Genomic DNA, 72,089 nt, shown 5'->3' with positions numbered 1-72,089 from the left:
GCATTCACGTAAAACCGCTCTCAACACCTACAACAGAGTAGCCTAGACTGTGGGCAATTGATTGTAATGACCACCATGATTCTCTCAGTCCAATTATCCTCTCTCAAAGTCTGTCATCAGGGTTAAATCTCTTCAAGTGTATTGCAGAGGCATTTCTAGCAGTCAACGATCTTTCACCAAGTCTAGGGATACACGATAGTGATTATAGTGCAAGACAGTGTATCTCTGGGAGGCAGGGACTCCAAGCACCATACATAACTGTAATGTGAGGATTCGCTCTCCTGCCATGATGTTTAGGCTGGTAAATTCAGCACACACATGAACCAAGTTCCACAGATGAAACTTGATTGAGTGAATCTAGCCCAAGAGGTAAACTACCCCATGGTAGCCTCCTACAGCATTTTTATAGTACACAGGGTGAATTGCTCTATAGCAACCAGGCCCAGTGTCTAATGAGATACATCTGTATTCATTTATATAACTGCATGCTAAATTTTGCAGCAATTCAACATTTCTATCTATCTGTTATTATGTTTTTTGATCTTCACTAACTGTTAATATATTTTTTCTGATACAATATTAAAGCAAAAGAAAAAATGAGCGAACAATCTTTGCAATATGCAACTAATATTAGGCCTTGTTCACACTTCTATATTTGATCAGTATTTTGCATCCATTTTTGAGGGCGTCTACAATATCTGTAAAGCATATTCATCTGTCAGCACTATTACACTATATCTTTCTTATGTTTCTCAGTTAGTAGATTTGGAGAAACACTCTGAGGTGAATAAACAAATAAATGGAAGGAAAACATTTTACTTACTATAATTTTAGGCTCAAAAAATGGATGCAAGATGTTGATGAAATATGCAAGTGTGGATGAGGTCTAAGTCTGCAGTGAAAAGCATCAGCTTCTGTTTTTGAGGATAAAACAAAAGATTCAGGGAGTGGAAAGCTTACTTACAGTAGATCCCATTTTTACATTTACTTGTGAAACAGTGTCTACTAAACGCAGAATGTGGTGTTTGTGCGAAGCCAATTACGGCGAGCAGCATGGTGCTGTCCATCAGTCCTGCCAACCACAAAAGCAACGCTATCAAAGCGAATAATGAAGAAGCTGAAAAGGACGCACAAGAATAGTGAAAAACCATCCAAAATACCGTCCCCCAGCCAATGGCAAGGAACGGCTTGGAGCTGACTTAAGAAACATATGCATGAATATCTTCCATTGCCATTAAATATAATATACAAATCAGCTGCATCTTCTTGCAATGCTAATAAAAGTGACAGATTGTAAAATATAGACATGCTTTACAAATGAGGGGTTAGTCACGGCTTATCATCTCCTCTAGACACACATGTTTGCCGCTGTGTGTTATAACATGATTGGCTGCTACATAAATCAATGAGATAGAGATCACTTCTATGAAGAAAATATAAATCATTAGCCCCTGCTTCTAAATCCAATTCATTTTAGATAGTGATTATTGATGATTTCATTCTGGGTCTACTTGTACATGTCCATTTCATGGCTTAATATAATATACCAAGTCAAGTGTATCAATTGCGCCTGTTAGTTATTTTCTTTTATGCTTAGAAAATGTATTTGTAATGGCATTCAGAGCAAAAATTAGACATCTATAAGACTGTAACATTTGCTGTAATATATTCCTATAATATTCAGGCTCTGATCCGGCATATGTAATATCTAGTAAGATAAAGGCAAACACGCAGACTGCTAAGCTTAGGCTAGAGCTTCTCTATGAGTCTGGGCATTAAAGGGATTTTTGGTGAAAGCGAAATAGATTTTATTTGATTAAACATGAGGAATAGTGAATCTTATATTGGGCTAATAAATTGATCACTGTATGGATGTGTACAAATGTATAGAAAATGTCTGCTTTGTCACCGATTGTGCCAAAAACCTTGGCAAAATTGTGATTTCAGGACGCACATACACTATGTGCCAGGATGTAGAAGGGCATGTACATATACTGTATGTACAGGTCCTAACACTAGAGCTGTGGGACTCAATAGAGGAGAAGAAAGTCAGAGTCAGAGTATAGTGTACATTTTGGTGTCTGGTCTGAGGTTGGTATCACCCCTCATTCACATCTGTGTTGGTATTCCATCTGGGGTAGTCCACATTGGAACCCTCCCGAACGAAATACCAAACGCAATTACAAGCACTCTGCAGTGAAAACACACGGATCCCATAGACTATAATGGGGTCTGTGTGCTTGCTGCGCGCTGCCTGCATGAATCATGTGGACAGGAAAGTAGATTGTGAAAGTACATGTTCTGTGCGGTGATCTGGCGGCAAGCACACGGATCCCATTATAGTCTATGGGGATCCGTGTGATTTTACTGCACAGCGCCTACAATTGCGGACTCCCCCGGACAGAATACAAACGCAGATGTGAACCAACCCTTAGCTTTAGGTTTGTATTCTGGCTTCTGGTGTAAGGTCTATATAAGGCTAGAGGATATGGAGTCAGAATTAATTCTGGAAGTAATGTCTGAGGTCAGTATTAGTTTAGGCGGAATCCCTATAGATTTAATTGAAGCAGAAAGTCCATAGGAAACCTCATCGGCTTTTATTTGAAACATGATGTGCTGCTGGAAAACCAGCAACGTGTTGCCACTGTGGTTTTTTCCTGCAATGCTTTTTGGCTGTGGGACGCTACGTGGGGCCTTAGCCTAAAGCTTTTTTCCATCGTATTTCTTTGCTTTTGCAACACAAATTCAAATTAGCATTATGATAGTAAAGGAATAATAAAAACGTGGTGTCACCATACAAGATAACAAATACAGTGATATATCTGCACTAGGAACATATTTATTATCTTTATTATTCTTACTTATAGCGCCATCATATTCCGCAGCGCTTTACAGACATTAACAATATGCAGATAGTGATGTCATAGTAGGTGGTCATGTGCTGCCAAAACAAGCCCCTGGGTGCCACTGGACCGTACAGTGGTGGGAGACTTTCATAGCACCAGGGACAGGTGAGTATGATTGACCAAAATCACTCAGAGAAGAGTCATAGATACAGTTTATTTTCTTTGGTGAAATATAATGCTGTCTTTGTTCCCTTGACCGCGTACTATTGATTTTTGAGGAATTAAATAAAAGTTACTTACACTTAAATTTTATGAAGGTCTCCAAGGCTGTAATACATATCACAACCACTGGGTGGCCGTATGCAGACAGACACCAGAAACATTTCCTGGCAGAATCAAGCAAAATCATGCTTTCTTGCAAAGCTGGTGACTTGTGCCATTTGTATTTTGGGATATGTTGGGCCAAGAACAAAGAAATGGATGGACACACCTGTTTGACACCAGCGCTGTTTGATGCTATGGACGTTCTTCATTCATCTAATACTGACCCAACAATGGCAAGGCAGGGTAAAGTGGCGTGCCATTTTGATCCTGTATCCATTATGTAGTCCATTGGTTGCCACCGAGTGATCACTTTTCCCAGCATTCCCTATCAATAGCAACGTAACAGTTTATCACTTATTTCTGAGAATGTAATTCCTAGGTAACAACCAACATGACAGTACTTTTGTTTGTAAAAATTATTATGGAATAAAAATCTTCCACATCTCTGTTAACATTAGCTACTGCTGTTGTCGTATCCAGGTAAATCCTTGTCATTGCAATTGTATTACATTACCTGTTGTAATAATTGCAATGTCACAGATCCAGACTATTTTCCTGTTTTAGAAATAAAGATCATATTAAAATGAGTTTTTCTATATTTCAATTTTCTTTTCAATGACTAACTGCATAAATACAAATACTATTACATCTTGTTTTCTATTGAAATCGCTGGCAATTCCTTTTTTTTTTTTTTGCATCTACTGTTCTTGAATATTTTATAGACTGCCCTTTTATTTTATCTGTATTTCCAAGGTTTTGATCCGGATACCCTTAGCTGGTGTTGCATCGTGTCTGTTGCATCTGTTCTTGTTTCATTTGGTATAGTTCTCCAGATGGCGCCTTCATTTGGTACATTTACCACCTCTGCTTTTACAAGTGCCAAGAAATAGTTCAAAACCTATCTCACTATTACACACGTACATATGCTTATAACATAGGCACATATGGCAATGTTGAAATTTCTGAATGCAAAGGAGGTTTCACCTAGATTTTACTGCTATAGAAGACTGACTTGAGTCATTGACGTAAAGGATGACTGTATTTAAAGGAAATAAATGTATTTTTGCATTTTGCTTCTAAGAATTTCAGCTGTACAAGGGCTCAGTAACATATGTGTAATGAACCAGCAAGGCTAAGTGACTATGTAGTACATCATCGCTCCTCAAGCAGCTTTGATACCAATTTTTAATAGATAAGATAGGTGTCAGCAGCAGTTATCTTGTATTCTGATCTACAGCCCACTGCAAAATTTAGGGAAAAATTTGGAGCATATGATCAGCGTGCTTGGCCTAGCAGTTGAAAAGACGGACAATCTTCCAAAACTGACCACATGACAAACGTAAAACTGTTCTTCTTTTTCTCCATTGTGTCTGTGCTTTGCTGCATCCTGTAATCTTTCACCATATACTGCAACTGAAACTGACGCACCAGCATGTGCTGCCCAATGTGTGCTTAACCTAACAAATCAGGGTGCGGGTACAAGCAATGGCTTGCCCTGGTGAAATTGGGGATGGGAGATAGTCCAGTGTGTAGGATCTGATGGAGGCCACTTCAACATTGTGTTGTCAAGTGACAACTTACAGAATTTCAGTAAAAATTTGTGGCACACTGTCAGCCAAAAAAGCTAGAATATCTTCTGACATGGAAAGGATTCTATGATCCTGAAAACAACACCTCAGAGACAGAAAAGAACCAGAATTATGCTGCCAGTTTGGGAGTGGGTGTGCTCATGCCACATCAACAACAAGGGGCAATTTACAGAATTCCAAGGACTATTTGTGGCTCCCCACCAGTGTGCCTGCCATTTTAAAAAGTAATAAATAATTGAGTGCAGTGCAGTAGTGCAGTGAAAATTTATGTAATTTTAAGAAAAAATTGGGGCACACTATCAGTGCACCTACTGACTGTACCGTCAGTACCTTGGCCAGGTGGAAGAGTTGCAGACCAGCTAGATAACTGGATGAAGATTGCTATTTACTGGACTCATATTCCTTTATGGATGGTGACTGATGTTGGTGTAGAGGAGAAGCAGATGGAGATGACTGAATAATATTGATGATGACCGTGAGCTAGGTGTGACTGTAGCCTGCATACAATGATGATTTTAGCAAGAGGTCCTAGACCAGTCTTGCTCACTCACTTATGGTCATACTACTTGTGATTTTCTTGTGAGCATGGAGAGACTGAGTTCATACACGTGTCTGCACAACCATAGCTTATTATCTGCTTGCAGATCTTACACCTTGCTATTGATTTGTCATTTAGTATTGTACAAACAAATTCTCATATAGAAGATGAGCACTTGTGGCTGCTGCTACTGCTGCCGGAACCAAAAGCAGTAGAAATGTGTCTGCCAGTGCCAGCATTGTAGATGTTGGGCCTGCATATTGGGTGAATTTCTTACTATTTTAGCTGACACCATGCTCTTCCTGTGATGTCACCCTGTCACCCTATCCTGGTCTTATGTGTAATAGAATCATTACTGGATTCATAACATCATCATCTTCCCAATATTTGTGACTCATCATGACAATTACAGTTCCTAACAGATTTCACCCTTTGCCCTTACCAGCACTGCCACATCTATCAGTAAATGCCATATGACTACTAGATAATGGAATATGTGTAAAGACATGTGGTTGACAGTACAGAAAGACAGCATGGTAAGTTACATGTTGAGGAGTAATATATACTGTATATAAATGTTGATTTAGAGTAATATATATATATATATATATATATATATATATATATATATATATATAGTACTCTGAATCAACATTTGTGGTTTACTGCTTTAAAAAAAAGATGTCTTTATTCTTCGAAATACAAAAGTTCGAAAACACTGCGTCTACTAGCAGGGCTGTCAGGACTAGTAGGCTTGCTGTTGCCTTCCACATTCTTGTACGAGTATTTTCTTCTTCCCCTCCTTTTTTCCACGTCATTTTACTGCACACTATTTAATTATAATAGTCATTGGCAACAATTCTGTGTATGTTTTTTAAAAAAAAAAGAAAAAAAAAACTATATAAAGAAAGTAAAACACTAAAATGATCACCTGGTCACTGAGTATTATTAGATGAGAACTGCATGAATCAGATTATAATGTCAGCAGTTTGTTTGTATGTTTGGTAACCAAAACTCAGAACTTTTCAGATTAGCAGGCTGCGTCACACTGTTGATTAGCTGAGGAAAAAACTTAAACAATAGGTTTTTTTTATAGATTAGATAAACTGTTCAGAAGCAAATAATCTATATATATATATATATATATATATATATATATATATATATATATATATATATATATATATATATATACTAGAGGGAGGACCCGGCTTCGCACGGGTATATTACAATTTATGTTTGTGTACTGACCCCATAAGAATTATCCAATTTTGCACTGGTGTATTTTGTATGTGGTTTGTGTGTATGTCCATAAGCGTCATGTGATTATGTGTATCTCATTTCGGATGTCAGTGAAAAATCTGTGATCAGTTGTTATGGATACCTGGAGTAAAGCTGTATCTAATCCTTCCCCGTGTAGTACTGTGTTTAGATGCACGTGTCTAATCCTTGTTGGTGTGGTACTTTGTGCAGATGCACATATCTAATTCTCCCCATGTGATATTGTGTGAAGAGGCGCGTATCTAATCCTCCAGTAAGTGAAACTGTGTGCAGACGCGCGTATCTAATGACTCTGGCGTGTGGTACTGTGTGCAGATGCGCATATCTAATCCTCCCCCATGTGGAACTGTGTGCTGAGACGTGTATCTAATTCTCTGGCATGTGGTACTGTATGCAGAGGCCTGTATCTAATCCTCCCCTGTGTGGTACTGTGTTCAGATGCACATATCTAATCCTCCCCTGTGTGGTATTGTGTGAAGAGGCGCGTATCTAATCCCCCGGCATGTGGTACTGTGTGTAGACGCGCGTATCTAATCCTCCCCCGTGTGATACTGTGTGCTGAGACGCGTATCTAATTCTCTGGCTTGTGGTACTGTGTGCAGAGGCATGTATCTAATCCTCCAAAGTGTGATACTGTGTGCACACACGTATCTAATCCTCCCCCGTGTGGTACTGTGTGAAGAGGCGCGTATCTAATCCTACTGCATGTGGTACTGTGTGCAGACGCGTGTATCTAATTCTGTGGCGTGTACAACTGTGTGCAGACACGCATATCTAATCCTCTGGAGTGTGGAACTGTGTGTAGACGTGTGTATCTAATCCCACGGCATGTGGTACTCTGTGCAGACGTGTGTATCTAATCCTATGGCGTGTACAACTGTGTGCAGACACACGTATCTAATCCTCTGGTGTGTGGAACTGTGTGTAGACGCGCGTATCTAATCCTACGGCATGTGGTACTGTGTGCAGACTCGTGTATCTAATCCTATGGCGTGTACAACTGTGTGAAGACACGTGTATCTAATCCTCCCCTGTGTGGTATTGTGTGAAGAGGTGCGTATCTAATCCTACAGTGTGTGGAACTGTGTGTAGATGCATGTATCTAATCCTCCAAAGTGTGGTACTGTGTGCACACACACGTATCTAATCTTCCCCTGTGTGGTATTGTGTGAAGAGGCGCGTATCTAATCCTTTGGCGTGTTGAACTGTGTGTAGACGCGCGTATCTAATCCTACTGCATGTGGTACTGTGTGAAGACGCGTGTATCTAATCCTACAGTGTGTGGAACTGTGTGTAGATGCATGTATCCAATCCCCCAGCATGTGGTACTGTGTGCAGACGCGCATATATAATCCTATCGCATGTGGTACTGTGTGCTGAGACGCGTATCTAATTCTCTGGCTTGTGGTACTGTGTGCAGAGGCATGTATCTAATCCTCCAAAGTGTGGTACTGTGTGCACACACACGTATCTAATCTTCCCCTGTGTGGTATTGTGTGAAGAGGCGCGTATCTAATCCTTCGGCGTGTGGAACTGTGTAGATGCACGTATCTAATCCTCGCTTGTGTGGTATTGTGTGAAGAGGTGCGTATCTAATCCTACGGCGTGTGGAACTGTGTGCAGACGCGTGTATCTAATCCTATGGCATGTGGTACTGTGTGTAGACGCGTGTATCTAATCCTATGGCATGTACAACTGTGTGACGACACATGTATCTAATCCTCCCCTGTGTGGTATTGTGTGAAGAGGTGCGTATCTAATCCTACGGCATGTGGTACTGTGTGAAGACGCGTGTATCTAATCCTCCCCCGTGTGGTACTGTGTGCAGACACGCGTATCTAATCCTCCCCCGTGTGATACTGTGTGCTGAGACGCGTATCTAATTCTCTGGCTTGTGGTACTGTGTGCAGAGGCATGTATCTAATCCTCCAAAGTGTGATACTGTGTGCACACACGTATCTAATCCTCCCCTGTGTGGTATTGTGTGAAGAGGCGCGTATCTAATCCTACGGCGTGTGGAACTGTGTGTAGACGCGCGTGTCCAATCCCCCGGCATGTGGTACTGTGTGTAGACGCGCGTATCTAATCCTCCCCCGTGTGGTACTGTGTGCAGACGCGCGTATCTAATCCTCCCCCGTGTGATACTGTGTGCTGAGATGCGTATCTAATTCTCTGGCTTGTGGTACTGTGTGCAGAGGCATGTATCTAATCCTCCAAAGTGTGATACTGTGTGCACACACGTATCTAATACTCCCCCGTGTGGTACTGTGTGAAGAGGCGCGTATCTAATCCTACTGCATGTGGTACTGTGTGCAGACGCGTGTATCTAATTCTATGGCGTGTACAACTGTGTGCAGACGCGCGTATCTAATCCTCTGGAGTGTGGAACTGTGTGTAGACGTGTGTATCTAATCCTACGGCATGTGGTACTCTGTGCAGACGTGTGTATCTAATCCTATGGCGTGTACAACTGTGTGCAGACACGCGTATCTAATCCTCTGGAGTGTGGAACTGTGTGTAGACGCGCGTATCTAATTCTACGGCATGTGGTACTGTGTGCAGACGTGCGTATCTAATCCTCCCCATGTGGTACTGTGTGTAGACGCGCGTATCTAATCCTACGGCATGTGGTACTGTGTGCAGACTCGTGTATCTAATCCTATGGCGTGTACAACTGTGTGAAGACACGTGTATCTAATCCTCCCCTGTGTGGTATTGTGTGAAGAGGTGCGTATCTAATCCTACAGTGTGTGGAACTGTGTGTAGATGCATGTATCTAATCCTCCAAAGTGTGGTACTGTGTGAACACACACGTATCTAATCTTCCCCTGTGTGGTATTGTGTGAAGAGGCGCGTATCTAATCCTTCGGCGTGTGGAACTGTGTGTAGACGCGCGTATCTAATCCTACTGCATGTGGTACTGTGTGAAGACGCGTGTATCTAATCCTACAGTGTGTGGAACTGTGTGTAGATGCATGTATCCAATCCCCCAGCATGTGGTACTCTGTGCAGATGCGCATATATAATCCTATCGCATGTGGTACTGTGTGCTGAGACGTGTATCTAATTCTCTGGCTTGTGGTACTGTGTGCAGAGGCATGTATCTAATCCTCCAAAGTGTGATACTGTGTGCACACACGTATCTAATCCTCCCCTGTGTGGTATTGTGTGAAGAGGCGCGTATCTAATCCTACGGCGTGTGGAACTGTGTGTAGACGCGCGTGTCCAATCCCCCGGCATGTGGTACTGTGTGTAGACGCGCGTATCTAATCCTCCCCCGTGTGGTACTGTGTGCAGACGCGCGTATCTAATCCTCCCCCGTGTGATACTGTGTGCTGAGACGCGTGTCTAATTCTCTGGCTTGTGGTACTGTGTGCAGAAGCATGTATCTAATCCTCCAAAGTGTGATACTGTGTGCACACACGTATCTAATACTCCCCCGTGTGGTACTGTGTGAAGAGGCGCGTATCTAATCCTACTGCATGTGGTACTGTGTGCAGACGCGTGTATCTAATTCTATGGCGTGTACAACTGTGTGTAGACGCCTGTATCTAATCCTTCGGTATGTGGAACCGTGTGCAGACGTACGTATCAAATCCTTCAGTGTGTGGAACCGTGTGCAGAAGCGCGTATTTAATTCTCTGGTTTGTGGGACTGTGTGCAGACCCGTGTATCTAATCCTCTGGTGTGTGATACTGTGTGCTGATCTGTGTATCTAATCCTCTGATGCGTGTATCTCAGTTTGGATATCAGTGTTGTATTGTGCATGGGGAGTGACCGTGTGTATTGCAGTTGGAATATGAGTGAAAGTCTTGCAGGTTTGTATTGGCTAAGGGGGGGGGGGGGGGGGCACTGTGTTTGAAATGCTGTATCTCAGCAACGGTACGTCCGAGCGAGTTGGAGTCTCGTCTTAAACCTTCCCGGGTATCTGAAGTATTTCTGTACCAAATTTGGTGAAGATCGGTCCAGTCGTTTGGTTCGCATTAGAGCACAGACAGACAGACAGACAGAAATTCATTTTTATAATATAGGGATATATATATATATATATATATATATATATATATATATATATATATATATATATAGACTTTTTCCTGTGGTGGCTCCCATTTTTCTTCATCTCAAATAAATTAACATTTATTTGGTTTTGTTAAAAGTCGAACAATTTGGAACATTCAGGTCAAACCTGGTTTGTGACAATTCGCTCTAGTAGGGTGAGTTCAAACGGAGGAAAGTGGAGCACAATCTGGCACGTATACACGTGTCGGCAGATTGCGCGCCACAAAAGCTCCCATTGATTTAAATGGGAGTGAGGATCATAGGCGCGGCGTTATTTTGCAGCCATGATTTTAGCGTCGCGTATACGATCCCAGCTCCCATTGAAATCAATGGGAGCGTATATGGCCCGCAAAATCTCACGCGGCATATACGTGCCACATCACGCGGCACTTTACTCCGTGTGAACTCACCCGTAGGCATTTAAATATAGAAAAGGTGGAACATGGTTGGTTTCTTGTAGTGCCAGCGCCACATCTGTCCATAACTTATGTATTGTATTTAGAGATGAGCGAACACTAAAATGTTCGAGGTTCGAAATTCGATTCGAACAGCCGCTCAATGTTCGTGTGTTCGAACGGGTTTCGAACCCCATTATAGTCTATGGGGAACAGATACTCGTTAAGGGGGAAACCCAAATCCGTGTCTGGAGGGTCACCAAGTCCACTATGACACCCCAGGAAATGATGCCAACACCTCTGGAATGACACTGGGACAGCAGGGGAAGCATGCCTGGGGGCATCTAACACACCAAAGACCCTCTATTACCCCAACATCACTGCCTAACAACTACACACTTTCCACATTCAAAAAAACCTCTATCAAAGTGGGAAAATACCTGGAAACCTTCTTTACTCCCCAAATGGATGGACACAAACCCCAATTTAAGCTCAACAAACAGTAACAACCACCCCTTTAAATCACGTTCCCCATGACAACCACAAATGGAATAGGCAATGGGAATTCCAAAAGCCCTCACCCTTAACTGTCATTTTGAGTGTGTGTGTGTGTGTGTGTGTGTGTGTGTGTGTGTGTGTGTGTGTGTGTGTGTGTGTGTGTGTGATGTGGTAAGACCTTCCAAAATTCACTTTTCTAGCCCTTAACATGAGCCCTTCCAAACAAAGTTACATGACCTTAAGCTGAGCTACCAGCAGAGATTGAGGCCCTTGGCATGAGTAGAGCCTTGCACCAGCAGTGTTTTTGGCACTTAGGGTGAGTTGAGCCTTGTACCAGCGTGTGTCCCTTAACATCAGGCGGGCCCTAAGTTCTGCGCTTTGCACAAAAGTTCCACATTAACTAGGCTGAATGGTACAAAGATTAGTAGGCCCGAGAACCAGGAACAGGTCTTGCAATGGCTGTCGGATAACGCTTAAAGCACATTGTCCACCAGCCAGTCAGCCTCTACCTCCTCTTACCCAACAGTCTTGTCCTCCTTCCACCCAAAATTCCCAATCTTCTCAGAACAATAACCCCAACTGTCCCTGCTCCCCAGAGCTGTTCTCCCTTCCTTTGACTGTACCGCAACCTGCCCCTCCATTTCGCGATTCCACGGACCTAACAGACGAGTATCTGTGTCCAGATGCTCAAACACTAGAGTCTCCTCCATTCCATCTCCGGTCGATTTGGTGGCGGATGACCAGCAACCCACCCTCATCGACGACGATGAGACGCAGTTGCTGTCAGGGCAGCCAGTTGACATGCGCATTGTGCAGGAGGAGGAGGCGAGACAGGAGTTGGAAGAGGAGGTGGTGGACGACGAGGACACCGACCCCACCTGGACAAGGCAGATGTCAAGCTGGGAAAGTAGTGTGGATGTTGAGGCAGGTGCAGCACCAAAAAGGGTAGCTAGAGGCAGAGACATGTCCAGAGGCAGAGGTCAGCTGCTTTGCCGAAGCCAGGCCAGACCCGGAATGTCCGAAGATGTTCCCTTTTGTACCCAGCCCAGAAAAACTCCCCCATCGAGGGCACGTTTCTTGAAGGTGTAGAGTTTTTTCAAGGAATGCGCCGAGGACAGATATAGTGTCGTCTACACAATTTGCCTCTCGAAATCGAGTAGGGGCCCTGAGAAGAGCAACCTGTCCACCACTTCAATGCACCGTCATTTGGAATCCAAGCAATGGAATCAGTGGCAGGCAGCAACGGCAGGACAAACGTCGCCCGCCGTTCATGCCACTGCCTCTGCTCACAGTGCTGGCGATGCACTCCAGAGGACGAGCCAGGACATCACTTCATCTGCCTCCGCCACTTTGTTGACTTCTCCCTCATCCTCCCCTGTTTCTGTCTTATCTCCTTCTCCTGCACCATCAAAGGCACCATCAGGCGCTTCTTTACAACAACCCACCATCTCTCAGACATTGGAGCGCCGGCAGAAATACACCGCTAACCACCCACCCACGCAAGCCTAGAACGCCAACATCGCTAAACTGCTGGCCCAGGAGAGGTTGGCGTTCCGGCTTGTTGAAACTCCCGCCTTCCCGGACCTGATGGCAACTGTGGCACCTCACTATGCCGTCCCTAGCCGTCTCAACTTCTCCCGGTGTGGCGTCCCCGCCTTGCACCAGCACGTGTCACTCAACATCAGGTGGGCCCTTAGTTCCGCGCTTTGCTGCAAGGTCCACTTGACCACCGACACTTGGACAAGCGCCTGTGGTCAGGGATGCTGCAGTGCTTATCTTTAATGACAGGCAGGGTGAATGTGGTGGAGTCTGTTCCCCGGGTGCAAACTGGGGTGGCCTATCTCCTCTCCCAGGCCAAAATTCATGGCAGGAGTAGACTGAAACCCTACGACGCTGCAACCTCCACCACAGCTACTAGCGGCAAACGCTAAAACACTGGTGTGGGGAGACGTCAGCAGGCGGTGCTGAAGCTCATCAGCTTGGGGGACAGACAGCACAGTGCCTCCGAGGTCAGGGATGCCATCCTGGCTGAGATGGCATTTTTTTTTCCCTGCTACACCTGGGGCCTGGCATTTTTACGCCTGTGATAATGGCTGGAACCTGGTAGCGGCTCTGGAGCTTGCCAGCCTCCAACACGTTCCATGTTTGGCCCATGTCTAACCTAGTGGTGCAAAGTTTTTTAAAAACATACCCAAATGTACCGAAGCTACTGTTGAAAATGCGGCGCTTGTGCGCCCACTTTTGCAAGTGCACAGGAGTCGCTGCTAGCCTAAAAACACTCTAGCAAGGCCTACATCTGTCCAAACACAGGCTGTTGTCCGTCATTCACACACGCTGAAACCCTACAATACCATATCTTGAGCAGGGTGTGTGAGCTGCACAGACCTTTGATGGAGTTCCATCTACAAAACCCAAGGGTTCCTCAAAGTCAGCAACCAAAGTTTCTGCACCATGAGTTTCCAGGGGTGGCAGAGTTATGGCTAGGGGAAGAGGCATGGATAGGGATGATGTCTAGGGGCAAAAGCAGTGTGGATGTGGAGGCAAGCTAAGCAGGAAAAACTGGGGGTACAAGCTAAGGCATGGACTGGGGTGATGTCTAGGGGCAAAAGCAGTGTGGATGTGGAGGCAAGCTAAGCAGGAAAAACTGGGGATACAAGCTAAGGCATGGACTGGGGTGATGTCTAGGGGCAAAAGCAGTGTGGATGTGGAGGCAAGCTAAGCAGGAAAAACTGGGGGTACAAGCTAAGGCATGGACTGGGGTGATGTCTAGGGGCAAAAGCAGTGTGGATTTGGAGGCAAGCAAAGCAGGGAAAATGGTGGCTAGAGGCAAAGGGATGTCCATAGGCAGCAAGGGCAAAGATGCAAAACTCTCCCGTTTCAAGAATTTTCCTGACTTGTTTCCCCACAAAACATTCCTGGGAGGAGGGCTGAAACACCACCCTCCTCCTCCTCCGCTGTTAGATTTACCCCAGCTACGAGCTGAAAACGCTGCAACACTGGTGTGGGGAGACGTCAGCAGGCTGGGCTGAAGCTCATCAGCTTGGGAGACGGACAGCACACTGCCTCTGAGGTCAGGGATGCCATCCTGGATGAGATGGCAATTTGTTTATCCCCGCTGCCCCTGGGGCCAGGTTTTTTAGCTTGTTGGAGGGCTCTGGAGCTTGCCAGCCTCCAACACGTTCCATGCCTGGCCCACATGTTCAATGTAGTGGTGCAATGATCTTTAAAAACATACCCCAAATTAGCTGAGCTAAGGGTGAAAGTGCGGCACTTGGACACCCACTTTCCCAAGTCTACAGTACCTGGAGCTAGCCGCAATACACTCCAGCAAGGCCTACATCTGCCTGAAGCACCTACTGTTGTGCGAAGTCACCACACGCTCTAACCCTAGATACCGTATGTTCAGCAGGGTGTGTGAGCAGCAGAGACCTTTGATGGAGTACCAGCTACAAAACCCAAGGGTTCCTCAGAGTCAGCTCCCTCACTTTCTGCACCATGAGTTTCCATGGGTGGCAGACTTATGGCTAGAGGCACAGGCATGGATAGGGGTGATGTGTAGGGGCAAAAGCAGTGTGGATGTGGAGGCAAGCTAAGCAGCAAAAACTGGGGGTACAAGCAGCCGGTGACATCATCACTGACAAGCACAGCTGTCTGTCAGCTGACAGGCTGACTTTCACCAAAATGAACAGACAATGGATAGACTCATCATATACATGTCAGTTACATGACAAATTTAGTGCAATTTGCAAGTCCAAGATGGTTTGGAGATCTGCGGAGAGGAATCTCACCACCTCTTGCGGGTGCCATCATTTGGAAGGCAAGCCCTGGGCTCAGTGGGTGAGAGCAAGCGCAGGATAATCGTCGTTTGGCCTGGCGGCCACTGCCTCTTCCACTGTTGACAGGGCTGGCGCTGCAGTCCAGACCAGGAGCCAGGACACCTCCACATCTGCCTCTGACACTTTGGGGAGTTCACCCTTATCCTCACCTTTTCCTGCCATTTCTCCTTTTGCCCGCGCCATCATGCGCCTCTTCCCATCAACTCCCCATCTCCCAAGCCTTTCATTTCATGCTAAAGTACAGCGCAACCCACCCACATGCCCAAGGCTTCAACGGCCTCATCTCAAGAAATCTGGCCCAGGAGATGTTGGAATCCCGGCTGGGGGACACTCTGCCCTTTTTGGGCAGAGTGTCTACTGCGCCACCGCACTGTGCCGTCCACACCAGCACTTTCCCCCAAACATGAGGCGGTCCCTAAATTCAGCGCTTAGCCCTAAAGTTCCATGTGACCAGTTACGAATGGACAAGTGCATGCGGACAGGGACGCTACCTTTCAATTTGGGCACAGTGGTTGAATGTAGTTGAGGCGTGGACCGGGTCGCAAAATGTGGTGGCCTGACTTGTCTCCCCACACAACATTCCTGGGAGGAGGGCTGAAACACCACCCTCCTCCGCTGTTAAATTGACCCCAGCTACGAGCTGGAAACGCTGCAACACTGGTGTGGGGAGACGTCAGCGGGCCGTGCTGAAGCTCATCAGCTTGGGGGCCAGACAGCACACTGCCTACAAAGTGAGTCATGCCATCCTCGATGAGACGGCAATGTGGTTTTTGCCACTGCACCTGGGCCCAGGCATGTTGTCATGTGTGATAATGGCCGTAACCTGGGATTGGCTCTGTAGCTTGGCAGCCTGCAACATATTCCATGCCTGGGCCACGTTTTTAACTCATTGCTGCTAATCTTTTGAAAAAGGTACCCCAATGTTCCTGAGCTACTGGTGAAAGTGTGGCGCTTGTGCGGATAGTTTTTAAAGTGTATAGTTGCCGCTGCTAGCCTCTATGCACTCCTACAACGCCTGTACCTGCTGGAACAACGGCTGTTGTGCGACGTCTCCACACTGCTGGCACTAAACATATCATGTGTTGAGCAGAGTGTGTGAGCAGCACAGACCTTTGATGTAGTTCCAACTCCAAAACCCTCGGGTTCGTCAAAGTCAACTCCCTCAGTTGCTCAACCATGAGTGGCCATGGGTGGCAGACTTATGTGAAATCCCATCCCATCCATTGCACTGGACACGAAACATTAGCATGCGCTCAGCACAACTTCGGATATGGCAGATGCGTTAAGCAGGGTGCAGGGTACAACACAGACCAGGCCCGAGCACCAGGAACAGGTGTTAGAAATACTGCAGCATCTGCCATTTCCTTCCAATTTTGGGGTTTTGGACCCGCCACCGACTTGTCTGGACCTAAGTGGGGATCATGAGACACAGTTGCCATCAAGGCAAGCTGTGGTCATGTGCGGTTTGCAGTAAGGGGGCAGTGCGCAATTGGAAGAGGAGTTGGTGGATGACGAGGCCACCGACCCCACATGGACAGGGGTGATGTCTAGGGGCTAAAGCAGTGTAGATGTAGAGGGAAGCTAAATCAACAAAAAACCTGGGTAGAAGCAAAGGCATAAACTGGGGTGATGTTTAGGGGTGAAAGCAGAGTAGATGTGGAGGGAAGCTAAGCAGCAAAAACAGTGGGTAGAAGCAAAGGCATGCAAAACTCTACCCTGTTGGAAGACTTATTCCTAGGTCTGGAACACGTTAATGGCCCCCCTGGACAAATTACTGCCACTCAGGGGCCTAGTGTCACCAGGAGGGACAAGTATAGGCGCATGTTGTGGGAATACCTGGCCGACACCAGCTCTGTCCTCTCCGATCCCTCTGTGCTCTACAGCCTAAACTTATTTTCTCATCTTTTTTTCTGAACTGCACATCTCTTGCCTGCTTCCTTTGGGATCTTAGAAATGGTGGTCCACTTCCACAGATGGTAACTTCAATAGACAGTGTAACGGGAGTAGCTGAGGGATCGCTGTCTTAACCACTTTTTGGCACAAAATTAACTTCCAAAGCCAAATATGGTGCAAGTATATGATGCAAGGACACCTACACACCTATCTCTGACACATTGGGGAGTTCACCCTCATGCGCCCTTTTGGCCTGCACCATCATGCGCCTCTTCCCAGCCACTCCACATTTCCCAAGCTTTTCATTGCAGGCAGAAGTACAATACAACCCACCCCCATGCCCAAGCCTGTAACAGCCTCATCGATAAACTGCTGGCCCTGGAGATGTTGGTGTTTGTTTATGCTTCTGGAGACCCAGGCCTTCCGTCAGCAGATGGCAGCTGGGGCACCTCCCTATGCTGGGCCTAGCCGTTACTACTTCTCTTGGTGTGCTGTCTCTGCCTTGCGCCTGCATGTGTCCCATAACATCAGTCGGGCCCAGAGCTCTGCGCTTTGCTGCAAGGTCCACTTGACCACCGACACATGGACAAGCGCCTGTGGTCAGGGATGCTGCAGTGCTTATCTTTAATGACAGGCAGGGTGAATGTGGTGGAGTCTGTTCCCCGGGTGCAAACTGGGGTGGCCTATCTCCTCTCCCAGGCCAAAATTCATGGCAGGAGTAGACTGAAACCCTACGATGCTGCAACCTCCACCCCAGCTACTAGCGGAAAACACTGTAACACTGGCATGGGGAGATGTCAGTAGGCCGTGCTGAAACTGATCAGCTTGGGGGACAGACAGCACAGTGCCTCCGAGGTCAGGGATGCCATCCTGGCTGAGATGGCATTTTTTTTTCCCTGCTACACCTGGGGCCTGGCATTTTTGCGCCTGTGATAATGGCTGGAACCTGGTAGCAGATCTGGAGCTTGCCAGACTCAAACACGGTCCACGCATGGCCCACGTTTTCCAACTTGTTGGTGCCATGTTTCTTTGAAACCTACACCATTGTGCCTGATATACAGGTCAAAGTGGGGCCATTTTCGTAAGTGAGAACTAGCCTCTGCTAGGCAGAAAACATTCAGAGCACACTCCTCTCATCTTCGCACCGTTGGCTGGCGGAGGAAGACGAGGGGGTTGGAGTGGCATCTGATGTCCCTATCCCACACGAGGCTAGAGGGTGCACTTCAGTGCATCCCATTGCTTCACCACAAATGGTGTGAAGGGGAGTGGAAAATGGAGGAAATGGAGAGTGACCCTTACAGTTGGGGCCAGCAAAGGCATGCCAAGTAACACACTGGCACACATGGCTGACTTCATCTTGGGTTGCTTTTCAACACATATTTCACATCATGAAGAACAAATAATACTGGATTTTTTCAAGCCTCGAACCCCGGTCTAGGTCTAATGTCTGTTCCTTTCTTATATTAGGGGAGAGGGAAAAAAAATTACTTCAGTGATACGTTTAGCGTACATAGACTGACTATTAATGTGTATCCCACTTAGTGTTGTTAGGGTTACACACCGTCACAACCTGGCTAAAGCTTCTATAGCTGTTAATAAAGTCAACATAACTTTACGGTATCCAAAAAGACAGCTGGTACCGACAGAGAGCAAGACAAATGTCACCCAAAGCTGTGAGCTCTGAACACCCACAGTGACTTTGGCGTCATCATCATTATAAGGGAGTGGGTGGTAATAAATAACTTGGCAGTGCCTAAAACCCAAAAAGCTTATACAACTATATTTACATTAAGATACACAAATGAAACTTTTCAGTAGCATGTCATGAGACAAGCTGATAAGCTCTTCCTTTGTGCAGTGCTATTTGAAAGTTAAACGCTGCCTTTATTTTAATTCTGGAGAAGGTGCAGACATTAGATTTAGAACATGTTGTCTTCATTGTCCAAATCCTCTATATAGGTAACGCGTTTTTCGGGCCGAGCTGTCTGGGAACGAGCTGGTGCAGCACTGACAACCTGGGTGAATATGGCAAGAGCCTGAGATGTAGGGTGAATGAATCCCCAAATTATTTGTGGAATTCCCAGTGAGACAATGGCACTGTATACCAGTATTAAAAATTGTGGGTGCACATAACCCCCATATATTCTTTGAATTCCCAGTCAGACAATGGCACTGTATACCAGTATTAAAAATTGTGGGTGCACATAACCCCCATATATTCTTTGAATTCCCAGTCAGACAATGGCACTGTATACCAGTATTAAAAATTGTGGGTGCACATAACCCCCATATATTCTTTGAATTCCCAGTCAGACAATGGCACTGTATAGCAGTATTAAAAATTGTGGGTGCACGTAACCCCCATATATTCTTTGAATTCCCAGTCAGACAATGGCACTATATACCAGTATTAAAAATTGTGGGTGCACATAACCCCCATATATTCTTTGAATTCCCAGTCAGACAATGGCACTGTATACCAGTAGTAAAAATTGTGGGTGCACGTCACCCCAATATATTCTTTGAATTCCCAGTTAGACAATGGCACTGTATACCAGTAGTAAAAATTGTGGGTGCACATAACCCCCATATATTCTTTGAATTCCCAGTCAGACAATGGCACTGTATACCAGTATTAAAAATTGTGGGTGCACATAACCCCCATATATTCTTTGAATTCCCAGTGAGACAATGGAACTGTATAGCAGTAGCAAAAATTGTGGGTGCACGTCACCCCAATATATTCTTTGAATTCCCAGTTAGACAATGGCACTGTATACCAGTAGTAAAAATTGTGGGTGCACATAACCCCCATATATTCTTTGAATTCCCAGTCAGACAATGGCACTATATACCAGTATTAAAAATTGTGGGTGCACATAACCCCCATATATTCGTTGAATTCCCAGTCAGACAATGGCACTGTATACCAGTATTAAAAATTGTGGGTGCACATAACCCCCATATATTCTTTGAATTCCCAGTCAGACAATGGCACTATATACCAGTATTAAAAATTGTGGGTGCACATAACCCCCATATATTCTTTGAATTCCCAGTCAGACAATGGCACTGTATACCAGTATTAAAAATTGTGGGTGCACGTAACCCCCATATATTCTTTGAATTCCCAGTCAGACAATGGCACTATATACCAGTATTAAAAATTGTGGGTGCACATAACCCCCATATATTCTTTGAATTCCCAGTCAGACAATGGCACTGTATAGCAGTATTAAAAATTGTGGGTGCACATAACCCCCATATATTCTTTGAATTCCCAGTCAGACAATGGCACTGTATAGCAGTATTAAAAATTGTGGGTGCACGTAACCCCCATATATTCTTTGAATTCCCAGTCAGACAATGGCACTATATACCAGTATTAAAAATTGTGGGTGCACATAACCCCCATATATTCTTTGAATTCCCAGTCAGACAATGGCACTGTATAGCAGTATTAAAAATTGTGGGTGCACGTAACCCCCATATATTCTTTGAATTCCCAGTCAGACAATGGCACTATATACCAGTATTAAAAATTGTGGGTGCACATAACCCCCATATATTCTTTGAATTCCCAGTCAGACAATGGCACTGTATAGCAGTATTAAAAATTGTGGGTGCACGTAACCCCCATATATTCTTTGAATTCCCAGTCAGACAATGGCACTATATACCAGTATTAAAAATTGTGGGTGCACATAACCCCCATATATTCTTTGAATTCCCAGTCAGACAATGGCACTGTATAGCAGTATTAAAAATTGTGGGTGCACGTAACCCCCATATATTCTTTGAATTCCCAGTCAGACAATGGCACTATATACCAGTATTAAAAATTGTGGGTGCACATAACCCCCATATATTCTTTGAATTCCCAGTCAGACAATGGCACTGTATAGCAGTATTAAAAATTGTGGGTGCACGTAACCCCCATATATTCTTTGAATTCCCAGTCAGACAATGGCACTATATACCAGTATTAAAAATTGTGGGTGCACATAACCCCCATATATTCTTTGAATTCCCAGTCAGACAATGGCACTGTATAGCAGTATTAAAAATTGTGGGTGCACGTAACCCCCATATATTCTTTGAATTCCCAGTCAGACAATGGCACTATATACCAGTATTAAAAATTGTGGGTGCACATAACCCCCATATATTCTTTGAATTCCCAGTCAGACAATGGCACTGTATAGCAGTATTAAAAATTGTGGGTGCACGTAACCCCCATATATTCTTTGAATTCCCAGTCAGACAATGGCACTATATACCAGTATTAAAAATTGTGGGTGCACATAACCCCCATATATTCTTTGAATTCCCAGTCAGACAATGGCACTGTATACCAGTATTAAAAATTGTGGGTGCACATAACCCCCATATATTCTTTGAATTCCCAGTCAGACAATGGCACTGTATACCAGTATTAAAAATTGTGGGTGCACATAACCCCCATATATTCTTTGAATTCCCAGTGAGACAATGGAACTGTATAGCAGTAGCAAAAATTGTGGGTGCACGTCACCCCAATATATTCTTTGAATTCCCAGTTAGACAATGGCACTGTATACCAGTAGTAAAAATTGTGGGTGCACATAACCCCCATATATTCTTTGAATTCCCAGTCAGACAATGGCACTGTATACCAGTATTAAAAATTGTGGGTGCACATAACTCCCATATATTCTTTGAATTCCCAGTCAGACAATGGCACTGTATACCAGTATTAAAAATTGTGGGTGCACATAACCCCCATATATTCTTTGAATTCCCAGTGAGACAATGGAACTGTATAGCAGTAGCAAAAATTGTGGGTGCACGTCACCCCAATATATTCTTTGAATTCCCAGTTAGACAATGGCACTGTATACCAGTAGTAAAAATTGTGGGTGCACATAACCCCCATATATTCTTTGAATTCCCAGTCAGACAATGGAACTGTATAGCAGTAGCAAAAATTGTGGGTGCACGTCACCCCAATATATTCTTTGAATTCCCAGTTAGACAATGGCACTGTATACCAGTAGTAAAAATTGTGGGTGCACATAACCCCCATATATTCTTTGAATTCCCAGTCAGACAATGGCACTGTATACCAGTATTAAAAATTGTGGGTGCACATAACCCCCATATATTCTTTGAATTCCCAGTCAGACAATGGCACTGTATACCAGTATTAAAAATTGTGGGTGCACATAACCCCCATATATTCTTTGAATTCCCAGTCAGACAATGGCACTGTATACCAGTATTAAAAATTGTGGGTGCACATAACCCCCATATATTCTTTGAATTCCCAGTCAGACAATGGAACTGTATAGCAGTAGCAAAAATTGTGGGTGCACGTCACCCCAATATATTCTTTGAATTCCCAGTTAGACAATGGCACTGTATACCAGTAGTAAAAATTGTGGGTGCACATAACCCCCATATATTCTTTGAATTCCCAGTCAGACAATGGCACTGTATACCAGTATTAAAAATTGTGGGTGCACATAACCCCCATATATTCTTTGAATTCCCAGTCAGACAATGGCACTGTATACCAGTATTAAAAATTGTGGGTGCACATAACCCCCATATATTCTTTGAATTCCCAGTGAGACAATGGAACTGTATAGCAGTAGCAAAAATTGTGGGTGCACGTCACCCCAATATATTCTTTGAATTCCCAGTTAGACAATGGCACTGTATACCAGTAGTAAAAATTGTGGGTGCACATAACCCCCATATATTCTTTGAATTCCCAGTCAGACAATGGAACTGTATAGCAGTAGCAAAAATTGTGGGTGCACGTCACCCCAATATATTCTTTGAATTCCCAGTTAGACAATGGCACTGTATACCAGTAGTAAAAATTGTGGGTGCACATAACCCCCATATATTCTTTGAATTCCCAGTCAGACAATGGCACTGTATACCAGTATTAAAAATTGTGGGTGCACATAACCCCCATATATTCTTTGAATTCCCAGTCAGACAATGGCACTGTATACCAGTATTAAAAATTGTGGGTGCACGTAACCCCCATATATTCTTTGAATTCCCAGTCAGACAATGGCACTGTATACCAGTATTAAAAATTGTGGGTGCACATAACCCCCATATATTCTTTGAATTCCCAGTCAGACAATGGCACTGTATACCAGTATTAAAAATTGTGGGTGCACGTAACCCCCATATATTCTTTGAATTCCCAGTCAGACAATGGCACTATATACCAGTATTAAAAATTGTGGGTGCACATAACCCCCATATATTCTTTGAATTCCCAGTCAGACAATGGCACTGTATACCAGTATTAAAAATTGTGGGTGCACATAACCCCCATATATTCTTTGAATTCCCAGTGAGACAATGGAACTGTATAGCAGTAGCAAAAATTGTGGGTGCACGTCACCCCAATATATTCTTTGAATTCCCAGTTAGACAATGGCACTGTATACCAGTAGTAAAAATTGTGGGTGCACATAACCCCCATATATTCTTTGAATTCCCAGTCAGACAATGGCACTGTATACCAGTATTAAAAATTGTGGGTGCACATAACCCCCATATATTCTTTGAATTCCCAGTCAGACAATGGCACTGTATACCAGTATTAAAAATTGTGGGTGCACATAACCCCCATATATTCTTTGAATTCCCAGTGAGACAATGGAACTGTATAGCAGTAGCAAAAATTGTGGGTGCACGTCACCCCAATATATTCTTTGAATTCCCAGTTAGACAATGGCACTGTATACCAGTAGTAAAAATTGTGGGTGCACATAACCCCCATATATTCTTTGAATTCCCAGTCAGACAATGGCACTGTATACCAGTATTAAAAATTGTGGGTGCACATAACCCCCATATATTCTTTGAATTCCCAGTCAGACAATGGCACTGTATACCAGTATTAAAAATTGTGGGTGCACATAACCCCCATATATTCTTTGAATTCCCAGTCAGACAATGGCACTGTATACCAGTATTAAAAATTGTGGGTGCACATAACCCCCATATATTCTTTGAATTCCCAGTCAGACAATGGCACTGTATAGCAGTATTAAAAATTGTGGGTGCACGTAACCCCCATATATTCTTTGAATTCCCAGTCAGACAATGGCACTATATACCAGTATTAAAAATTGTGGGTGCACATAACCCCCATATATTCTTTGAATTCCCAGTCAGACAATGGCACTGTATACCAGTATTAAAAATTGTGGGTGCACATAACCCCCATATATTCTTTGAATTCCCAGTCAGACAATGGCACTGTATACCAGTATTAAAAATTGTGGGTGCACATAACCCCCATATATTCTTTGAATTCCCAGTCAGACAATGGCACTGTATAGCAGTATTAAAAATTGTGGGTGCACGTAACCCCCATATATTCTTTGAATTCCCAGTCAGACAATGGCACTGTATACCAGTATTAAAAATTGTGGGTGCACATAACCCCCATATATTCTTTGAATTCCCAGTCAGACAATGGCACTATATACCAGTATTAAAAATTGTGGGTGCACATAACCCCCATATATTCTTTGAATTCCCAGTCAGACAATGGAACTGTATAGCAGTAGCAAAAATTGTGGGTGCACGTCACCCCAATATATTCTTTGAATTCCCAGTCAGACAATGGCACTGTATACCAGTAGTAAAAATTGTGGGTGCACATAACCCCCATATATTCTTTGAATTCCCAGTCAGACAATGGCACTGTATAGCAGTATTAAAAATTGTGGGTGCACGTAACCCCCATATATTCTTTGAATTCCCAGTCAGACAATGGCACTGTATACCAGTATTAAAAATTGTGGGTGCACGTAACCCCCATATATTCTTTGAATTCCCAGTCAGACAATGGCACTATATACCAGTATTAAAAATTGTGGGTGCACATAACCCCCATATATTCTTTGAATTCCCAGTCAGACAATGGCACTGTATAGCAGTATTAAAAATTGTGGGTGCACATAACCCCCATATATTCTTTGAATTCCCAGTGAGACAATGGCACTGTATACCAGTAGCAAAAATTGTGGGTGTATATAGCCCCAATTCTATTGCTAGGGGACTTGCAGGGTATTTCTGAGGTGAAGGTGGGGGGGCACACCGTTGGAACGGGGATTTGGGGTGTATATATGGGGTATACGGGAATACACTGTCAGTGTGTTCCATTCAGGATCCTGGGAAAGCTGGGTTGCGGCGATTGAGCCCGTCAGTGCCACGTTACACTGACAAGCTTCTCCCTGGAATTGAAGTTATATGTAAGCCCAATATATTCTTTGAATTCCCAGTGAGACAATGGCACTATATGGCAGTAGCAAAAATAGTGGGTGTATATAGCCCCAATTCTATTGCTAGGGGACTTGCAGGGTATTTCTGGGGTGAAGGTGGGGGGGCACACCGTTGGAACGGGTATCGGGGGTATATATCGGGTATACGGGAATACACTGACAGTGTATTCCATTCAGGATCCTGGGAAAGCTGGGTTGCGGCGATTGAGCCCGTCAGTGCCACGTTACACTGACAAGCTTCTCCCTGGAATTTAGCTCTTATAAGAGCTGTTGGTTGTCTTCTCCTTCCTATCCTAGCCTGTCCCTGCCTACCCAGAATCTAACCCCTAGCTAACTGGACGGAAACCTCCGTCCTCGGTGAATTGCAAGCTCAGAATGACGCGAAGCTGGGCGGCGCTGTTCTTTTAAATTAGAGGTCACATGTTTTCGGCAGCCAATGGGTTTTGCCTACTTTTTTCAACGTCACCGGTGTCGTAGTTCCTGTCCCACCTACCCTGCGCTGTTATTGGAGCAAAAAAGGCGCCAGGGAAGGTGGGAGGGGAATCGAGTAATGGCGCACTTTACCACGCGGTGTTCGATTCGATTCGAACATGCCGAACAGCCTAATATCCGATCGAACATGAGTTCGATAGAACACTGTTCGCTCATCTCTAATTGTATTGCAACTAGGAGAACTTTAGCTTCAGAATCTCAAAGATCTAGAATATCAGAATCCCAGAGATAATCAAACACAGGGGTTGTATCAAGTTTTGAAGTTATCTACTATCTAACCAGATGGAGCAGAAAGTCCAGCATGCATCCTGATGCTCCAATTATTCTCCATAGGGATGTTTGGCCATGTTCAGCCTCTCCAACAGGATGTAGGGATTGGCCCCCTGTTCTCAGGATTGGTGAGGTTGTAAGCAGTCAGACTCCCACCAATCACAACGTTATACTTTAACCCTACAGTATTAAAAATGTTGCCCATAAATTAATATGATCCTCTGTGTAGGGTAGTGAATACTTTACCGATGCTTTATTGTGGAGTTATGTGCTCCCCTCCAGAGCATTGACCTGCTTTTTGTTTCTCTGATGCTCACAGTGTTTACATTATGAAAAGAGGTCAAGCTCACAATACAGGTCTATGGGAGTCAGACCAAAGTGGTAATTATGAATTTGACCTTTTTCATACAGGAAATACTGTGTGCATCAAAGCAGAACAAAAGGATGTCAGGGCTCCAGGGGGAACACGTAACTTTAAAGTTAAAGAGAAAGTGGGCAAATATTATTTACTGGAGTGCTTCTTTAAAGTGCCTGTACTTCTTCAATAGCTCGACTGACAGCTATTCCTCTGACCTTCTTAAAATACGTCAATTCTTCGTTCAGCTCTGTGTCAATAGGAATCGGAGAGTAAGCTGTATCCAGACACATCTGGTTGCAACTTATCTTCCCTGAGAACACAAGAATAGTGCATTGAAATTCAACATGTAAAATTTTTTCTTTCCCTTTACTCTCAGGGGAGAGTCGAGAGGTCCCCATGCACATAAGATAGTTGTTTGATCCTGTTACAATTGGTAGGTTCGGATGAATTTTCTCTGTGTAAGGGGCCAATGTTGATTTAAGCCCACAGGTAATATAAAAATTAAGAGATCAATTCTGTTTAAAGCATTGTGTCAAAATGGCTGAAATAGATTAGAACAACGTAGTTGAATCATTTTTCCATTGTTACATCCAATTTAGTGTTTCATTCCTTTTATTCTACACCTTTAAACAATTCTTGCTGGATGCCTTTCTCATTCTGCAGTCCTATAAAATCATATTATATGTCCTCTATTCCCCTTTCAATGAGCAAACCTGAAGCCTCTCATGGAATAGGTGACATTGGAAGCTACATGTTCTACTTATGACATATACAAAACCTTTACTACTTTTCTTGACCTCTTCTCCTCCTGTATCAATTCCCATCTTCTAGCACAGGGGTAGGGAATGTACGGCTCTCCAGCTGTTGCAAAGGTACAACTCCCAGCATGCATACTTGTTCTGCTGTTCTTGGAACTCCCATGGAAGTGAATGGAACATCTTGGCAGCTGCAGTTTCACAGCAGCTGGAGAGCCGAAGGTTCCCTACCCCTGTTCTAGCAGAACCCCAGCCTCCCTTGCTACCACATGTCAAGCTGCATACAGTGTAGGGTGTACGCTGGTGGCTGGTGGAGGGATACCTTGGAATGTCAGGGTGGTTTCCTTAGACTCTCAGCAGCAAAATACATCAATCACAGTAGTCAGCCTATTTCAATTAACCCTTAGTTAAGATTGGACCTCCTGGTGAAAGTGAAAAGAGATTGAGGGAATAAGAATTGCTATCTGCCACAAGGATTACCACTGTACGTGTGGATCAAAGACAATTCCAGATTTTACCCTGGTGATTAGCTGTAATTAAATAAAGTAAGTCTCTTTAAACTTCATTAGCAGCGAGATGTTTGCTCCAGAAGAATGGGCACAAATCATCCATTCTTAATGACGTGATAATCCACTGGATGACCAAAATCTTTCTGTAAATGTATCCTTGTAGGATTCATTTTGTCCAGTGGGGTAAATAACTATTGGAGATGTGGGAGCAGTGAACAGAACATCGCTTCCTCGTGCTCCCGTTATCCTTAGCCATGTCTGATAACATCGATTTGGCATGCTATTATCTAAAATGGTAGGATACCTCTGTTCAGCAAAGTCTGACATAAATCTTTGAAAGTGGAGACGTTACATATGCATGAGCTGAAATAGATATGACAGTGTTGCAGCATTAATATTCTTGTCACTGGAGGGCTTCAAACTTTTAAGTGGATAATATAAATGATCTGAGCCTGAAGTTTGTTAGCGTTACACAAGACAATTAGTCACAAGAAAACAAATACAAAATAAAGTGGCCTTAAGATCAAAAGCAATGTTTGATCTAGAAAATGCTTCAAACTACAGCTTTTGGGTTAATACATGTGAGATTTACATTATTAGTTGCATAAAACAAACAATAACTGGCACAGCTTTTTTTTTTGTTGTTGTTTTTTTATTATTATGAGCTAACTATGCCACTTAATGAGAAGGGAGATATTCATTTATTATCCGTAGATAGACACACATGCAGCTCCAGCCGCTTCCTAGTGTGGATGTGTAGATGTAGTGCATGCAGAAATGTCCCCCTATGAATATACACCTCCTCTCTGGAGCCCTGCTGAGCATGCTGGAGAGTTGTGCTACCCCTACAGCTTTCCTTACACATGCAGACTGCAGCCTCACTCCCTCCTCCCCCTCCGTCTCCTATTCTACTGTGTGTGTTTTCAGTTACCACATTACTGAAGATTCTCTTTTTTCAGGATTGACAAGGTTAGTGAAGAATTTTACAAAGCCTGTAGACAGAGGATAATGAACTATAAGCTGCTGGAAGGTGACGAAGATGCTGGTGCTTCCTAATAACATATATTATACAGTTTCCTATACTGAATGGCCACTTTATTAGAAATAACTGCCCTTTCATAATTGGAGCTTCCCTGCACATAAGTTAAACATGTGACTGTGGTGTGCAACATGAAATCAAGTGAGCAAGTTTTCTATGGATCATTTTCAGTGAGAATCCACATCCAGGTAGAGGCTCCAGATTCTGAAAACACAACTTTTTTATTGCATTTTTTTGAGCCAAAGCCAGGGAGTGGCTCCGCAGCATGAAACTGCTGAAAATTTGTGAAGATAAAAGTCTTGCACGGAAGACAAAATGGTGGAAACTTGACAAACACCTGGAAGATCCCATTATAGTCTTTGGGGTCTGGGGGTGGCCATGGGCAACCACTTTTTTAGCGATCCAGCTCTCCATCATTCATGTCCCGGCAAACCTGAAGAACAGTAAGCCCAGCACAGGTGTGAACCTAGCCTTAGGTACTGCACTATGAAAAGCTGAGCACAAGCTCTAGTTAGATCAGTGGCTACAACTGGATGAGAAAGGCTCAGAATGATTGTCCTTGAACTGGCAAACTTTCAACATTTTCATCACTAAAGCCCACAATTAGGCTGGATGGACAAACAGAAGACTGTACCAATAATAGACATACTGCAAGATGATTCCAACACAAAATCCACTAATTACAGAACAAGCCCGGAACAGGTGAACAATCGTACAGTCAGGGGTCAGAACTGGGAGAGGACATCAGAGGCAAAATCAGACAGAAACAATATCCAAAAGCAGATCAATGATCAAAATCCGAGCAGAAAAATCACAGTCATATTCAGCAGACAATAGAGTATCCAAAAACAAGCCAAGAGTCAGTATAAAGCAATTGTGAACACAAACAGGAAGCACAGCCAAACTAGGAGTAGGACAACAATTAGTCAACACCTATTTTAGGAGGGAGGGGTCTTATATAGGCCTCCTCAGCTAAATGAATCAACCCAGGAAACTTCTGAAACAGCAGAAAACTCCCAGGTTGGCATAGTAACCTTTAGGCTAAGGCTCCAAGTAGCGGGACAGAGCAAAAAAAAAACACTGTGGGAAAAACTGCAGTGGCAAAAAAATTGCGTTTTTTTTTCTTCCTGCAGTGCTTTTCACAGAAAGTCCACAGAGGATTCTGCAATGTGTGGATGCAATTCACTGGTTTTTCATAGACTATTAAAGACTGCATTTTTTTCCATGGTGTTTGCACCACATGAGGCCTCGGCCTAAAGGTAAAGCAGCCAGACTGAAAATACTGTATCTGTACCATCACATGTACCCATCTGTATGTGAACCAAATGCACCTGGCATCTGGAATATGAAAGAAAGACAACTAGAAAAATGCAATTTTTAATTTGCTAAGTCTTATGAGTAGGGTTGAGCGATTGTGTTCGGAAAAGATCGGATTCCGATTGGCGATCGAGAAAATTTACGATCGCCATCGGAATTCCGAACACGATCTTTTTATGTGGGATCGAGATCGGTGATCTTTTCCCACAATGGTTTGCTTAGCCTTCACACTGAGTATACGCTGTATACTCAGTGTGAAGGCTCCGCTGCAGTTCCATAGGAATGAATGGAAGCAGCCGACACACAGCCTTAACCCCCTGTGCGCCGGCTGCCTCCATTCATTCGAATGGGAGGCTAAACTAAACATCTCTAACAGCTACTTACCTCTAGAGATGGCTGCTCCGGTGCCCTCCTTCTTCTTGCCTCGCTGCCCGCCTCCCAGGTTAGTGTTTAAAGCACTAGGTAGGTGGGGCTTGTGGCTTAGGAGAGTGTGGGCGGGTACAGGGCGGGGAGACGTGACGTCTCCCCTCCCAGTACCTGCCCACACTCTCCTAACCCGCCCACACTCTCCTAACCTGGCAGGGAGGGGGCAGCAAAGGGAGAAGAGCAGTGTGCAGCGGCAACGAGGTGAAGAAGAAGGAAGGCACCGGGCACCGGACCAGCCATCTCTGGAGGTAAGAGGACACCAGGGGTGACTAAGTAGCCAGAGGATTAAAAAACAATCCTCTGGCTACTTTAGTGATTCACTACACAGCGTGGATTCTAACAATTGTTAGATTCCATGCTGTATAGTGAATAGGATTGCTTTTAAAATCCGATCTCCGATTAATAAAAAAAATCCCATTGATTTGCATTGGGATCGGAATTGGGATCGAGATCGGGTTCGAATGAAAAATGATCGAAAATAGGATTTTAAAATCGATCCTGAAAAGTCAAGATCGGCTCAACCCTACTCATGAGTTTTTGGACGTGTCACTGATGTACAGTAGCCCAATATTTATGGCAGTATTACTTTTCTTTAATCATAGAGAATTAAGCCTAAAGCAAAACATACCAACCATTTAATAGATTTCTTTATTGAATCAACATACAGTAGATGTGCATAAAAAGGGTTAAAAAAAATCCTGCACAGAACTATACATCAACTATATATAAAATGTTAAAGCTACCCTTATTTATATACCCACAATATTTTGATGCTCATCAAGTTGTTGTCAAAGCTGTTGAGAGTCCATCATCATTGTAATTTAACCAACCTAAACACCGCTAGTAGGACATTTGGTATGTACAATTACATAGTCCACCTTTGGTGTGAAGCAGGTGAAGGTTACGACATTTTGTGATCCTGATTTGAGCTAGGGGATGGTCACACTACCATTATAAATTTCCATTTCTCTCATCCATCATACGATGTTAGCAATAAACAGCAACGTTAACAGCAATAGAGTGACAAACGCAGACATAGCTTTCTTCCATTCATGTTTCTTTACATTTGTAATGGAAGAAATAGACCTGCAGATATGAAAGCTTCCATCGTGTTCTTCGTATTACAGTGAAAGCAGATGGTCAGTGCTGCATCTGTATCAGTCACTCTATTGCCATTAATGTCCCATCCACTCTTAATAAACTTTTATAGAAATGTGTCATCTGAGTCATATGACCTGTAGTCCATCTTGAGGCAGATAGAGCAGTGGTTTTCACAGTGAATGGCAGTGCAGCAAAGGGAGGCAATGCAGGGAGACACTGAGAAGAGCAGAAATTCTCTCATAAGATATATTACAAAGTTTCTTATAATCACCTGTACTGTTCATTTACACAAAGTTTGTTGAAACAACAGAGCCTATTTAAGGAAAATGCCATCAAATCTGATGGTACCATCACAACTACAGACCAGGTCTTGATCAGAGGACAATACCACACTATTTTGATGTCTTTTTGTGCATAAATATGTGACTCTTCAGATACTGTGTTATACCATGCTTGATGCCTGATGTAGTGACTTAAAGGCCCTATTAGGGCGGTTTAGGGGGAGTTCACACGGAGTAACATGCCGTGTGACCTGGCACGTATACGGCGTGTGAGATTTTGAGCGCCGTATACGCTTCCATTGATTTCAATGGGAGCCTGGATCGTATACGCCGTGTTATTTTGCGGCCATAAATCACGGCTGCAAAATAACGCGGTGTATACGATCCAGGCTCCCATTGAAATCAATGGGAGTGTATACGGCGCTCAAAATCTCACGCGCCGTATACGTGCCAGGTCACACGGCACGTTACTCCGTGTGAACGCACCCTAAGAATGCAATTTGGCAACAAACACTCAGACAAGTATTCATAGCCTGTCTCATAGTGCCTCTGGTCACCTCACAAACAAGCATTTGCTCATTCATTGGGTGATCAGTTATTTTCAGCAGGAAAAAAAAAATCTTATTTGGCAGCACATTGGCCTGTGTGATATGGGCTGTGCTGCTAGTAAATATTGAAATATATAAAGGTAGAACAATTGCTTTATTGTTCTTCCTGCGAGTGCTTGGCATCGGCCTGTGTAACCAGGTCAGTGCAGAAAATACGCCGATCGGTGCGTTTCGTACTAGATTTGCGCTATATCTTTTCATGTAACACAAGGTTTGGTAGTCTCGAAGGTTTGCTATTTGTCATCACATTTTCACTTAGCCAATAAAAGGTCTCAACTCCTGAGGACTCTTTTATCTCCCTGCTAGTATGGTACAAAGATAACTGTTTTTCTTAAATAGATATATGAACTGGCACAGCTGTATAGCTTGGTATATAGAGGCAGATTTATTATGCCTTATACGGTAGATAATAAGAAATGTGAGGGCAGGTATCAGGGCCATTGACCCCACAAGATTTATCATCATTCATGGCAGAAATCTGCTGTAACTCATGGAGGAAAACAGTCTGTCAGAGGGTACACCTCATTTACTAGGAGTCATGTATGGGGAACACCCTCCAGCATGTGCATAAATCTGCCCCAATGGGGCACCTCTGCTATGCTGAAACTTTCAGCAAGAAGAGCTATATAGAATAAATTTCATTTTTTTATTTTATTTAACTTCTGCAACTCCTTTTCTACTTCCCATCCTTTCTTTCTGAAAAAAAAGGTGGATTTTGATGTGGAATCCGCCTAGTAGTGGAAACAAGAAGCGAGATGCCCTATCTTGCCACAGATTCCACAGTTGATTCAGCTGCAGCATCCACGGCTCGAGACACGCTCCTGTTTAGGCCCATTCATTCAGGCCTGATCAGGAGCGGGATGCCACACCCCATCCCATTGGCATCCCTTAGCGGCTAGCTGTGTGGGAAGTTCACATGGCAGAAAAGGTTTCCTTGACCTTTTCCTCCATGTGAACATACCCTTAGGGTACCATCATTTCTGTCCAGGCCTGTTTCATTTTTATTTTTATTTTTTTTTAAATTCTGTTATAGCATGGTCGAAAAGCAATGTCTGAGTTTCATTTGTTCATTGTCATAGAATTTTTTATTTCTTATTATTTTTATCAGATTCAAGTTATTTCTGTGACTGTTGTCGGTTTTTCTTTCATTAAATGAGGGTTTACCAACAATTTGGTCCACGTATGTATAGCATATATGTATAGTGCTAATATATAAATATTGTGATAAATATATATAGTATATATATTGCTATTTAGATGCCTCTGTCTCATACTTTAGTGCATTGCTAATAGCGCTCTGTTATTTCCTATGTGTACATATTAGATAGAACCATAAGCAGTCTAAAATCAAATGTTTACTTGAAACACCAGTCAGCAGGTCGCCCACTTTTGGGCGATATAGTGAGCGCTCAGTGTAATTACTTATTCTAAGGCTCAGCAAGTCATAAGGGACTGTTTTAACCTTGTTTGCCTGAATACTGGCCAGTCAACCAAGCAATAGATTACTAAGGAGAGAAGCTGCATAAGGGACACATAGTGTTTGACACAGTCAGATAGCAATAGACAAGAGTGAAAGAAAAGTCTTTTCAGTGCTGGGAAGTAAAATATACTCCCCTCCTCCACCACAGTCCTTCACATTAGAAAATACCTCATGAATCTACAGTATGCCTGAATGCCCGAGGCTGTCAGAATAAAGGACAATGAATGACAGCTGACTGTCAGCACAATTCTGCAAAGCCAACTTATCAATTCCAGGTTTTGTATATCAGACAAGCAAAGACAACAAGATAAATATATTTTCTTGCGTTAAAGACATAGATCAATTTCTTAAAAGAAGAAGCACTAGACATAACACTGTAAATGGCAAATATATAATTCTCGTTCTGACATGGCTCAGGTAGTTTTCGTTGCTTACACCGGCTATAACCTTTTGCAAAATAGGCTTAAAATGGCATGTTCACATCACATTCATGAATCAGATCTTTCCCAATCTCCCATGTTTTCAATCCAGTCTTGGCTCTGACTTTAAAATAAATGCATGTAAAATCTGTATAAAAATTGTAAAATGTGAACTAGACCTATTTTGTGGGAATTTTTGCTTTATCCTTTCTCTCATTTATATGGGAATGTTAATTGTAATTACTATAATTTATTCTACGCCTTCTAATTTCTAAAGCAGGAAAAAGGAGAAGGATATGACCAAATAAAATGGCAGGATACTGCAACTTAAATGTTTGGCTTGCAACCTTGCCTGCATGACAAAATATCCTGTATTGTAATCTGTAATGTTACTGTAACTCTGAGTAATATCATGTATCTGTTAATCTAGACTGGGCTGATCACCTGGAGGCGCTGACCAGAAAGGGCCACAGCAGACTCTACCTGCTCAGGAGGCTGAGGGCCTTCGGAGTCCAGGGGACACTTCTTAGGGCCTTCTTCAATTCTGTGGTTGCCTCAGCCATCTTTTTCAGTGTGGCCTGCTGGGGGAGCAGTATATCAACCAGGGACAGAAATAGACTTGACAGGCTGATCAGGAGGGCCAGCTCTGTCCTGAGGAGCCCCCTGGACGCAGTACAGGTGGTGGGTGACAAAAGGATACTGTCCGTGGTGAGCTCCATGCGGGAGAACAAATCTCACCCCATGTATGGGACCTTGATGGGACTTGGCAGCACTGTAAGTGACCGTCTGCTTCACCCCAAGTGTGAGAACGAGCGCTATCGCAGGTCCTTCCTTCCAACCGCGATCAGGCTGTATTATCTACATCAAACCAAGCGAAGATCACTCCACACAGAGAACTAATGATTATTAAGACGATGACCAGGAAGTCTTCCTTCTTTCTTCTTCTGTTCCTTAGCTGCTATGGACTCCTAGTATATCTTCTCTTCTCAGCTTATGTGTGTCTACTTCCGTAATATATTACTATGTATTATCCTGTATTTGTATTACTATGCTGCTGTAACATACTGAAATTTCCCCACTGTGGGACTATTAAAGGATTATCTTATCTTATCTTCTTATCTTATCTTATTGTTATGTATGATATATTGGAACCCTTTTCATGGGGATTCATTCGATATGTGTTACGAACCTGATGCAACAATAAACTCTGTAAGCCCTGGGCAACTAGAATCCCCAAGCGTTGAAGCAAAACCAGTCCTGAGTGCGCTACGCTTTCCTAACCATTGCGGAACCAGGTCCTGGAGTTCTTCGTCAAAGCTCCTGATGGTGGAGTTGGACTTGGTAAAAGTCCAGGGCCCAGATCCGCAATCGCACAGAGAACGTTGCACACCCAGCGAACCGCAAGTAGGATGACCCAGAAAGACCCAGACACTAACCTTAGAGTGAAGTCCAGGAATGCAGGATGGTATGGAGAGGCCAAGTCGTGGTCAAGCAAGTCGTGGTCATGTCATGGATCACTGCATGATCTAGGTGGCAGGGTGTACTGCTATGCAGAGAAAACATAAAAAAGGGTATGGTTCTAAATCTGCATTCCCATAGAGTAGTAAATCCGAAAAAGACTTGAAACGGTGAAATTTCCTGCTTCCTTAAAAGCAGATACTCACCTTATCTGGTTGTGCTATGGAGATAGGCATAGCTCTACACAGTGATTGCTAGGAGTACTTGGAGGTCCCGGCAATACATAGTCTTCCGAATGGATCCCAGTTAGAAATGAGAAGACCTAGGTGCCACATCAAGGGGATGAGGAATCTAAAGATGGCAGAGACTACAAATCAACTTGTGCCGTCCAGTTGATGATCAGAAGAAGGGGATTGCTTTACTCTGAAACTTGTAATCAAATAAAGACGCAACAAGCCAATTTATGATCTCTGCCTCCGTCTTTGAATTTTTCATTCTCCTGGTGCAGCTTCTAGCTCCTCTGAGATTCATGTTCAATACAGAATACAGGATGACTTAAAAAACACAGATTATCTTTAAAATGTCCTATAAGCAACACAATTTGAAAATATTCTTCAATTTAAAGAATTCCGTAAAATCTAAACCAGAGATTTATTATTGTCTGGTGAAAATGAACTATTTTAATATTACTATTATATATTAATATCAACATTTCTAGAGTACTGACCTTGACAGCACATCCTATGTTGTTCATTGCTTTTACAAGTCCCAGCTGGCAGGAATTCTAATTAAATACTTTTTTTTATTATTTTTCTTGTGTGGGAATACATTCTAAGAATGTGTAGGGGAATACACCCTTGTTAAATTGTAGAAAAATAATGAAATAAATAATAATATATGTGTCTAAAATACATGATAATAGACAATAGGTTTTGAGTCATTTATAGATAGAATTTTAAGCATGTCCATTGTTAAAAGTTGTATTACAGAAGCCAGAAAGCTGGAGCTCATTATATTCTCGTATATAAAATCCTTTCAAGATGTTTAGAAGCTAATTTTCATTGCCTTTTTGTCATTGTAACTCTTGTTAGATTTACCAAGCGCTATTAATAAACGAAAGGTTTAATATTTATAATCCTATTATTTCATAATCCTATTAGTGTAACATTTGGACGATTTAAATATATTTCCACCTTAATCTCTGTTTGATCTTACATACTTCCCCTCAACATTGACACTTGGCTGACCCACCAAATATTTTGTCCTTTTAACACTTAAACTAGAAAGCTTTATTTTTGTCGTTATACTTTTTCCCAAAAAAATTTGGTTTAATGTTATTAATTAGAGATGAGCGAACACTAAAATGTTCGAGGTTCGAAATTCGATTCGAACAGCCGCTCAATGTTCGTGTGTTCGAACGGGTTTCGAACCCCATTATAGTCTATGGGGAACAGATACTCGTTAAGGGGGAAACCCAAATCCGTGTCTGGAGGGTCACCAAGTCCACTATGACACCCCAGGAAATGATGCCAACACCTCTGGAATGACACTGGGACAGCAGGGGAAGCATGTCTGGGGGCATCTAACACACCAAAGACCCTCTATTACCCCAACATCACAGCCTAACAACTACACACTTTACACACTCAATACCACCTCTCTGACAGTAGGAAAACACCTTGAAACATGTGTATTTGGCACTTGCAGTGAGGAGAGCTTGTCACCAGCAGTGAATTTGGCCCTTGTAGTAAGTTGAGGTTGGCACCAACATTTGTTTTGAAAATCAGGGTGGATTGAGCCTCTAACCAGCAGAGTTTGGGCAAATTCATGGTGGAGGGAGCCTCTAAACACCCCAGTTTGGGCAAATTCATGGTGGAGGGAGCCTCTAAAAACCCCAGTTTGGACCAATTCATGGTGGAGGGAGCCTCTAACCAGCCCAGTTTGGGCAAATTCATGGTGGAGGGAGCCTCTAAAAAACCCAGTTTGGACCAATTCATGGTGGAGGGAGCCTCTAACCAGCCCAGTTTGGGCAAATTCATGGTGGAGGGAGCCTCTAACCAGCCCAGTTTGGACCAATTAATGGTGGAGGGAGCCTCTAACCAGCCCAGTTTGGACCAATTAATGGTGGAGGGAGCCTCTAACCAGCCCAGTTTGGACCAATTCATGGTGGAGGGAGCCTCTAAACAGCCCAGTTTGGGCAAATTCATGGTGGAGGGAGCCTCTAAAAAACCCAGTTTGGACCAATTCATGGTGGAGGGAGCCTCTAACCAGCCCAGTTTGGACCAATTAATGGTGGAGGGAGCCTCTAACCAGCCCAGTTTGGACCAATTCATGGTGGAGGGAGCCTCTAAACAGCCAAGTTTTGGGAAATTCATGGTGGAGGGAGCCTCTAACCAGCCCAGTTTGGACCAATTCATGGTGGAGGGAGCCTCTAAACAGCCAAGTTTTGGGAAATTCATGGTGGAGGGAGCCTCTAACCAGCCCAGTTTGGACCAATTCATGGTGGAGGGAGCCTCTAAAAAACCCAGTTTGGACCAATTCATGGTGGAGGGAGCCTCTAAACAGCCCAGTTTGGGCAAATTCATGGTGGAGGGAGCCTCTAACCAGCCCAGTTTGGACCAATTAATGGTGGAGGGAGCCTCTAAACAGCCCAGTTTGGGCAAATTCATGGTGGAGGGAGCCTCTAACCAGCCCAGTTTGGACCAATTCATGGTGGAGGGAGCCTCTAACCAGCCCAGTTTGGACCAATTAATGGTGGAGGGAGCCTCTAACCAGCCCAGTTTGGACCAATTCATGGTGGAGGGAGCCTCTAAACAGCCCAGTTTGGGCAAATTCATGGTGGAGGGAGCCTCTAAAAAACCCAGTTTGGACCAATTCATGGTGGAGGGAGCCTCTAACCAGCCCAGTTTGGACCAATTAATGGTGGAGGGAGCCTCTAACCAGCCCAGTTTGGACCAATTCATGGTGGAGGGAGCCTCTAACCAGCCCAGTTTGGACCACTTCATGGTGGAGGGAGCCTCTAAACAGCCCAGTTTGGGCAAATTCATGGTGGAGGGAGCCTCTAAAAAACCCAGTTTGGACCAATTCATGGTGGAGGGAGCCTCTAAACAGCCCAGTTTGGGCAAATTCATGGTGGAGGAAGCCTCTAACCAGCCCAGTTTGGACCAATTAATGGTGGAGGGAGCCTCTAAACAGCCCAGTTTGGGCAAATTCATGGTGGAGGGAGCCTCTAACCAGCCCAGTTTGGACCAATTCATGGTGGAGGGAGCCTCTAACCAGCCCAGTTTGGGCAAATTCATGGTGGAGGGAGCCTCTAAAAAACCCAGCTTGGACCAATTCATGGTGGAGGGAGCCTCTAACCAGCCCAGTTTGGGCAAATTCATGGTGGAGGGAGCCTCTAAAAAACCCAGCTTGGACCAATTCATGGTGGAGGGAGCCTCTAACCAGCCCAGTTTGGGCAAATTCATGGTGGAGGGAGCCTCTAAAAAACCCAGTTTGGACCAATTCATGCTGGAGAGAGCCTCTAAACAGCCCAGTTTGGGCAAATTCATGGTGGAGGGAGCCTCTAACCAGCCCAGTTTGGACCAATTAATGGTGGAGGGAGCCTCTAAACAGCCCAGTTTGGACCAATTAATGGTGGAGGGAGCCTCTAACCAGCCCAGTTTGGACCAATTAATGGTGGAGGGAGCCTCTAACCAGCCCAGTTTGGACCAATTAATGGTGGAGGGAGCCTCTAACCACCCCAGTTTGGACCAATTAATGGTGGAGGGAGCCTCTAACCAGCCCAGTTTGGACCAATTCATGGTGGAGGGAGCCTCTAAAAAACCCAGTTTGGACCAATTCATGGTGGAGGGAGCCTCTAAACAGCCCAGTTTGGGCAAAATCATGGTGGAGGGAGCCTCTAAACAGCCCAGTTTGGGCAAATTCATGGTGGAGGGAGCCTCTAACCAGCCCAGTTTGGACCAATTAATGGTGGAGGGAGCCTCTAACCAGCCCAGTTTGGACCAATTCATGGTGGAGGGAGCCTCTAAACAGCCAAGTTTGGACCAATTCATGGTGGAGGGAGCCTCTAAAAAACCCAGTTTGGACCAATTCATGGTGGAGGGAGCCTCTAACCAGCCCAGTTTGGACCAATTAATGGTGGAGGGAGCCTCTAACCAGCCCAGTTTGGACCAATTCATGGTGGAGGGAGCCTCTAACCAGCCCAGTTTGGACCAATTCATGGTGGAGGGAGCCTCTAAACAGCCCAGTTTGGGCAAATTCATGGTGGAGGGAGCCTCTAACCAGCCCAGTTTGGACCAATTCATGGTGGAGGGAGCCTCTAAAAAACCCAGTTTGGACCAATTCATGGTGGAGGGAGCCTCTAAACAGCCCAGTTTGGGCAAATTCATGGTGGAGGGAGCCTCTAACCAGCAGAGTTGGTGGAAATCAGGGTGGAGGGAGCCTCTAACCAGCAGAGTTGGGGGAAATCAGGGTGGAGGGAGCCTAGTATTAGCAGAATTGTGCAACGCTTATGGTGGATGAGTATGAGGATGCGGAGGAATTGGAGAGGTTGAGTACAGACATGGAGTTTCATGTTGGGGTGCTTTACACAGGTGGGCACAAAAATGACGGCTCTACCCAGTGGTGGTTCATTTTTATCAAAGTGAGCCGGTCGGCACTCTCAGCTGACAGACGGGTGCGCTTGTCAGTGATGATGCCACCGGCTGCACTGAACACCCTCTCAGATAGGACGCTGGCGGCAGGACAGGACAGCACCTCCAAGGCATATAGGGCAAGTTCAAGCCACAGGTCCAACTTCGACACCCAATACGTGTAGGGCGCAGAGGGGTCGGAGAGGACAGGGCTGTGGTCGGAAAGGTATTCCCGCAACATGCGCCTATACTTCTCACGCCTGGTGACACTAGGACCCTCCGTGGCGGCACTTTGGCGAGGGGGTGCCATCAAGGTGTCCCAGACCTTAGACAGTGTGCCCCTCGTTTGTGTGGACCGGTGAGAACTTGGTTGCCTACTGGAGGAACTGCCCTCCCTGCCGCCAACGTCACATGCTGGAAACATCTCCATCATATTCTGCACCAATTGCCTGTGGCAAGCATTGATGCGATTGGCCCTCCCCTCTACCGGAATAAAAGACGAGATGTTGTTTTTATACCGGGGGTCAAGGATAGCAAAGATCCAGTACTGGTTGTCCTCCATGATTTTGACAATACGCTTGTCGGTTGTAAAGCACCCCAACATGAACTCAGCCATGTCTGCCACAGTGTTAGTTGGCATGACTCCTCTGGCCCCACCGGAAAGTTCAATCTCCATTTCCTCCTCATCCTCCATGTCTACCCATCCGCGCTGCAACAATGGGACGATTCGAAGTTGCCCGGAAGCCTCCTGTATCACCATCACATCATCGGACAACTCTTCTTCCTCCTCCTCCTCCTCCTCCTCCTCCTCCTCCATTAAACGCAGTGAAGCGGACAGATGTGTGGACCTACTCTCCAGCTGTGACGGATCGGATGCTATCCCTAACTCCTCTGTGTGATCTGAGTTATCCCTGATGTCAATCAGGGATTCTCTCAGAACACACAAGAGCGGGATTGTAAGGCTCACCATCGCATCCTCAGAGCTCACCCTCCTTGTGGACTCCTCAAAGACCCGTAGGATGTCACAAAGGTCTCTCATCCATGGCCACTCATGGATGTGAAACTGAGGCAGCGTACTTTGTGGCACCCTAGGGTTTTGTAGCTGGTATTCCATCAAAGGTCTCTGCTGCTCAACCACTCTATTCAACATCTGAAACGTTGAGTTCCAGCGTGTGGGGACGTCGCACAAAAGCTGGTGTTGTGGCACATGCAGGCGTTGCTGGAGAGATTTTAAGCTAGCAGCGGCTACTGTCGACTTGCGAAAGTGGGCGCACATGCGCTGCACTTTCACCAGTAGCTCTGGAACATTGGGGTAGCTCTTTAGGAAACGTTGCACCACTAGGTTGAAGACGTGGGCCAGGCATGGAACATGTTGGAGTCCGGCAAGCTCCAGAGCTGCTACCAGGTTCCGGCCGTTATCACAAACGACCATGCCTGGGCCCAGGTGCAGCGGCTCAAACCATATTGCCGTCTCATCGAGGAGGGCATCCCTCACCTCGGAGGCAGTGTGCTGTCTGTCCCCCAAGCTGATCAGCTTCAGCACAGCCTGCTGACGTCTACCAACGCCAGTGCTGCAACGTTTCCAACTCGTAGCTGGGGTCAATCTAACAGCGGAGGAGGAGGCGGTGGCGGAGGAGGAGGCGGTGGCGGAGGAGGAGGCGGTAGAGGAGGAGGAGGAGGGGGGTGTTCTTCTCGTGTCCCTGCCAGGAATGTTAGGCGGGGAGACGAGGTACACCGGGCCAGTTTGGGAAGCAGTCCCAGCCTCAACTACATTCACCCAGTGTGCCGTCAGTGAAATGTAGCGTCCCTGTCCGCATGCACTTGTCCACGCGTCGGTGGTCAAGTGGACCTTTGTGCAAAGCGCGGAACTAAGGGCCCGCCTGATGTTGAGTGACACGTGCTGGTGCAAGGCGGGGACGGCACACCGGGAGAAGTAGTGACGGCTAGGGACGGCATAGCGAGGTGCCGCAGTTGCCATCAGGTCCAGGAAGGCGGGAGTTTCAACAAGCCGGAACGCCAACATCTCCTGGGCCAGCAGTTTAGCGATGTTGGCGTTCAAGGCTTGCGCGTGTGGGTGGTTAGCAGTGTATTTCTGCCGCCGCTCCAATGTCTGAGAGATGGTGGGTTGTTGTAAAGAAACGCCTGATGGTGCCTTTGATGGTGCAGGAGAAGGAGATAAGACAGGACCAGGGGAGGATGAGGTAGAAGTCAACAAAGTGGCGGAGGCAGATGAAGTGGTGTCCTGGCTCGTCCTCTGGAGTGCATCGCCAGCACAGTCAGCAGTGGCAGTGGCAGAGGCAGTGGCAGAGGCAGTGGCAGTGGCGTGAACGGCAGGCGGCCTTTGTCCTGCCGTTGCTGCCTGCCACTGATTCCAGTGCTTGGATTCCAAATGACGGCGCATTGAAGTGGTGGACAGGTTGCTCTTCTCAGAGCCCCTAATCAATTTCGAGAGGCAAATTGTGCAGACAACACTATATCTGTCCTCGGCGCATTCCTTGAAAAAACTCCACACCTTCGAGAAACGTGCCCTCGAGGTGGGAGTTTTTCGGGGCTGGGTACGAATTGGAACATCTTGGGAGATTCCGGGTGTGGCCTGGCTTCGCCTAAGCTGCTGACCTCTGCCTCTGCCTCTAGCTACCCTTTTTGGTGCTGCACCTGCCTCAACATCCACACTACTTTCCCCGCTTGACATCCCCCCTGTCCAGGTCGGGTCAGTGTCCTCATCATCCACCACTTCCTCTTCCAACTCCTGTCTCATCTCCTCCTCCCGCACAATGCGCCGGTCAACTGGATGCCCTGACGGCAACTGCGTCACATCATCGTCGATGAGGGTGGGTTGCTGGTCATCCACCACCAAATCGAACGGAGATGGAGGAGACTCTAGTGTTTGAGCATCTGGACACAGATGCTCCTCTGTTAGGTTCGTGGAATCGTGACGTGGAGAGGCAGGTTGAGGGACAATGAAAGGAGCGGAGAACAGCTCTGGGGAGCAGGGACAGTTTGGGTTATTGTTCTGTAAAGCTTCGGAATTTTGGGAGGAAGGAAGACAAGACTGTTGGGTAATAGGAGGAGAGGAGGCAGAGTCTGACTGGCTGCTGGACAATGTGCTGTAAGCGTTCTCTGACAGCCATTGCAAGACCTGTTCCTGGTTCTCGGGCCTACTAAGGTTTGTACCCTGCAGTTTAGTTAATGTGGCAAGCAACCCTGGCACTGTGGAGTGGCGCAATGCTTGCTGCCCCACAGGAGTAGGCACGGGACGCCCTGTGGCTTCACTGCTACCTTGCTCCCCAGAACCATTCCCCCGACCTCGCCCACGGCCTCGTCCACGTCCCTTTCCGGGAGCCTTGCGCATTTTGAATTCCTAGTTAGAAATTGGCACTGTATACCAGTAGTAAAAATTGTGGGTGCACGTAACCCCAATATATTCTTTGAATTCCCAGTCAGACACTGGCACTATATGGCAGTAGCAAGAAATGAGGGTATTTATAACCCCAATATATTCTTTGAATTCCCAGTCAGACAATGGCACTGTATACCAGTAGTAAAAATTGTGGGTGCACGTAACCCCAATATATTCTTTGAATTACCAGTCAGAAACTGGCACTATATGGCAGTAGCAAGAAATGAGGGTATTTGTATTCCCAATATATTCTTTGAATTCCCAGTCAGACAATGGCACTGTATACCAGTAGTAAAAATTGTGGGTGCACGTAACCCCAATATATTCTTTGAATTCCCAGTCAGAAACTGGCACTATATGGCAGTAGCAAGAAATGAGGGTATTTGTATTCCCAATATACTCTTTGAATTCCCAGTCAGACAATGGCACTGTATACCAGTAGTAAAAATTGTGGGTGCACGTAACCCCAATATATTCTTTGAATTACCAGTCAGAAACTGGCACTATATGGCAGTAGCAAGAAATGAGGGTATTTATAACCCCAATATATTCTTTGAATTCCCAGTCAGACAATGGCACTGTATACCAGTAGTAAAAATTGTGGGTGCACGTAAACCCAATATATTCTTTGAATTCCCAGTCAGACAATGGCACTGTATACCAGTAGTAAAAAATGTGGGTGCACGTAACCCCAATATATTCTTTGAATTACCAGTCAGAAACTGGCACTATATGGCAGTAGCAAGAAATGAGGGTATTTATAACCCCAATATATTCTTTGAATTCCCAGTCAGACAATGGCACTGTATACCAGTAGTAAAAATTGTGGGTGCACGTAACCCCAATATATTCTTTGAATTACCAGTCAGAAACTGGCACTATATGGCAGTAGCAAGAAATGAGGGTATTTATAACCCCAATATATTCTTTGAATTCCCAGTCAGACAATGGCACTGTATACCAGTAGTAAAAATTGTGGGTGCACGTAACCCCAATATATTCTTTGAATTACCAGTCAGACACTGGCACTATATGGCAGTAGCAAGAAATGAGGGTATTTGTATTCCCAATATACTCTTTGAATTCCCAGTCAGACAATGGCACTGTATACCAGTAGTAAAAATTGTGGGTGCACGTAACCCCAATATATTCTTTGAATTCCCAGTCAGACAATGGCACTGTATACCAGTAGTAAAAATTGTGGGTGCACGTAACCCCAATATATTCTTTGAATTCCCAGTCAGAAACTGGCACTATATGGCAGTAGCAAGAAATGAGGGTATTTGTATTCCCAATATACTCTTTGAATTCCCAGTCAGACAATGGCACTGTATACCAGTAGTAAAAATTGTGGGTGCACGTAACCCCAATATATTCTTTGAATTCCCAGTCAGAAACTGGCACTATATGGCAGTAGCAAGAAATGAGGGTATTTGTATTCCCAATATACTCTTTGAATTCCCAGTCAGACAATGGCACTGTATACCAGTAGTAAAAATTGTGGGTGCACGTAACCCCAATATATTCTTTGAATTACCAGTCAGAAACTGGCACTATATGGCAGTAGCAAGAAATGAGGGTATTTGTATTCCCAATATACTCTTTGAATTCCCAGTCAGACAATGGCACTGTATACCAGTAGTAAAAATTGTGGGTGCACGTAACCCCAATATATTCTTTGAATTACCAGTCAGACACTGGCACTATATGGCAGTAGCAAGAAATGAGGGTATTTGTATTCCCAATATACTCTTTGAATTCCCAGTCAGACAATGGCACTGTATACCAGTAGTAAAAATTGTGGGTGCACGTAACCCCAATATATTCTTTGAATTCCCAGTCAGACAATGGCACTATATGGCAGTAGCAAGAAATGAGGGTATTTATAACCCCAATATATTCTTTGAATTCCCAGTCAGACAATGGCACTGTATACCAGTAGTAAAAATTGTGGGTGCACGTAACCCCAATATATTCTTTGAATTCCCAGTCAGACAATGGCACTGTATACCAGTAGTAAAAATTGTGGGTGCACGTAACCCCAATATATTCTTTGAATTCCCAGTCAGAAACTGGCACTATATGGCAGTAGCAAGAAATGAGGGTATTTGTATTCCCAATATACTCTTTGAATTCCCAGTCAGACAATGGCACTGTATACCAGTAGTAAAAATTGTGGGTGCACGTAACCCCAATATATTCTTTGAATTCCCAGTCAGAAACTGGCACTATATGGCAGTAGCAAGAAATGAGGGTATTTGTATTCCCAATATACTCTTTGAATTCCCAGTCAGACAATGGCACTGTATACCAGTAGTAAAAATTGTGGGTGCACGTAACCCCAATATATTCTTTGAATTACCAGTCAGAAACTGGCACTATATGGCAGTAGCAAGAAATGAGGGTATTTATAACCCCAATATATTCTTTGAATTCCCAGTCAGACAATGGCACTGTATACCAGTAGTAAAAATTGTGGGTGCACGTAACCCCAATATATTCTTTGAATTACCAGTCAGACACTGGCACTATATGGCAGTAGCAAGAAATGAGGGTATTTGTATTCCCAATATACTCTTTGAATTCCCAGTCAGACAATGGCACTGTATACCAGTAGTAAAAATTGTGGGTGCACGTAACCCCAATATATTCTTTGAATTCCCAGTCAGACAATGGCACTGTATACCAGTAGTAAAAATTGTGGGTGCACGTAACCCCAATATATTCTTTGAATTCCCAGTCAGAAACTGGCACTATATGGCAGTAGCAAGAAATGAGGGTATTTGTATTCCCAATATACTCTTTGAATTCCCAGTCAGACAATGGCACTGTATACCAGTAGTAAAAATTGTGGGTGCACGTAACCCCAATATATTCTTTGAATTCCCAGTCAGAAACTGGCACTATATGGCAGTAGCAAGAAATGAGGGTATTTGTATTCCCAATATACTCTTTGAATTCCCAGTCAGACAATGGCACTGTATACCAGTAGTAAAAATTGTGGGTGCACGTAACCCCAATATATTCTTTGAATTACCAGTCAGAAACTGGCACTATATGGCAGTAGCAAGAAATGAGGGTATTTATAACCCCAATATATTCTTTGAATTCCCAGTCAGACAATGGCACTGTATACCAGTAGTAAAAATTGTGGGTGCACGTAACCCCAATATATTCTTTGAATTACCAGTCAGAAACTGGCACTATATGGCAGTAGCAAGAAATGAGGGTATTTGTATTCCCAATATACTCTTTGAATTCCCAGTCAGACAATGGCACTGTATACCAGTAGTAAAAATTGTGGGTGCACGTAACCCCAATATATTCTTTGAATTCCCAGTCAGACAATGGCACTATATGGCAGTAGCAAGAAATGAGGGTATTTATAACCCCAATATATTCTTTGAATTCCCAGTCAGACAATGGCACTGTATACCAGTAGTAAAAATTGTGGGTGCACGTAACCCCAATATATTCTTTGAATTACCAGTCAGAAACTGGCACTATATGGCAGTAGCAAGAAATGAGGGTATTTATAACCCCAATATATTCTTTGAATTCCCAGTCAGACAATGGCACTGTATACCAGTAGTAAAAATTGTGGGTGCACGTAACCCCAATATATTCTTTGAATTCCCAGTCAGACAATGGCACTGTATACCAGTAGTAAAAATTGTGGGTGCACGTAACCCCAATATATTCTTTGAATTCCCAGTCAGACACTGGCACTATATGGCAGTAGCAAGAAATGAGGGTATTTGTATTCCCAATATATTCTTTGAATTCCCAGTCAGACAATGGCACTGTATACCAGTAGTAAAAATTGTGGGTGTATATAGCCCCAATTCTATTGCTAGGGGACTTGCAGGGTATTTCTGGGGTGAAGGTGGGGGGGCACACCGTTGGAACGGGTATCGGGGTATATATCGGGTATACGGGAATACACTGACAGTGTATTCCATTCAGGATCCTGGGAAAGCTGGGTTGCGGCGATTGAGCCCGTCAGTGCCACGTTACACTGACAAGCTTCTCCCTGGAATTTAGCTCTTACAAGAGCTGTTGTGGTTGTCTTCTCCTTCCTATCCTAGCCTGTCCCTGCCTACCCAGAATCTAAGCCCTAGCTAGCTGGACGGAAACCTCCGTCCTCGGTGAATTGCAAGCTCAGAATGACGCGAAGCTGGGCGTCGCTGTTCTTTTAAATTAGAGGTCACATGTTTTCGGCAGCCAATGGGTTTTGCCTACTTTTTTCAACGTCACCGGTGTCGTAGTTCCTGTCCCACCTACCCTGCGCTGTTATTGGAGCAAAAAAGGCGCCAGGGAAGGTGGGAGGGGAATCGAGTAATGGCGCACTTTACCACGCGGTGTTCGATTCGATTCGAACATGCCGAACAGCCTAATATCCGATCGAACATGAGTTCGATAGAACACTGTTCGCTCATCTCTATTATTAATGCAATGCATAACTGGATATTAGGAAAATAATGTATCTTCAGTATGAGAGATGTCTAGTACTTAGTAATGTGCTTTTTATTTCTTATCCAGATGTTTCGTTTGTTACCTTTTCTCTTGGCTCAACATGTAATATGTGGCACAAAATAATCAGCTATAAACGAAAACACTATGTGATAGTCTTACGATGCACTCTGTGAAGGTTATAATCATGTAATGTATGAAAAACATTGTTATCCTTAAAAGCTGAATGCTAGATATACTGTAGTTGCTTATGCTTGAAATTAGTATAATGTTATATGATAAGATGACGCCTGCATCCAGGTTGACTGCAAGAAAAACAAATGCTTGGCTTGCTGCCAGAAGACAGCTGCCCAAGGTTACCATGCAGAACCGGGAGTAGCTCACTATATATTGCACTGCTTAATTTTTTTCTGTTTGATTGAGATGTATCATACCAATCAGGAATGAATATGCAAACTTATGTTGTTGTTATATCACTTCTTTTCTCTGCTACTATTTAACCCCCGTGTTTTTAATAAAAAATGCATTATCACACATACCTTAGCTGAGAGAAGAATGAATACCAATGTATAGAGTGGTGTGACTTCTGTATTGCCTGGCACTCGCCTAATTAATTAGGATGATGACAGTTACCCAGGATTATAGATCAATTAGTCATAAACACGGCTTTGACCTTATCACCTCTACAGGAACCATTGGTTGTGGATTGCATCCTATTGAGGATTTTTTCTAACATGGATCAGTAATGTTCTAAATTTGCATCATAAGAAATTGGATAAAATTTGTAGAACAGTAAGGTGTGAACGTATCAGTGCAACTCCAACAATATACTTATATAAAATATAGCACAATATTGGGGTGCTGACAGGTCATGTGCCTCAGGTGCTGCAGTAAGGGCCCTTTCACAAGCAAGATAATGATCGTAAACAGAGTTCTTAGGAAAATTTGTTCTTGATCATCAAATACTTGTTCATCCATATACAGTTTGCAATAGAACATTGTCCTGTTTACAAGGGCTATAAGCTTCCGGCAAACAATTGGTCAGGTATTGGAATTGACTGTTTCAAGGATTCGTCATCACTAGAGATGAGCGAGTACTATTTGAAATGGCACACACCCATAGGAATGAATGGATGCTTCCATTCATTCCTATGGGTGCATGCTATTCGAAACGGCCATTTCGAATAGTACTCGCTCATCTCTAATCATCACCAATAGTTGACCAAATAATCGGCTAGCTTCAAATTAGTCAAAAATCAATTGACAACATGTGTGTCAAGGTATGTGTGACCCTTGTATGTCCCTTTCTATATACAGTGAACAGTCGGTACTTTGGGTGAACAATAATTTATGTATTCTGTCTTCCTAGAAGTCATGTGATTTGTTCTGAGAAATGTCTCCGATAAAATCCTGATAAGCTGTATGTCAAAGCTTGGCAACTATTACCCCTATTCTAACTCTAAGGTCTGTGCCCAACGGTCTGGAATCGCCACAATTTGCCAGTGGCGGAAACGCCACGGGAAAAATCATAGTGTTTTACAGTAACTGCAATGGGATTCATGCAAATCCCATGCTCACTTTGCGTTTAAAACCACAGTGCGGATACGCTGCGATTTCCAAAACTGGCTCGGTTTTGAAAATCGCATATGTCAATTATATCTACGGAAACGCCAGTGCCTTTCCCATAGATATAATTTAACAGAAAGTCTGTGGAGGAAACTCTGCAAACTTTCTGTTCAAAGCACTGCGGGAAGAGCAACGATGCGTTGCCGCCGCGGTTTTTCCCGCAGCGCTTTATAGCTGCGAATCATCCAGTAGGGCCTTAGCCTAAATGTTTAAGAATATTTTGTATAAATAGAGCTGTTCTTTGGGATTCTCTATGTCTAGTAGCACTGCAGTACAATAGGCAATACAGAATCAGGCAGAGACTCCCTTGTGGTCTCCCTAAAAAAGGTTTAATAATTTCAGTCTAATTCATAGGTCTGGGTCTTTGTTTTGGCATATGCTTTCTGAATTGTATGTATAGACTAGTCATTTGTGCATTGCTGCATATGCTGGGTTTGTGTAAGTGACAGTGAACCAGTGATGTGTGAGCTATACTGCACCCCGAGACAACTACAATCTGTACCTTGTGTGCCCAAGACCATATACAGACGGTTCAGCCATGGCTTAGTTTGGCTATTTGTTGCCAAAATCTAAAACTCAGTGAAGTTATGACAATGATAAACATCTGTAACATGTTTTTCTTACCAGGGTACTCAAGAGCAGTGTGGAGTACGGGAGCTACAATGGGGAAACAAGTATTTGGTCAGCAACCAATTGTGCAAGTTCTCCCATTTAAGATGAGAGAGGCCAGTAATTGACATTATAGGTAGACCTCAACTATGAAAGACAAAATGAGAAAACAAATGCAGAAAATCCCATAGTTTGATATGGAAAGAATTAGTAAAGAAGTTATTATACCAAGTAGGGAGCAGAAAATGGGGATATACAGCGTGTGGGCATAGTAAGGGGGTAAGGAGGCGTAAACAATAAGTGGGCCAGGAGAAAGTCGTTATACTGTGTGGTAGCCAAACAATGGGGCACTATACCATGTATGGGCCCTGGAACCATCTTACCCAGCAGCATGAATTAAGGCTGGAAGACAGTGCGCAAACAAAGGATAAGGAAACATATGCTCACATGTTGAAGTTCTGAGCTAAAATCTGCAGTTACGTGCATGTAAATCCGTACTGACAATATGCACCAAATGGTGCGGATTTAGGTGGAGATATTCATACATATACATGTGCATTTTGGTGAAGAGTTTGAAGTTCCCCCTTTTTTAAATAAATAAATTGGCATGCTATAGATTTTAAAATCTTTAAAAAAAATCTACGTCTTGCGAAATAAAATTTTGAAAAAATAATGTTAATGCAGTACAGTGCAGATTTTCCATATTGAAATTCACTTAGAAAATATTGATTGTGTGTATGAACTCTTAAATGTAATTACCTCCAGTTGATACCAATGGATAGATTTGTCATTGCTGTCAGTGGGGATGATGCCACAGCCGCTGTCTGCCTTTCAAACCATCACAATCCATACTGTACTGCCTTCATTGCCATAATAAATCTATTTTTTTTTAATTTTTCTCTTATTGCTCCTACAGATATCACATGCTATCTACAAACACCTGGAAGCATCTGCACCCAAAAAGAGTTAACATTTGGACAATATGTATTTTTAAACACATTGAACCAAAACTCGAATTAGTTCCAGCAATACAATAGAATTGTTATCTGTAATAAAATCCACAACGATGCATATGAGATGACTTTGCTTATTCTGTTGCAGTATACATAGCAAAACTGAACACAAGGTTACCAAAATGGGAAATGTGTGCTTCATTAAAGAGGACCTTTCACCATTTGGGGCACATACGGTTTAATACACCGCTAGAGAGCCGACAGTGCGGTGAATTCAGCGCACCATCAGTTTTCCCGTTCTGTTCCCCCAGTGATGAGCAATCGGTGTCGGTACTGTAGCTCTTCAGTGTCAGAAGGACAATTCTGACAGTCAGTCAGGATCGCCCTTCCTCACAGCAGTGCCTATAGTGCAGTACTGTGAGAGAGGGCATTCCTTACCACCCAGTGGTGACGGTGAGTGGTGAGGAACGCCCCCCCCCCCCCCCCGAGTACTCATCCATGTCTTTGGTACACGTGACACATTGATGGTGCGACAGAGGGACCTCCTATCTCTGTTCAACTTTGTATATGCTACCATTTCTAAAGTTTAAGGGACCTTAAAGGGGTTTCCCATTAACATAACCATATTTCAATTTGTAGACAATCGAAATATAAACATTTTTTGCAAATTTTGAGCTTAGAGATTTGCTCATCTTGGTTGTCTTGATTGGGTAACAGTGGATAGGACCATGAATGCAGGAACTTTCTATGGTATGGTTTGTCAGTTATCCAGCCACGATTAGCCTATTGTGGCTGGAATATCTTCTCATGCGTTGAATATCCCTGCCTGATAACCACGATGAATTGATACAGAAAGTATATTGGAAAATTGAATAACTTTTCATTATACAAACAATAACATTTGCATCTCAATTTTTGTCTGAAACGGGACAATCCCTTTAAGTCATTTACGGTATGTCTTTAGAATGTACTTCTGCTGTAATATGATAACACAGGACACGGTGGCACATTCATATTATACAGCTCCCTATGCAGCCTTCCCTTTGTCCCTTCCTGGCTCTTGAAGACTGCAGTGAATTGCCATGGATTATTACCGAGAACTTTACCTATTTGCACCTTAAAGTCTGAATGTTCTCAACATAAATAGTTTCACAACTTGTACACAATATATGTTGTCAGATCTTATGGTTTCACATTTTATCAAAGAAAACTCCTACAAAAGATGTCCCATGATCAATTTGTCTGTTTCTGCATCACTGGCACAATGATTAGCTTCCCGCAGCACTGTTTCACCAAATTCATTGTTTTTTTTTAATATTACAAATGATATTTTAAGAATATTAAGTCATTACTGTCTATTTACACTCACATCTAATTTTCTGCTTCATGGGCATTCACATGGCAACAGGGATACGAGATAGATGTGGAAGAATTAAGTCATTTTTAATTTTATTTTTCTTATCTCATGCAGTATCTGTTTAGGAGATATTTAATAAAGCTGTGAATGAACCAACCAATTACACAACGGTTCGAGCAATTTTACTTATCTTATTTGCCATTTAATCATTACTATTCTGCTCTCTGTGGAAAGCTGTTAATGTATTATTAATAAATCTTCTATAGCAGAATGCTTCAAATACGTTGGGATAGATATAATGGATCTTACTAGAAGCCTTGTGGCCACAAAAAGGTGAGTTGGACTTTGAAAGATTTGATTGTATGGTAATAGAAATGACTTGCATGACCGCCACTACATTGACTGCTATGGGGCTGTCAGGACTGTAATCTCTAGCAGGGCTGTAATCTCTAGCAGGGCTGTAATCTCTAGCAGGGCTGTAATCTCTAGCAGGGCTGTAATCTCTAGCAGTGCCTACAGCCCCACAGAAGCATTGGTGCTCCATTTACAAGGAGGCTTTAGGAGGCTGTTGGTCCCGCATCCTCTTGAATGCTGGGGAAATTAGACTTTGGGCCCCATAGATCTGACACTTTACCCCTGTCCTGTGGATAGGGGAAAGTATTTGTAATAGCACAAACCTTTAGCCCTACCATTTCCAGGTTGCACCCAATAGGAATTATAAATGGAAGTAGATCAAACAAGAATTATATTTATATCTATCTATCTATCTATCTATCTATCTATCTATCTATCTATCTATCATCTATCTATCTGCCTGTCTATCTATCTATCTATCTATCTAAATTTCTTTCTTTCTTTCTTTCTTTCTTTCTTTCTTTCTTTCTTTCTTTCTTTCTTTCTTTCTTTCTATCTATCTATCTATCTATCTATCTTCTATCTATCTGTCTATTAATATTTCTATCTATCTATCTATCTATCTATCTATCCATCTATCCCTCTATATCTATCTATCTATCTATCTATCTATCTATCTATCTATCTATCTATCCATCTATCATCTATCTATCTATCTATCTATCTATCTATCTATCTATCTATCTACTGTATCTATCTATTTATCATCTATCTATCTCTCTATCTATCTGATAACTATATCTATCTATCTATCTATCTATCTATCTATCTATCTATCTATCTATCTATCTATCTATCTTGCTATCTCTCTATATCTGTCTATCTATCTATCTATCTATCTATCATATATTTATCTATCTATCTATCTATCTATCTATCTATCTATCTATCATCTATCTATATCTATCTATCTATCTATCTATCTATCTGTCTATCTTTCTATCTCTCTATATCTATCTATCTATCTATCTATTTATCAATCATCTATCTATCTATCTATATCTATTTATCTATTATCTATCTATCTATCTATCTATCTATCTATCTATCTATCTATCTCTCTATATCTATCTCTCTATAGCTATCTATCTTTCTATCTCTCTATATCTATCTATCTATCTATCTATCTATCATCTATCTATCTATCTATCTATCTATCTATCTATCTATCTATCTATCTATCTATTTATCTATCTATCTATCTATCTGATAACTCTCTATCTATCTGTCTCTATCTATTATCTATCTATCTATCTATCTATCTATCTATCTATCTATCTATCTATCTATCTGATAACTCTCTATCTATCTATCTCTATCTATCTATCTATCTATCTATCTATCTATCTATCTATCTATATGTCTATCTTTCTATCTCTATCTATCTATCTATCTATCTCTCTATCGATCTTCTATCCATCTAATTATCTAGCTAGCTATCTAAACAAAAAAATTAAATAAGAAGCAGCACTGTACAGCAACAAGTGTGAGTGCAAAAAAATTGGTGGCACTCCAATTGTAAAAAACAACAAAAAAAAGCTCTATTACTGAGTAGAAACATTATTTGGGTGACACCATCTTTTTTTTGCTATTTAGAATTAGAGTGCTGGCTATATTTAGTTTTTTTTTATCTGAATTTATCATTGTCTATCTGTTTTTATTTACATTAAAATTGTGTTGAAAGACAAAAATAAGTTTTAATGGAATTGTTTGGTTTTGAAAACTTATTTTGAGTTCTCTACTAACAGAACAGTATTAACCATAGCACCCAACCGCTTAACATTAAATATTTCAAGATAGAACATATGAAGATTGATTTTTGGATAGATATTTATTAGATATGAGCCAACACTGTTCGATCGAATATCAGACCGTTCAAGGTATTCAATTCCAATTGAATACCACGAGGCAAATGCACTAAAAATTTGTATCCCCTCCCACCTTCCCTGGTGCTTTTTTTGCACCAATAACTGCGCAGGGAGGTGGGACAGGAACTATGACAACGAAGGCATCGAAAAAAATCGGAAAAAGTAATTGGCTGGTGTCACGGAGCAAAAGTATACGTCTTTCCTCCGGAAGATCTCTTGAATCAACAGGGACATAAGAGGATGGGAGACAGCAGCAATTTATTGTAATCCACAAAGTTAGTAGCCGGCAGCGGTCACATCAACCGTAAAAACAATAAGTCCACGGAAGTCACAACTCAATGATAGCTTTGGTTCCTTGGTCCTGTAACTAAATCCTGACTCTCTGCAGAGCTGTGCACAGGCCGGCTAACCCATACTAACTGCTAACTACATACTATATACTAAAACTGTTACATCCTGTATCTGATGGTGGGAAGGGCTGAGTGACAGATCCTTCCCCCCTCACCTATGCCAAAGAGAGCAGACTCCCTGTCTCCTTTGGACAATGCACCATCCAATATCTTCTTGGAGACACCAATCAGATTATCTCCACCCATTGTCCTCACTGGTCCTCACTAGTTAGAGGTATTTGCATACAATGTGCTAACACACTAGACCCTAATCAGCCAACTACACATTGATGTATACAAGAGGTTAGAGAATACATTCCACACAAAATATATATTACACATTGCCTATAGTATAGACTCTAAACATCCCGTGACAACCGGCTAAATCAGGTGACCTCCAATTTATACGAATAGTGGATTTAACATTCGGTTAATTTGAGACTGTGAACTATGTGACTGTGAGACAGGGACAGATGTACTGGCAGGGTTAGCTAGGGATTACCTTTACTTAGGTGCAAATGTTACTCACCTAGCTCTTTGGGGCTCTATCTGGTCGGCATCCCTGTCAGCTTGGGATATGCACAAGCTTTTTCCCATAGGAATGCATTGACCAGCGTTGATTGGCCGAATGCCATATGGAGTACAGCATTCGGCCAATCAACGCTGGTTCTGCCGGAGGCTTGTCTGTGAGGAGGCGGAGTCTAAGATCGGACCAGAATGGAGACTGCTGTGGACCGATCTTAGACTCCGCCTACTCCAGGAGAACCAACGTTGATTGGCCGAATGCTGTACTCTGCATTCGGCCAATCAACGCTAGTCAATGCATTCCTATGTGAAAAAGTCAGTTCGCGCATATTGCATGCTGGGTGCAAAGCTATTGTTACAGGATGGTCACCCAACTTTCCCAGATTCTAGAAAACAAAATTTATTTAGCAAACATGGACTATTGATTAGACAAATGCCACTCAGGAGCCATAGAAAGCTGAGTAACACCACTATGTAACCTGGAGTGGTAGTCGGGTTGGTTATCACCCAGCTTTCCTAGAGTCCAAAATGCTGAATATTTTTATATCTGGTTATCTCAGCCGGTGAATTGTTATATTACTGAGTAGTAGAGAAAATGCCACTCAGGAGCTAGGGAAAGCTTGGTCACACCAGCATTAAAAGCTGTCATGGCAGTTATCACCAAGAGGAGATTCAGGAGTCAGAGAAAGCTTGGTTACACCTTTATGTAATTTAGAATGGCAGTCAATTGGTTATCACCCATCTTTCCCAGAGTCCAAAATTCTGAATGGTTTTAGCAGCCTATGAATTATTAGATTGTTGCATAAGTAAAGAAAATGTCACTCAGGAGCCAGGGGAAGCTGGGTCACACCGCTCTGAAAGCTGGAATTGCAGTCACATTATCACCCACATTTTATTTAGCTATAGTAGTAGGCACTAATCAATATTGCTGCATAAGTGGAACAATGCCATTCAGGAGCTAGGGAAATGTTGGATAAACCATTATGGAAGCTGTAGTGGAAGTTATTTTGTCACATCTCCGGTGTAGTCATGCTGAGCGCACGGCCAGCACTGCTACATCTCGGCATAGGTATGTATTGACCAGCGTTGATTGGCCGAATGCCATACAGAGTACAGCATTCGGCCAATCAACGCTGGTTCTGCCGGAGGAGGCGGAGTCTAAGATCGGTCAACAGTAGTCTCTATTCTTGTCCGATCTTAGACTCCGCCTCCTCACAGACCAGCCTCCGGCAGAACCAGTGTTGATTGGCCGAATGCTGTACTCTGTGCCAGCTGTGCCAATCAACGCTGGTCAATGCATTCCTATGGGAAAAAGTCAGCTCCCGCATATCGCAAGCTGACAGGGATTCTGACGTAATACAGTGACTTGGGCATGTTAGATGCCCCCAGACATGCTTCCCCTGCTGTCCCAGTTGCATTCCAGCATGTTGGCATCATTTCCTGGGGTGTCATAGTGGACTTGGTGACTCTCCTGAGTCGAAGAGTGGGATCCCTGAAACGAGCATTTTTCCCCATAGCCTATAATGGGGTTCGATATTCGTTCGAATAGTCAAATATTGAGGGGATATTCGAAACGAATATTGAATATTTTACTGTTCGTTCATCTCTATTAGTTATATAATTGCCATAGATAATAGAAGTTAGGCAGAAAGACGATAGATAGATAGATAGATAGATAGATAGATAGATAGATAGATTAGATTAGATTGCTTCAAATTGAAAGTACAGATGTGTCCCTGCAATTCACACATAGTGGATACAGTTGGGGGCACCTTTAAGAGAGATAAGATAATCCTTTAATAGTCCCACAGTGGGGAAATTTCAGTATGTTATAGCAGCATAGTAATACAGATACAGATAACAAACAGTAATATATTACAGAAGGAGAAACACATAAACTGAGAAGAGAAAGATATACTAGGAGTCCATAGCAACTAAGGAAGAAAATAAAGAAGGAAGACTTCAGGATCATTTAGTTTTCTGTGCGGAGTGATCTTCGCTTGGTCTGATGTAGATTATGTAACTGGACCGTGGTTGAGAGATAGGACCTCCGATAGCTCCTTCACACACTTGGGGTGAAGTAGACGGTCACTTACAGTGCTGTGAAGTGCCGCCAAGGTTTCATACATGGGGTGGGATTTATTCTCCTGCATGGAGCTGACCACGGACAGTATCCTTCTGTTACCCACTACCTGTACTGGGTCCAGGGGGCTCCCCAGAAAAGATCCACATGGCTATGGTAAGGAATGGTTCATTGGATAGCCATGTTGACCTGGTGTTTATGACTGGATTATAGCCACGTCTCAGTCATGGCTTGGCCATGGGACAACCACTAAGTGTGACACCATCCTTATAGATGCTTACTGGGGCATTCTCCAATGCATAAAAACACATCTTGTCATTATCTAATTTAAACAATATATTAATATTAGCTTGAAATACCGCACATTTTGGCTTTCGTACCTGTTTTGTACACAATATTTCTACCAGTTTTTTTAAATCTTTTTTTTCTTAATAAATATGACATGAATTGTCAGTCACCTCCTAAGCTGATATCTTTTACTTGTGATTACATTGAAAATGATAGGTACCTTCCATTGACAGCGCGTTCTCTTGATTTGGCAATACACATCTTTCTTCAATTAGAGACTCACAGGAGAGCAGCTGCTTCTTGTAATATGCAGGGATTGAAATAGAAATCATTAGTAATGAACCATCTCAAAACTTACCTGCTCTTGCGAGACATGAGTTATTAACTCTGGCATCAATACCTCATTTTTTTGCATGTGTTTGATTTTCTGTTGCTAACATTCTCAGCTTGTTGTGGGGATGGGGTAATGTTAATTTCACAGGATAAAGCTTGATAAGTGAACAAAGATACAGATATGGTAATTGAGTAATATTGAGTGTCCTTTACATGTGATCTAAAAATAGAGCACAGGATTTATGATAGATCTGTCTATAAATATGTGTGCTGTGTCAGAACTCCGCAATAGGTAACAGTGTAATATAAGTAAAACACAAGAAAAAGAATGCCTAAAAGGTTTCATCAACAATATCAGTTGGAATAATTTTCCAAAAATTCTCCTAGCTATTTCTATTGGATACTTCTTATGGTGCCACCTTGTGTTTTTCATTTTTTTAAAAAAATTTTCTCTCAAAATGTCTACTTTATATATCCACTGCCAGTGGAAATGTGTACCAAGAACTATAACTCAGTCCTACTACCTACTGGAGAGATTCTGGCTATCGTGCAAGCTAATCAAAAAGACTTGACACACTCAGAGTTGCTTCTTTTTCCCACAGTGGATATATTAGGTAGTCATCTTCAGAAAATAATTAAAATAACTCAGGAGTCCCATAATACGTATGAAACACCAATATCTGTACACAGGAATGATTCCATGTAGGTGTTTTGTGTGATCTAACTGAAGAGCTTAATGATAATTGTGGTATAATCCCTTTAAAAAGTAAACATTCATTTAATTTGGCAAGGATGGTGGTTGCATCCACAAAGACCACAAAGGCATTTCCCAAAGTCTTTTTTAAGCCTTTTTTCCACCTCCCTACATTTCCTCCCTCATCTCTGTCTATTGCCCAACTCGAGCTCTCCGTTCACTCAGTGACCTAAGATGAACAACCTCTATTATCAGAACCTCCCACCCTTGTATGCAAGACTTCTCCCGAGCTGCACCACTTCTCTGGAATGCTCTATCCTGGACAATCAGATTAACTCCCAATTTCTACAGCTTCAAGCGCAAACTAAAGACACATCATTCAGACAGGCCTATCACAATTCCTAATGTAAATCCTTCTGCAGTCAGAATCTAAATCTAACCCTCCTCTGTTTATGCTCCCGCATTACCCCACATGATATGATGCCATTTCAGACTGTAATTTTATATGTCCAGGCACCATCCGCACATTAAAGGACATGACTGGTGACGGCTCATACAGCTTTATTTGTGTGTAATGACAGTAACCTCTATTTTAAAAAATTGTCTGACCACTGTAGCACTGTGAAATATTCCCGCTATATAAATAAAATGTATTATTATCATTACTTCAGTACTTACATAAAAAAATCCCTGAACATACATAGATTAGTCTGAAGAAGTCGCATCATTACCTATAAATGCTCAGATGATCTTATTGACCATATTACGTCAAAGAGTTGCCCCCCAAAAAACACCATACCCAAAGAAAAGGGAATAAGTGCTTCATTTCTGGGGTGAGTTGAGACTCCAATTGAAAACATGAATGAGGATCCTGTTTCCCTCTGAGTGGAGCCACAGCTGCATAAGTCTTCTGCTGCTCCATTCAAGTCTATAGGACTGCTAAAAATAGCAAAGGGGGTCTCATTTCCCCTAATGTCTAGTGCTGTTCCATTTGACTCTGTGGGACTGACAAAGACCACAGAGCACTGTATACACCTAATTTTTTTCTTAAATGTAGATTGTGAGCCCCATATAGGGCTCACTATTTACATTTTTTCCCTATCAATATGCCATTGTAGTAGGGGAGGAAATCCATGCAAAAACAGGGAGAACATACAAATTCCTTGAAAATATTTTCCTTGGCAGGAGTCGGACCCAAAACTCCAGCGCAGCAAGGCTGCAGTGCTGACCACTAAGTTTAATGGATATGTGTGGCTGTCACTCCATTGATTTGTGGAGACACTAGGATCTCCAGAGATCAGACAAGTATTCACAATTTCAGTGATTGTTTGTTGGGAAAAATCTTTAAAGGGGCTTTATCATTGGGAAAAGTCATTTTTAGAAAAGCACATACTTGCATAGCCTTTAGAAAGGCTATTTCACATGTACCTTTTGTATGTATATCACCTCAGTAGTTTTTGAAAGAACTCGTTTTTATTGATATGTTAATTACTCATCAACGAGCTCCAGAAGTCTCAGCCAGCACTGTCTGCTGTGTGTACAGCACAGGCTGCCACTGCTGATGACTCATAAGCCTTCTCTGCTTTCACACACAGTACACACATAGCAGACAGTGCTTACTGAAACTTCCGAGGTGAACACTGTAGGCTAATTAGCATATGAATAAAAAAGGGCTCACTCAAAAACTAATGAGGGGACTAACATACAAAAGGTAGGTGTGGAATAGCCTTTCTAAAGCCTATGCAAGAATGTGCTTAGTTAATGCTGACTTTTCCCAATGACAGAGCCCCTTGTCACCAGAAACCAGATATCAACCCAGCCATATTGCCATTTTTCTAAATATGCAAACAAGGTTTTTGCAGCAATGGGGCACTGCCATTTCTTGAAAAGAGGTCAGCTTCCCATGCTCTGTGTCATCCTTTGACCCTCCCTCCTGACTCTGATTGACAGGACCAGGCAGTGACTAATTTTATCTGGTCATGAGCTCTGTGGTATTTTCACTGCTGTATTCTCCGTAATGCTGTGGTGGTTGCCTGGTCTGATTCACACGTGTTGAGCATGCACCGGGAATATGAGCCACAGACAGAACTTAGGGCCAGGCAGTATATGCTCATCATCACTAAATCTCATCTGGCCCTATCAGTCAGATGATAGAGGGAAGGAATAAAGGACAGCACAGACTGGTAGGAGGGTCACCTCTTTGGAGAAAAAACTCAAAAGAAACCCTAATTTACATATTTGCAAAAACAACAGTATCTGAGCAACAGAGACACTAATTCACAAAGGCAAAGCACAATTTGATTTAGGTGGCCCCAACCTATCAGTCTGTAGGGCTGTGTGGACTTGCTGGGTTTTGGTGACACACTCCCTTTAAGAAAGGAGAATCTCACCATTTCTGCCACTTTATCTGTATACTAAAATGAGATATTCAAGGAAGGTTGTGTGGGCTATTAAACATGCTGAACCAGAGTACAATTAAACACATTCTCACTGTATAGTTGTTATTTCATAAACAAATCAACGCAGCTCCCACACAAGTACCAAGTTCAGTGTTATTATCGGATGAAATTAAGAAACACTTGAGAGGATTCCCAGAGTCCTTCAATAATTATTTCACAGAAAACATCTAATTAAATCTGCTATATCATTAAACACCACAACACACAAAGCTTCACATTAGCATAATGCTTAAAAATAAATAAGGATATCAGACAGATCATTTTACAATGATAGAAGTATGACAAAACACTCTACATCCAACAACATGTGAGGAAACCAAAGAAACAACCACAGCAATTACCATCTATAGAGCAACAAAATAGACAATATAAATTTTGCATTAACTGGGAAAACCTTACTCTTGCAAATGACCTATTAATCATGTTTTATTATTTTATTTATTATGCAAGCAAGCGTAATACTGCTTTACTAAACTGAAGATAATATGACATAAATTATTGAAGCTATCCCTTAATTAAGGCAATGGAAACCTAAAATACCCACTTATTTAATGATGCTCATTTCTCAATAAACTAAACCTTTAATTTATTAAATTATATCGCCACGAAGGAAAATGAAGATTTATACCGTGTTTGCAAATATGTCACTTTCAGCAATATTTTTACCTTAAGATTGCAAAACCCTCAGCAAGAGCGTATATATATATATATATATATATATATATATACACTCACCGGCCACTTTATTAGGTACACCTGTCCAACTGCTCGTTAACACTTAATTTCTAATCAGCCAATCACATGGCGGCAACTCAGTGCATTTAGGCATGTAGACATGGTCAAGACAATCTCCTGCAGTTCAAACCGAGCATCAGTATGGGGAAGAAAGGTGATTTGAGTGCCTTTGAACGTGGCATGGTTGTTGGTGCCAGAAGGGCTGGTCTGAGTATTTCAGAAACTGCTGATCTACTGGGATTTTCACGCACAACCATCTCTAGGGTTTACAGAGAATGGTCCGAAAAAGAAAAAAACATCCAGTGAGCGGCAGTTCTGTGGGCGGAAATGCGTTGTTGATGCCAGAGGTCAGAGGAGAATGGCCAGACTGGTTCGAGCTGATAGAAAGGCAACAGTGACTCAAATAGCCACCCGTTACAACCAAGGTAGTCAGAAGAGCATCTCTGAACGCACAGTACGTCGAACTTTGAGGCAGATGGGCTACAGCAGCAGAAGACCACACCGGGTGCCACTCCTTTCAGCTAAGAACAGGAAACTGAAGCTACAATTTGCACAAGCTCATCGAAATTGGACAATTGAAGATTGGAAAAACGTTGCCTGGTCTGATGAGTCTCGATTTCTGCTGCGACATTCGGATGGTAGGGTCAGAATTTGGCGTCAACAACATGAAAGCATGGATCCATCCTGCCTTGTATCAACGGTTCAGGCTGGTGGTGGTGGTGTCATGGTGTGGGGAATATTTTCTTGGCACTCTTTGGGCCCCTTGGTACCAATTGAGCATCGTTGCAACGCCAAAGCCTACCTGAGTATTGTTGCTGACCATGTCCATCCCTTTATGACCACAATGTACCCAACATCTGATGGCTACTTTCAGCAGAATAATGCGCCATGTCATAAAGCTGGAATCATCTCAGACTGGTTTCTTGAACATGACAATGAGTTCACTGTACTCCAATGGCCTCCACAGTCACCAGATCTCAATCCAATAGAGCATCTTTGGGATGTGGTGGAACGGGAGATTCGCATCACGGATGTGCAGCCGACAAATCTGCGGCAACTGTGTGTTGCCATCATGTCAATATGGACCAAAATCTCTGAGGAATGCTTCCAGCACCTTGTTGAATCTATGCCACGAAGAATTGAGGCAGTTCTGAAGGCAAAAGGGGGTCCAACCCGTTACTAGCATGGTGTACCTAATAAAGTGGCCGGTGAGTGTATATATATATATATATATATACAGTAAAGATCAACATGACTCATAATGCGTTAACAACACTGTGGCACAGAATGTTATCTCAACTGTTTCAATGAGTCTTTAATAGCTTACCCTTCGTTCACATCTGCATTTGGTAAACCATTCAAGGAGTCCGCATGGGGACCCCCCAAATGGACTACCAAATGCATTTTCAAGCAGTGTGCAGTGAAAGCACAAACAATATGTAGATCCATAAGTAAAACTAATCCAGCACGGCCGATGTGAAAATGTTAAAACTTCTCCTTTATTAGTAAATGTACATAAAATGGTTCATACACGCATGATCCAAGATCATTGCGTCAGCCTGACGCGTTTCGGAAAACTTTCCTTCCTCATAGCATAGGTGCAGCATGGACATCCAACCTCTACTCAGAGCACAAAGTTATCTGCTCCCATACCTGTCTTGTGTTACTAGCAGACCTGAGCAGGTGATCAGTGAGGGGGCTGTGCGTGAATCCCCCATGATATATTTATGACTTATCTTAAGAACAGGCTGTAATTGGATATATATCCTGGACAAACACTTTAACAAGAGTCTGTGAAGATCAAAATCCCTCCCAAACTACTAATACTGCTATGTAAAGGCCTTTATGGCCACAAACCAATGAGATAATGCAGAGAGAACAATCTGGGGTATGTTTCCCAGATTTGCCTACAGACAGCATTGATTCAAGCAAAGGCTGTAAATGCCATTCTCTGCTAATTTTAGAGGAAATTGAGAGCACTTTGGCTATATGTAAGCCAATCAGGCTGTCCCCAATGCTCTTCTCCAACGATTTGCTTAGCCATAAAAAGATGACTATCAACTTCGTTTCATGGTTTCCTCTGCCAATTTTCTGCTTCATTTATACCTATAGGGAAACCGCTAGCATTTCTTTTTTTTTTTCTTTAAATGTAGATTGTGAGCCCCACGTAGGGCTCACAATGTACATTTTTCCCTATCAGTATGTCTTTTTTTGGAATATGGGATGGAAATCCATGCAAACACAGGGAAAACATACAAACTCCTTGCAGATGTTTTTTTTTTGCCCTTGGTGGGATTTGAACACCAGGACCCCAGTGCTGCAAGGCTGCAGTGCTAACCACTGAGCCACCGTGTGGCCCCCAAAACTGCTAGCATTTCTGTAGGTATAATTAACATGCTGCGATTTCCAAAACTGTGACTGTTTTTGGAAATGACAGTGTGTCCCTTGCACATATTTTACTGTAAAGTGAGGATGGGATACGGCTCCACGTGGCTGAAACGCCATGTGGAAAGAAACGTGGCATCCACACATTGCATACAAATTCATACAGCTTGGGGGTCACACGGTGGCTCAGTGTTTAGCACTGCAGCTTTGCAGCGCTGGAGTCCTGGTGTTCAAATCCCGCCAAGGACAAAAACACATCTGCAAGGTATTTGTATGTTCTCCCCGTGTTTGCATGGATTTCCATCCCATATTCCAAAGACATACTGATAGGGAAAAATGTACATTGTGGGCTTACAATCTACATTTAAGAAAAAAAAAAATATGTACAGCTTATTTTACCACAAAATGGAGATGGGATTAGAATTGCTGTGACTTTCTACGTCATGTAGGGCCTCGGCCTTACACAATATTATACTGTGACACTTCTTGTCAATTCACAAACTGAAGCAAATTAATAAAAGAGAAATCTAAATCTAAATTTCCTTCCAACCAGCATAACATTCTAGGTAAACTTGCTCATAATTTTTGAAATAACTCATTAGAAGATTGTTCCAAACATCTTGGAGAACTAAGCATCTTCTATGGAGGTAGGCTTGCTCAAATCCATATGTCTCTTCATGTAATCCAAAATATGATATTGAGATCAGGTCTCTGTGAAGCTGTGATGACAGGTAACATTGCTGACTGTGATAATGATGAGTTTACCTCTTTACCCTTTTGTCCTTTCATAGCATGGATGAGACTAACCACTAAATATAAAGATCAACTCAATTATAGTCATGATGACATCAGTCCTTGTAGATCCAAAGGTTTCTCTAATCTTGATCCATGGTATAAAAAAACCTGTGTGTAGAATATATACAATTGTTGTGATGAAGTAGTCACATAACAATCTAGTCACATACATACAGGGGCGTAACTTGAGGGAATGCAAAGGGTGTAGTCGCAACGGGGTCCAGGAGCCATAGGGAGTCCATAAGCACTGGCATCAGTACTGAGATTACAGCTTCCATCACTATCAAGAATTCGCTGTAGGGATGAGGTAGGAGGCCCAGACAAAAGATTGCACAAGGGCCCACAAGACTTTAGTTGCGCCACTGAATGCATGCAATAGCTATCAAGGCGGACACCCCCCGATGGGGTTGGATGTAGGCAGGGAGTGTTAATAAGTGTCTGATTGGCTCAGTGACGATAATGTCATCAAGGGGGGGGGGGTGATGCCTGGTGAGAAAACCTGGCTTTATATAGTGGGGCATGCTCAGTGCAGTGTTCCAAGAGACAATGGCAACAGCTACAGCACCATAGTCATGTAAGGGTCTATTCAGTGACACTATAGAAATTTTGTATGTGGGTGGGGGCCTGGTTCTGGGGAGTCGACCAGTGATGACACTCTGCTCTAAGGTATTACTTAGAGCATCCCGGACTATTGTTGACCTGATGAATTTTTTTTATTATTATTGTGCTTACTTGTATAGCGCCATCATATTCCGCAATGCTTTACAGACATTGACAGTCACTGTCCCATATAGGGCTCACAATCTACAGTCCCTATCAGTATGTCTTTGCATGACTACTTTTTGACGCCACGGACTAAGATAGAAGACTAAGCCCATTTTTGGTTGAGAGATGGACGGCGTGATGCTATTTAGCATTCACGATCCGAGTAGGCAGCCAGAGACCATTGTCCCCTGTCTTTTATGGAGTAATGGATGTCCTTATGTTTGTTATCATTTTTACTTAACAACAATAGCAGTAAATTTTTTAACAACAATAAAAGTAAATTTTTGTCTTTCATGTTTAAGTCATTCATATTCTATGAGGCGTAGTGCGAAGAGAAATCTCAGCTCTCCTAAACTAACCCGATCAGACAACTTATCATTGGCTACCCTTCCCTTCTTCGTAGCAGATCAGAGACCTTGACAAGATTATTGAACAAAACCTCCGTGAACTTGTTCATGTTCATGTATAATTGTTGCTTGTTCATTTATTGCTTATGCGTTTATGACTGCTTTGTAATTTCCTGCATTCAGATTTTTCATACAATATGACAGAGAACAATCCTTGCTTGGTAAATTCAATATAAAGATATTTTGAAAAGAATATCATAATCAGAATTTTCCAGCCTCTTACTTTTGGGGAAAGAAATTTGTCACAGCAATTCCTCAGATATTGCATGAGATTTCCAATTATATGTATTTACATAATTAATAATAATAATAATGATAATAATAATAATAATAGTAATAATACTCTCAAAATATATCAGAGGACCCATTCATATAGCCACAGTGTTCCCAATGAATTCCTCAGATCAGAAACCGACATAGAAATCGGGGGGTCCCAAAGCAAAAGTCAGAATTGAGACCCCCTTTCCTAAAAAAAAGTTGCAAAAGAGTGGTTGCAGAAATAATGTATTTTCTCTGAAGCAAATTTTTTTGAAGAACAAATAAATAAAAATAAATTTCTGCAATGATTACACCAATGATATTCTTAACTCCAGTCTAACAGTAACCCTTTGAAACCGGAGCACCACATGGTATAAACATCGAAGTTTTGCCACGGCAGAACACTGTAGAACAAACACAGCATTTTACAGTCACTACTGATTCCTATCCACACATTGTGGAAAATTATGCAAAGCAGACACGTTGCAATTTCAAAAACAATTGCAGTTTTGGAAATTGCAGCATGTCAATTATACCTACGGAAACGCTAACGGATTCTCTATACATATAATTGAAGCAGAAAGTCCACAATACGTTTTTTCCTGCAGCATTATTTTTTGCTGTAGCCCGCTACATGGAGCCTTAGCCTAAGTTACGTTTTCTACACATCTTCCCTTATTTGACTATATACTCACCTACGCAATACATGCAATATAGAGATGAGCGAGTAGTTAAATACTCGATATTCGATATTTGTTTCGAGTAGCCCCTCAATATTCGACTGCTCGAATTGAATATCGAACCCTATTATACGCTATGGGGGGAAAATGCTTGTTTCAGGGGTAGGCAACATTCGATCAAATTGAACTTACCAAGTCCACGAGTGAGGGTCGGGCTGGATTCTCCGAGAAGTCTTTTCCGTGCAGCGTCCCCGTGGCGTCTTCCAGCTCTGAATTCACTCTGCCAGGCATCGGGCCTGGGCAGAACCAACTGTGCATGCCCGCACTACAAGAAAATGGCCGCTTACAGTCAAAGCGGCCATTTTCTTGTAGCGCGGGCATGCGCAGTCGGCTCTGCCCAGGCCCGATGCCTGGCAGAGTGAATTCAGAGCCAGAAGAAGCCATGGGGACGCTGCACGGAGAAGACTTCTAAAGGTAGGAGAAGAACCAGCGTTGATTGACTGACTGTATAGCATTCGGCCAATCAACGCTGGTTCTGCATCAAATTTTTCCATTCGAAAAGCGAGTGGTACTCGATTGAGTACGAGTATTTTGAATACCGTAGTATTCAATCGAATACCTACTCGATCGAATACTACTCGCTCATCTCTAATGCAATACACTTGTATACATGACCACGTATAGTAAGTAACTATCATTTTTGCTGCTGTGGCTTTCATATTACTGTGACTTTCATGTTACTGTAGCTTTAAACTTGTTCCCACTTTTTGTGAAGTCTAATAAAGAATACTGAGCTGGTCTGTAGAAAACTTGGCTCTGAGTCACATTAGGATGATAGTTATGAAGTTACAGGAACTTCGAAAAGTTGCTGAGAACAACTGTCTGCTCTTTTTTGTTCTTAGCCAACTAGGTCACGATGTAATAAAAAAAAATAAGACTAAATCAAGGCAAAGCAAAAATAATACCACAAATCATTATATATTCTGTATCCAAACATATGTGCTAAGAAGCCACAACTCATTCTGTAGTCTAAAATTCTTTATCAATTCTTTATTAAAAAAATATATATATATATATATGCACAAAGTTATAAAACATTTCTGAAACCAAGGAGAGAATACCAGATGTGCTAAGACTTATGGGAGCAATCAGAGGTGGCCACGGTTCTGCTAAGGGCTTATTAAGTTACACTGCAATCCGGCACCTTCAACTTATTAAGCTGTCAAGAGGTACAGTGATTAAAACCAAAGAAAGGTCAAGTTCAGACCTTCAGAAATTCCTTGGACTAACATTTTCTTTTAGGCCTTAGACCCAAATGAAGACTCTTCACTTGATATGTGGATTTTTTAAATTGGTATTTTGAGCTGGATTTGTTCCTAGCTTGAGAAAATCTTCAATAGATTTTGCTCCCTCAGAACTCTGCATATAGTTATCAAAAATCCTAACCAATAGCAATAGATGATGGCTTTGCATATCATCAGGCAGCAAAGATCAAAGGAACAGGTTAATGGGGATCTGCTGAAGTATAATTATGTCCAAGGTAAAGTAATCAGGGATAGTGGCTATAGGTGGGGCTATTCATATAAGCTTTCAGAGGTCTAATAGCTGTACATATAATGCCTGTGTAAATGATGTTCTCTTTCCCCAGTTAAAGTTTTCACTTCTTATACATAGAACTTTAAATCTTATGATTGCTTAGGAAGTGTTAGAACGTTGAACTCTCTCTCCTCTGGTCTACGATTTCCTAAAATACATCAAAATATCTAAGGCTACATATTTTTTTTTAATACATTTAGAAGCTAAAATGATACTTTTATATATTCTGTATTTTCAGTTGCAGTGCTGATCATGTTGGTGCTATAGAGAGGATACAGTCAAACTGAGTGCAGACTCTGCAGAATGTAATAAGACATCCGTACCATAAATAAGACTTTATGTCTTGCAGGCCCTGTTATGGCTCTTTATGTCATTGGGGTGAAGGATGATATTAAGTGTCTGTATTAGAGATGAGCGAACAGTAAAATATTCAATATTCGTTATTTGTTTCGAATAGCCGCTCAATATTCGACTATTCGAACAAATATATCAAACCCTATTATAGTCTATGGGGAAAAATGCTTCGTTTCACGGGAACCCACCATTCGATTCAGGAGGGTCACCAAGTCCACTATGACACCTCAGCAAATGATGCCAACACCTCTGGAATGCAACTGGGACAGCAGGGGAAGCATGCCTGGGGGCATCTAACAAGCCCAAGTCACAGTTTTACCTCACCTTCACAGCCTATCAACTATAAGAAAAAATATCTTTGTACCATGTTAGCCAGTGGATATGAAATGAAAATTTTTTTTTTGAGAGAAGTCCTCAGTAGTTTATACCTTTTTTAATGGCTAATTTTTTTAAAAAAAAACCTTTTTGATGACATATCGAGCTTTCAGGACTACTATAGAGGTCCCTTCATCAGGATGGTATAACAGAATTTCCTTCCTCCCAACATGCCCAATCTTCCCAACAGAGTCATACCCCCCTTGCCCCCTCCCAGGATCTATTTACGGGTCCTTTTACTGTCTCTCACTCTGTTGAACCACTTCCCGAATAGCAGGAGCTACCAGATGACTTTGTGTGTTCTGATGCCCAAATACTGGAGTATCCACCATTTCCTACCAATTTTGGGGTTGTGGACCCACAACCGGCGTTTCTGGGCCTCAGTGATGATGACGAGACACAGTTGTCATCAGGTTAAGCTGTGGTTATGTGCGGTTTGCAGTAAGGGGAGAGTGAGCAATTGCAAGAGGAGTTGGTGGACAACGAGGCCACTGACCCAGCATGGACAGGGGTGATGTCTAGCAGGGAAAGCAGTGTAGATGTGGAGGCAAGCTAAGCAGGAAAAAAGGTGGCTAGAGGCAGAGGCATGTCCAGAGACAGCAAGGCCAAAGATTTTCCGTGTATTAGCCACTCATGCAAAACTCACCCATGTTGCCAGACTTATTCCTCCAACAGGCTAACAACTGCCATCCGGTCCACACCCACCTGGGGCACACTCTCTAAGGTCTAGGACACGTTAATGGCACCCCCTGGCCAAACTACCAACACTGAAGGGCCTAGTGTCACCAGGAGGGACAAGTATAGGCGCATGTTACGGGAGTACCTGGCCGACCCCAGCCCTGTCCTCTCCGATTCCTCTGCGCCCTACACTTATTGGGTCTCCAAGTTGGATTTGTGGCTGGAACTTGCGCTGTACGCCTTGGAGGTCCTTCCCTGCTGCCAGCGTGCTATCGGAAAGGGTCTTCAGCGATGGCATCATCATGGATAAGCACAGCTGGCTGTCAGCTGACAGTGCTGACCAGCTGACTTTCATCAAAATGAACAGCCAATGGATAGACCCATCATTTACATGTCAGTTACATGACAAATTTAGGGCAATTTGCACACTTTGCAAGTCTAAACTGAGTAGGGGCTCTGAAAAGAGCAACCTTACCACCTTTTGCATGCGCTGTCATTTGGAAGGCAAGCTCTGGGTTCAGTGGGGGAGAGCAAGCGCAGGACAATCGTTGCCCGGCATTGCCGACACTGCCTCTTCCTCTGTTTACAGTGCTGGTGCTGCAGTCAAGACCAGCCACTCCCCATCTTCCAGGCGTTTCATTGCAGGCAGAAGTACAGCGCAAGCCAACCACATGCCCAAGCCTTTAACGGCCTCATCTACAAACTGCTGGCCCTGGAGATGTTGGCGTTTATGCTTCTGGATACTCAGGCCTTCCGTCACCAGATGGCAACTGGGGCACCTTCCTATGCTGGGCCTAGCCATTACTACTTATCTTGGTGTGCTGTCCCCACCTTGCTCCTTCGCCATGTCCCATAACATCAGTCGGGCCCAGAGTTCT

The sequence above is a fragment of the Leptodactylus fuscus genome, chromosome 1, assembly GCF_031893055.1.
Source record: "Leptodactylus fuscus isolate aLepFus1 chromosome 1, aLepFus1.hap2, whole genome shotgun sequence".
In the NCBI taxonomy this organism is placed as follows: domain Eukaryota; kingdom Metazoa; phylum Chordata; class Amphibia; order Anura; family Leptodactylidae; genus Leptodactylus; species Leptodactylus fuscus.
The sequence above is the reverse complement of the archived record's forward strand: the minus strand, read 5'-3'. Positions refer to the sequence as shown.